The sequence below is a fragment of the Peromyscus eremicus genome, chromosome 20 (genome assembly GCF_949786415.1).
Source record: "Peromyscus eremicus chromosome 20, PerEre_H2_v1, whole genome shotgun sequence".
NCBI lineage: Eukaryota > Metazoa > Chordata > Mammalia > Rodentia > Cricetidae > Peromyscus > Peromyscus eremicus.
The window spans coordinates 58,077,834-58,149,922 of NC_081436.1; positions in this window are offsets into that span (position 1 = coordinate 58,077,834).

Below are 72,089 nucleotides of genomic sequence, written 5' to 3' on the forward strand. Positions count from 1 at the left end.
GTTATGTGTGTGTGTGTGTGTGTGTTTGTATGTATTTTATGTATTTGTGTGCAAGCACACATATTTCTGATTTCTGAAGTTGTAATCTGCTATACCAAAGTTCCTCTAGAGAGTGGGAGTATTTTATTTAATGTTTCCCCCTACACTCTAACATGTTTAATTGTATGTTAATTTTACTTGTTAATAGGTATGAGACTATTGAAACTAAGAAGCTTTTGTAGGGCAAAGGACATGGACAATAAGACAAAACGACAGCCTACAAAATGGGAAAAGATCTTCACCAACCCCACATCTGACAGAGGGCTGATCTCCAAATATATAAAGAACTCAAGAAATTAGACATCAAAATACCCAACAGTCCAATTAAAAAATGGGCTATAGAGCTAAACAGAGAATTCTCAACAAAAGAAGCTCAAATGGTTGAAAGACATTTAAGGAGTTGTTCAACATCCTTAATCATCAGGGAAATGCAAATCAAAATGACTCTGAGATACCATCTTACACATGTCAGAATGGCTAAGATCAAAAACACTGAAGACAGCTTATGTTAGAGAGGCTGTGGAGCAAGGGGAACTCTCCTCCAATGTTGGTGGGAATGCAAACTTGTACAGCCACTTTGGAAATCAATTTGAGGCTTTCTTGGAAAATTGGGAATCAGTTTCCCTCAAAACCCAGCTATACCATTCTTGGGCATACACCCAAGAAATGCTCAATCATACCACAAGGACACATGTTCAGCTATGTTCATAGCAGCATTATTTGTAATAGCCAGAATGTGGAAACAACCTAGATGCCCTTCAACTGAAGAATGGATAAATGAAATGTGGTACATATACACAATGGAGTACTACTCAGAAGAGAAAAACAATGACATCATGAGACTTGCAGGCAAATGGATGGAACTAGAAAACATCATCCTGAGTGAGGTAACCCAGACTCAGAAAGACAAACCTGGTATGTACTCATAAGTGGATACTAGATTTAAAGCAAAGGATAACCAGACTGTAACTGACAACTCCAGGGAGGCTACCTAGTAAAGAAGACCCTAAAAAAGACACAGGGATCACCCAGCGACAGAGAAATTGATGAGATCTACATGAGCAAACTGGGGGTGAGGGAGTGTAATGGAGGGCAAGGATCAGGGGAAAGAGAGCATAGGGAAGTGGGAGATCCCAGCTGGATCAGGAACAGAGAGGGAGAATAAGGAAAGCGATATCATGATAAATGAAGACTCCGCAGGAATAGGAAGAAGCAGAGAACTACAGAGGTCCCCAGAAATCCACAAAGATGACTCCGTTATAGACTACTGGCAATGGTCGAGAGAGTGCCTGAGCTGACCTGCTCTGGTGATCAGATGGCCGAACACCCTGGCTGTCATGATAGAACTCTCATCCAGTTCCTGATGGAAGCAGATGCAGAGATCCATGGCCAAGCCCCAGGTGGAGCTCCGGAAGTCCAATCAACGTGAGAGAGGAGGGATTATATGAGCAAAAGATATCAAGACCTTGATTGGCAAAAGCATAGGGACAAATAACCAAACTGGTAGAAACACATGAACTGTGAACCAATAGCTGAGGAGCCCCCATGGAACTGGACCAGGCCCTCTGTATAAGTGAGACAGTTAATTAGCTTCAAATGTTTAGGAGGCCCCCAGGCAGTGGGACCGGGACTTGTCCTTGGTGCATGAGCCGGCTTTTTGGAACCTAGTGCCTATGATGAGACACTTTGTTCAGCCTTGGTGTAGGGAGGAGGGAATTGGACCTGCCTCAACTGAATGTACCAGGCTGGGCTGACTCCCCAGGGGAGACCTTGCCTTGGAGGAGATGGGAATGGGGGGGATTGGGGGGAAAGGTGGGGGGATGGGAGGAGGGAGGACAGGAGAATCCGTGGCTGATATATAAAACGACTAGAAAATCTCTTATATAAAATAAAAATAAATAAAAAGTTTTTAAAAGGACAGAGCTATTTTATGTATCACATTTAAGATTCCTATTAAATCCATTTGAATAAAATTACATTAAAAATAGGTATGAGACGAGGTAGACTGTCTAATAAATGAAGAAACTTCTATATTATTTTTTATAAAGAAACATTATTTTAAATATCTTCTTTTATTCCTTAATTTCATTCAATACTCCTTAACCTAAATTTATATCATATATCTGTTTAATATGTTCTTTATGACATACTAGAATATTTATATGTTATATAGTGGTCTTACTCTGAAGATGTAAATTAATTAATGGTGGTAATTGTAAAAGAAATTATATACAGAAGCAGCATAGAAAAACATTGCCATACACCCCCTTTGAAATGTAATAGATAAAAGATAAGGGTTAATAATAGCCATTTTCTATTCTCTTGAGTTAGAAAAGATGTCAAAGTCTGGGTTTGCTCAATATTTCCACTGTTTCTATTTGCTGATCTGTGCACTAAGAAGGATGCAAGTTTGTCTAATGTGGCTTTGGGATTTGCAAGATCTGCCGACAAGGCTTTGCAAATATCTACAAATGTCAAATAATACAGAAGGCTCAAGAGAAGAAGTTTGAGATGCTAACACTGTGGTAGGCAGAATAAATTCAAGTCATGCTTTTCTAGGATTCCTGGTGCTTTTACATTCATTCTTTTATTCAACACATGTTCAAAGGACAGGAAGAGTTCTATGTGCCAGAGTCATAGTAGAGGAAAGGAAAACAGTGCTCACTGCATGATTTAGGACTTATTAAAGAAAAAAAGACACAAAATATTAAAGGAACATATTAAATCAATATAATAAATGTTGTGAATAAATAAGTCACAGAGACTAGAGGTGTTTAGATTATGATTTCCTAGATGAACAGAGGGGGCCTAGCTCAAAGGAGGTGAGACTTAGGGAAAAAATTCAAAGGGGAACAACTTAAAATCTCTCTAAGCATGTATAAGCATGTATAAACATCGAAAAATTGAAATGTATCAAAAATAAAGGTAGGACGTCTGGTATCTCAGGTAACAGTTTTGAAGCCCATCATTATTCACACGCCCATCATTATTCACACCTGTGCTGTCTCAAAGAGGCTGGCATAGAGATAATTTAAGTGTCTCCCAGTGAGTCCCTTGGGAGGTTACTGTTAAGATCTCATTGAATCTGACACTTTTTCTTGTCTGTTATTGACAGCTGCTCCAATCACAGGCTGTGGGTTGACAGCTGCTCCAATCACAGCCTATCTCCTGACTGCTGTGGGATGTTCTGTATGGCAAATGTGTTGCTCTGATTGGTTAGTAAATAAAACACTGATTGGCCAGTAGTCAGGCAGGAGGAAGTACAGGCGGGACAAGGAGGAGAATTCTGGGAAGTGGAAGGCTGAGTCAGAGACATTGCCAGCCACCGCCAAGACAAACAGCATGTGAAGATGCCAGTAAGCCACGAGCCACGTGGCAAGGTATAGATTTATAGAAATGGATTAATTTAAGATATAAGAACAGTTAGCAAAAAGCCTGCCACGGCCATACAGTTTGTAAGCAATATAAGTCTCTGTGTTTACTTGGTCGGGTCTGAGTGGCTGTGGGACTGGCAGGTGAGAGAGATTTGTCCTGACTGTGGGTCAGGCAGGAAAACTCTAGCTACACCTGACAGCTACTCCAATCACAGCCTATCTGCAGACAGTTGCTCCAATCACAGCCTATCTGCAGACAGTTGCTCCAATCACAGCCTATCTGCAGACAGTTGCTCCAATCACAGCCTATCTGCAGACGGCTGCTCCAATCACAGGCTGTGGGTTGACAGCTGCTCCAATCACAGCCTATCTGCAGACAGTTGCTCCAATCACAGCCTATCTGCGGACAGCTGCTCCAATCACAGGCTGTGGGTTGATAGCTGCTCCAATCACAGCCTATCTCCTGACGGCTGCTCCAATCACAGCCTACCTCCTGACGGCTGCTCCAATCATAGCCTATCTGCAGATGGCTGCTCCAATCACAGGCTGTCGGGTGACAGCTGTTAATCACCTCAGCAGGAACATCAGGGCCATAGTGAAAGAGTTTAAAGGAAACTAGTTCTTTGAAAAGGTTTGAATATATGATGCATCTAAGTCTTCCCTACAGAAGAGCTTTTGACTATAGGCTTGTAAAATATTTTTATCTTAGAAAACTGTGTTTTGTAAACTTGATATTGAGAAAAGAAATGTCTAAGTGCAAAGGATATTGCTTACATATTAGATAATAAAAACTAGTATTTATTGGACTTTTTTTTTATTTATATTTTTCTATAATGACTTCATATTTATACACCACAATGTCGGAAGTGCTCACCATATTTCCGATTCAGTTGTTAGTACTTTATTTCATCTAATCCTTCAGACTAAGTTCTGTCTCAGTTTCATCAACTCAACAGTGGAGAAGAGAGTAGCACACTCCCTTGGAGTTTTACTAATAAATGTGATACTAAATGCCGAGCTCATGGAGATTTCAGAAAGAAGGCAGAATAATGCATAGATATTTTGGCACTAGCACTGAAATGGTGTTGGTGGGTTCTATTCACAGCTGTGAGGGCAGCAGGGCAGGGCAAATAAGTTTTTCTAAACAGCTGTGCAAAGTCATTGTCCAGAATGCTTTTGTGTTTATGTTTCACCTGTATTTCATCAATGTATCGATGCTCACATGTGAATGCATCAATGAGGTAATGATCACCAAGGTGCATATTCAAACCAGTTTCTCACTGAAGAAACAGAACAGAATTTCATGTGAGAAGAAAAGATGAAACCCAAACTACCAATCTCCCTTAAGAACCAGAGAAGTAACAGTACATGGAAGGAGATACCAAAATAAAAATCATTTTGATCCCTTTGTCTCACATGCTAACACCACAGGCAGTCTGCTGCTAAAAACTAGCTGGTGAGACAGCCAGGGAACCAGAGAGGCATTTTTTAACTGTCCTTCCTGCCTTCCAAGTCCAGTTCCCAGTCTTATCTGATCCTCACCCCCCATGGAGCAGACCACCTGCTGTGGCCACTCCTTTCTCTCCGCCCCCATTCCAAAGGGCCAAACAAATCTCTCCAACAGTCCTTCCTCACCTTATCATTTGTCACGCCCCCACTGCCAGAGACAGTCTCTCCCTGGGTCATGGCTGCCAAGGAATCAGGTCGGATCCTCATGGCAGACCAAGTTTTCCTTCCTCCTGTGGACCCTTCCTCCCCCTTCCCTTCTAGCCAAAACCCCATCACTGCCTGTCAGCTCCCATTACCTAGAAACCAGTTCTACTTAGAGGATCCTTGATAGTCACACCTAGCAGAGGCTCAGGGGACTCCTTACTGGCAACGCACAGGCATTACCCATCCCTAGGATCCAGAGAGGGCAACAGAAACTAAGGAAAACATAACTTATCCAACAAAGACAAGACCAGGTATTAACTCCTAGATTTACAATCATCTGAAACCCAGATGCCTAGACAGCAGAATAAAAACACAAGCAATAACAGGCATTCTAGTATCTAATAAAATAGACTTCAATCCAAAATTAATCCAAAGAGACAGGGAAGAACACTTCATACTCAAAGGAAAAATCCACCTAGGTGATGTTTCAGTTCTTAACATCTATGCCCCAAATGCAAGGGCATCCACGTTTATAAAAGAAACATTACTAAAATTTAAATCACACCTTGACCCTCACACATTGATAATGAGAGACTTCAAGACCCCAATCTTGCCAATAGACAGGTCATCCAGAAAAAACTAAACAGAAATGCTGGAGCTAACTGATGTCATAAACCAAATGGACTTAACAGATATTTACAGAACATTTCACCCAAACACAAAAGACTATATCACCTTATCAGGAGCTCAAGGAACTTTCTCGAAAATTGACCATGGACTTGTACAGAAGTCAAATCTCAACAGATACAAGAAAATTGAAATAACACCCCACATCCTATCCAACTGTGCAGTTTATGTCAACTGGATAGAGGCTAGAGTCATCCAATAGGAGGGAGGCTCATTTGAGAAAATGCCTCTATGAGATCAGGCTGTTGCTGGGGCATGTCTTTCTGTACACTGTGAATATATCTTGTTCCCACTGGTTAATAAAGAAGCTGCTTTGGCCTATGGCAAGGCAGCTTAGAGGTAAGCAGGAAATCCAAGGAGAGAGACAGGAAAGAGAAAGGTGGAATCTAGAAAGACACCAGACTGCTGTCCAAGAAGCAACATGCTAGTCGACCGGAAAAGCCACATGGCAAAACATAGATTACTAGAAATGGGTTAATTTAAGATATAAGAGCTAGCTAGCAAGAGCCTGCCATAGGCCATACTGTTGTTAATTAATATTAAGCCTCTGAATGATTATTTTATAAGAGGCAGGACCTAATATAAAACAGCAGGACTGGGCAGGACCAGATAAAACTTCCAGCTACAGGCTGTAGGCAAACCAGTAGGGCATTTTTTAAGTTAATGATCAATGAGGAGGGTACAGTATATTGTGGGAGGTGCCATCACTGGTCTAGTGGTCCTGGGTTCCATAAGAAAACAGGCTGAATGAACCATGAGGAGCAAGCCAGTAAGCAGCATTTCTCCATGGCCTCTGCATCAGCTCCTACCTCCAAGTTTCTGCCCGGTTGGAGTTGCTGTCCCCACTTCCTCTAATGATGAACAGTAATATGGAAATAAGTACCTTCCTCTCCAAGTTGTATGGTCATGGTGTTTCATCATAGTAATAGTAACCCTAACTAATAGTGACCACCACTGATTAAAGCTAAATATCAACAACATAAAGCTCACAAACTCATGGAAACTTAACAACTCACTACTAAATGAAAAATGAGTCAAGGAAGAAATTAAAAACTTTTTAGAACTGAATGAAAATGAAAACAAAATATACCCGAACTTACAGGACACAATGAAGGTAGTTCTAAGAAGCAAGTTTACAGAACCAAATGCCTACATTTAAAAAAAAAATGGAGAGATCGCATATTAGTCACATAACAGCAACCTAAAAGATCTAGAACAAAAAAAAAAGATACAATGCCTGAAAGGGGTAGACATCAAGAAATATCCAAACTGAGGGCTGAAATCAATAAACAGATTGAAAGACAAAAACTATATGATTATCTCATTAGATACACACAAGGCTTTTTAACACAATCTAACACTTGTTCATGATAAAAGTCCTGGAAAGAATAGGCATGCAAGGGACATATGTCAACATAATAAAGGTAATTTGCAGCAATCACTCAGCTAATATCAACCTAAGTGGAGAGAAATTCAAAGGATTTCCACTAAAATTGCAAACAGGCCAAGGTCGTTCACTCTTTCCACACCTAATCAATATAGTACCTGAAGTCTTAGCTAGATCAACAAGGCAACTGAAGGAGAGATCAAGGGGATACAAGTAATAAGAAAGAAGCTCCCTAAATTATACGCATATATAAAGGTGATCTAAATGGAACTGCCAAATAACAGAGGAGCCTAAGCCCCAGCTGGACAATCCTCTTGGCCAAATGAAGCCTCCAAATTCAGGAATGGGTTACATCTAATCAAGTGATTGGCCAAAGGGGACCCATGGGAACTAGAAACTAACCCAGGCTATTTCCAAGGCTGTCGGCTGCTCTCCACAATCTGAACGTAAGGCCCTCTGGTTGAAATCAATGCCTACACAACTCACTGAACATGAAGTAGAGCTTGTGCCTACCTAGAAACTTCACCCCTAATTACTAGTATTCGGGGTACTGGAAGGTACTCTGGCTGCTACCAAAGGAGAAAGGTAAACAGCAACCCAGCTACAAACCACCCTATTGACAATGGTGACCTACATGCATTCGCACTAGTGTGATGGTGGCACCAATCTTGTGGGAGTAACCAAGTAATATCTGATTGAATTAAAGGGTCACTGCACAAGATGGAGCCCATCCCTGACAGTGTTCATGTGGCCAAAATCCTGAGACTAGATACACAGGGACCTAGGGGGATAATAAAGACTAATGTTCTGCTAAAGGAACAATGCAACAAAATATCTCCCAACAACACTCTGCTATCCTCATACATAGATCAGTGTCTTGCTCAGCCATCATCAGAGAAGCTTCCGCCTACAGTAGATGAGAATGCAGAGAGCCACAGCCAGACAACGAACAGAGAGTGAGAGACTTTGGAACACTCAGTGATAAATAGAATGTCTTCATTAATTCCCTCCCCTCATGCTTCAGGGAACCCTGTAGAAGAGGAAATGGAAAGATTGTAAGAGCCAGAGGGCATGGAGGACACCAAGGAAACAAGGCCCTCTAAACACAGCAGGACCAACGCACACATGAACTCACAGAAACCGTGGCAGCATGCCCAGGGCCTGCAGAGGTCTAAGCCAGATGGGGCCTCAGTCCTGACAGTGCAAGTGGACACAAGACTACACCCCCAACCCACAAACTATCTATCTCCAACTGATAACCACTCACAAATGAAAAAGTGATCTTCTCCAAAGTTGTTTCTTGACATACAAACCTATACAAACCATTCTTAAGGCCAGACCCCTGCCCAACAGTAGAGGGCTAACACAAAAGAAATTCAGTGGTGTTTTAGGAGGGTTTTATGTCTCATAATGCTTTGCCTGGGTATTTCTTTTCTTTTTTTCTTACCCTACAGGCCTTTTGCTTAGTTACTACAGTTTCTGATTTTGTGTTTTTATGAGATTTCTGTGTTTGCCAATGTTTGTGTCTCTGCATCTATATGTACTTCTTGTGCTTTTTCTTTCCCTCTGTTTTTTTTCTGTTTGTTTCTTTTGTCCTATTATGGTTCATTTGTTTTTATTTTATATTATTTTATTATTCTTTTCCTTTTCTTCTTTAGATGCCTATTTTCTAATGAGAAAGAGCAAGAAAAGATTTGAATTTGGAGAAGTGGGGAGGATCTGGGACAAGTTAGGGGAGGCAAAACCATAATCAGAATACATTGTATGAAAATCTATTTTTTTCTTTTTTTTTTCTTTTTTTTTTTAATTTTTATTTTTCAATACAATTCAGTTCTACATATCAGCCACGGATTCCCTTGTTCTCCCCCCTCCCGCCCCCCTCACCTTCCCCCCAGCCCGCCCCCCATCCCCATCTTCTCCAGGGCAAAGCCTTCCCCACAGACTGAGATCAACCTGGTAGACTCAGTCCAGGTAGGTCCAGTCCCCTCCTCCCAGGCCGAGCCAAGGGACCCTGCATAGGCCCCAGGTTTCAAACAACCGACTCATGCAATGAGCACAGGACCCAGTCCCACTGCCTGGATGCCTCCCAAACAGATCAGGCCAATCAACTGTCTCACCCACTCAGAGAAAATCTATTTTTTATAAAGAGTAAAAAAATAAGAATAATTTTGTTCACATAGATAATATGCGTAGATTCCCTCTTTTGATAGGAGCAACTTAAAGAGAAAGACGGTGGTCACAAATTTACTTGTTAACTAATTAGACAGTTGAGAGAAAAGAGAAATGGACAGAGATAAGAAAGGAAGAAAACAGGAAAGAAAGAAACAAAAAAAAATGTGGCAACATAAATTCATATTTCCCTTTAAAGCAGTAAACTTTATATAGATATCAATGATTTAAAACATATTTCAGAGAATAAAAGTCATAAAGCACAAATAATTTATGAGATAATGGCAGTCTAAGATTTATATGAACTGGGTAGACAGATCAGTCAGCAAAGCACTTGCTCCAGAAGCATGAGTACCTGGATTCCATCCCTGAAAGCTATGTTAAAAAGCTAGTCTTTATTTTTTTTTTTATTTTATTTATTTATATTTTATGTATGAGCGTTCTGCATGTATACCTGCACACCAGAAGAGGGCATGAGATCTTATTATAGATGGTCATAAGCCACCATGTGGGTGCTGGGAATTGAACTCAGGACCTCTGGAAGAGCAGCCAGTATTTTTATCCCCGGAGCCATCTCTCCAGCCCAAAAGCTAGTCTTTATAACACAACTTATAATACCGTGCTAAGGAGGTGAAGTCAGGAGGATACGTGGGACTCACTGGCCAGACAGCCATAAGAAATCCTACTTCAGGATGGAAAGCTGCTCACTGGTGAAAAGCACTGGCTGCTCTCGAAGAGGACTGTGTTCAGCTCCCAGCACCCACATCAGGTGGCCCCTAACTGTCTGTTTCAGAGGACTGTGTTCAGCTCCCAGCACCCACATCAAGTGGCCCCTAACTGTCTTTTTCAGAGGACTGTGTTCAGCTCCCAGCACCACATCAGGTGGCTCCTAACTGTGTGTAACTCCAGTTCCAGGGGCTAATACTGCCTTTTGGCCTCAGCAGGCATGTGAATGCATGGGGTGCATATACAGACCATCAGGTGCATGGGTGTAACACACACATACACACACACACACACACACACACACACACACACACAGAAATTAATTACACTTGTGCATTACTTTAAGCAGAACCAAACTTACAATGATTTGAGATTTTTCCACTATATTTAAGTATTTGCTTTCTTCAACCTATGAAAATGGCATATTACTTTAGATTTTCAGATAGCTTTATGTTTTTCTTATGCAGAATTTTAAATAATGAAGTAAAAGTCTTTTAAAAATGCTACAACTCAGACAGGATATGGAAGTCTGTGTATATTTCCATGTAACTAAAGGTGACTCTCTAAACTCCCAATGGAAACTTGGCTTCTGCTTCCTCACTAGGGAGACTATTTCACTGTGTTTTTTCTTCAAACCTCTAGTGTTTGGAACTCCAATATATTTAAGAATTTAAACAACAAATCTGACAGTGTTTAGAACTCTCTGGACTAGATCCCCGGGCCGTGATGGGGCTGTTCTGTAGTGAGCAGAACAATACTACAAAGCTAAGGGCAGTGGAAGCTGGACTCTATCCCAGGACCCTGCTTACCACGTGGAAGCTCCTGGGCTATATACCTAGTAATGCCAGACTTGTTCTCTGTGGAACATGGAAGCCGAACTAGGTCGCCCGGTATGGGGCACAGCAAACAAAGTCCGTTATAGTATCCCAAGGATGCTCCGACTTCCCTTCCTCTATGAAGCAATTTGTTCTAGCTTCACGCGCTTTGCCAACTCCACTTTCAGATTCGTTGTATTAGTCATAAACCCAGGAGTGCAGAATATATTTAGGCTATAATATTCTACATAATATTCCATCCTTTTAAATTAATTCAATGTACCATATATTAGAGATATTTGACTTTTAAAAACTGCAATTAAAATCCCATCTGGAAAAAAAGCATATTCGTTAAACATATTTGTACTGTCATGTTAATTACAAATCTAAATATTTTCATTCATGCTTTATAATTAACAGATTATTTCCCAATTAGGAAACTGAGAAAGCATAACTGCTTATATTTACACCCACAAAACATAAATAAGTTGGATTTACTGAAGGCATATTATACCCTACCATCATGATATAGACATTTGCCCAACAAAATATGAATTAGCTTCAGTGACTATTAGTAATGGCATTGGTTTATGTAAACATTCCCAAGCCATTAAGAAGTTGTTATGACCCAGTCATGATAAGAAATACTGAAAAGTTTTTCAGTCTGTCACAGTACCAAAATTTTTGCTATGTGGTATTTATCTCCTGAGAAAGGCACAGCAGTTCCCCCCAAAGTACAGAAATTCAGCAGAGAAAGTTGAAGGCAATGTCTTGAAGCTTGCCATTAACCCCTTCCTCACAGGAATGAAATGTGGGAGGTAAAGGGAGACCACAAACTATACCCAAGATTAAAATCCAGTGTTAGATTTAGATTGTAATGCATCAGTCTGAGTTCATGCATCAACCTACATTGAAAAGTGAACATGGGGCAGTAATACACTACTAAGGAATTGGTCATTTAGGTCTCTGCAAGCCAATTTGTGAATGACCACATTCTAACTCACAGCCTCCACAGGAAATGACTCACATGAACAGCACCCAGAGCACCCTGATGAAAGACACCCAGTTTCTGAACTGTTATTGGGATTGCTGAATCCCTACCAGAAAACTGCTGCTCTTCCCTACACTGCCCACTAGAAGAATCCCTGGAGAGCCCTGTGGTACCCTCCTCTGCTCCTACTCTACCTTATCATTATGCACCTTACGGGGCTTGGAGGAACTCATCCTAGCATCCCCTTTGTCCCTGAACCTTCTGCTTTATTGCCAAAGGGTCTAAAAAGAGCAATACAGTCACAGAAGTCATCCTTTCTACTTTTACCTTTATTGTCTAGAGAGCCAGGTAAAAAAATTCATGTAGAGGCCAAATGTAGTTCTTAATGGGAAGAATTACCACTTAATATAGGAATCAAATAATCTAGAAATCACTTAGATGAGTGTGCCCTCTGGTTTAATCCCATGAAACAGATATTGCAATGACTGTGTCACACACAGACAACGGACAAAGGCACAACAGAAGTGGAGCTACAGAGAGTCATGGCCTCCCATAAAGAACAGTATGAGTAAGGCTTAGCCTTCGGTTCTAGACTACCAGGAAGGCAGTATGAACATGAGTGCTATAGGATGCATTCATTCAAATTTTTTCAGCATTTACTACATACCAATGTTCATCTTGGAATATTCAAAGTCTAAACACAGAGTTATATCACAGATGAAACTTGAAAACATGATGAACAAAGGAACAGACACAAAAACCACATACTGTAGAATCTCATTTATATCTAATGTCCAGAATACAGACATCCATACAAAGAGAAAATAGACCATGATCACTAAGGGCCGAGGGAAGAAGTATAATGTGACTGCCAATGGCAAGGGGTTTATATAGGCGGTACTAGAGTGTTTTGAAACTAGATGGTGGTAATGATTTTTAAAATTGTGGAATATACAAAAAAGGGTTCACTAAGTTATATACAGGAAAAGGGTGAATTTCATTGTATATTTTAAATCGTAGCATGCTACCCAAAGAAGATTGAGTATGGACACACATGGCAGGCCAGGTATCAGTTATAAGGTGCACATCTCCAAACCCAATTTTCCCTCTCTTAGCTTTCCCTACAGTTATCTAGTTTTTGCCTAAGCACCTGCAGCATCCTGACAACATATTACTTGGGCATTGCCAAAACTCAGATTCATAAGCGGAAAGCAGGATCAGTCATCAGCAACTTCTAGTGAGCGTTGCAAATGTCTTAACTACCTACACTTATCCAATCAAGCATGTCAGGTATCTAAAAAAGTGGAGAGAGACTGGAGAAGGTCCATTGCAAAGACAAAAGGTAGCAAATAGTAATTCTTAAGACACAGAATGCCTGGCTCCAATCTCTAAGCTGCTAATTTATTATTCTATTAAGTTCCCCTTGACCAGTTCTCATACTTGCTTCCCAGTCCTTAACACAAGACTCAATTATAAATTCTAAATCCCCTCAAGTGACCACTTATCTTATGGGGAAAAAAACTAGTGCTCATGGGTAAGAAAGAAGCTAAACGATGCTCTAAGAAATGCATTACAAGGAATGCCCAAAACACCCTCTTAAAGATACTCCACTCAGTATTCTCCTTTGTAAAGTAAAAATTACATGATGGAGGTATTATATTTGTATTATTAAACTAATATGGAATTCATTAAAAATAATTGTATAACTTATTTTACAGGTACATCTGAAGCATTATGGTTGCAACAAGTTTGTAAATAAACTAAATGTAGCCATACAACTATTTCAGTGACAAATTAATCAGTGGTAACAGTAACTTCAATTAACATTTGAAACAGTTTTTCAAACATTTCATTTTAACTAACTAATACAAAATATCCAATATCACTTCCATAATTTAATTTTGTTGATATTACACAATCAGAATTCATTAGAAGGGTCTTTTTTGTCACTGGATGAAATGTTGCCTTATTGGGGGCAGGAGATAAAGGGAACCTAATTATTTATATAATGGGTAAAATAATATTGGAGGCATAGTCAATACACATACAAGAACCAAGTGAGTCTTGAGCATGACTTGCTCACTGTAGTGCAGTGAATTACGGGCAGTGTGCCACACCTAGTCACTGCAATACGCTCAGAGTAACTCTGTTATCTCAGCTCTATACTGTGAGCTACAATTCCCTACAGCATTTCATCTTTCAACTGATATTTCTAAGAATCCACTTGATCTGTATTAAAAAACCTGCCTTGTGAAGGTTACAAAATGTTTACTATTTCTGAGTTCTTAGAAGTTTCCCAGAAGCAACCACACATTTCTTTGTAGAAGAATTCCTGATGGTTTTATCAGGCCCAGATCACTGACTAAACTTTCTATTACTGATTAAGAGAGCATCAGATATTCACCCAGGGTTGTTACAGCTGATCACCTCAGCAACAGAGAACTACAATTAATATGGTTCTTTCCAGTGTAAAGTGGGGTCTTTTGAAGACAATCCACAATCTATGAGTTCTTAATACCCACTAGCCATAAACCTTTAAGCACAAAACAGCATGCCAAGGTCATCCCTGGAGAAATTGCTGCCGAAATAATGTTTTAGTCCCATAAAAATATTTTAAAGCATTTAGTTTGAAGTGTTAGATAAAATTGTGTAGTTAGAGAATAGTATTGAGTATCTCAAGAAGCTACCAGACTCAGCCCAAATAACAGCTTCAGCAGCCCACTATTGCCTGTGCCCCTATGGTCACATGGCTTGCCTGTGCCCCAAAGTGAGACATTCTATGCTACACAGCCTCTGCACCGCTCCACTAACAGACTGAACTGAAGCAAGTACATGAAGCCAATTCTACTTTGAAGCATGAACACTTGTCTGAATTAAACGAGTCCTCCACTGGCATCAGAGTAAATACTTTAAACTCAAGAAAATATAACCACGAATTTTCAACTCTTTAGTATAGTGGGAGAAAGAGCTGAATGTGTACAGGCTGTTCAGAAACTAAGACATTTTCTAAAACATGGCTAGATCTCAGGGATGTCTAGGAGATTGGCCATGGGATGGAACATGCAAGCATTAGGCCTAATACTATGATGAGTAACACATGACTATTTTTCTTCATGGACTCCTCATGAGACAAGTCTATAATGGTGATATTATTTCAATTTCTCCATTACTGATGAAGAAACTAAGATATAGGAAGCACACTTCTATGACTGCACTCAGGGAGAAGAGTGTCGTTCTATAGTCAAGGTCCAATGCAAAACCCCAGGGAAGGTCTACATTCTTCCCAATAGCTGAGGACGTCACTGATGAGTACCACATGGAGAAGTAGCAAGTAGAGCTTTACCTTTCAGAATGGTTCACCTGAATACAGTGTGGGTTGGAGAGGACACACCTCGGGTCAAGCAAGGTGACTGAAGGGCCAAATGGCAATCAAGGCTGGAGGGGAGGAGCCATGACCTCCAGCATCAGCAATGGACAACCCAGTTGATTCAAGTGAAGATGTTCAGATTTCTAAATAATGACTAAAAGATGAGAAATATGTTCTTGATATCCTCCAAGCCACATCAGACTATCAAAAATGATAGCAGTTGTTGAGGAATCCTGTTGTATTATTCGTGCCCATGGGAATCTTCTTCATTACATTTTCTTGTTCCTTTTTATCATTTTATTCTTGATTCTATGTAAAACTGTCATCTACATAATACATAAATGCATAATTGACATTGCTGTTAATGTGGTCCAGCTTATCAAGATTCAAGCAGAGCTGTGCTATGTGTTTCACAGCAGATTACAGAGATGCCCAAGAGCACAGCTGCATATCCTTTGCTTAGCAATTATTGTCTTGTCTTTCACAGTAGACTATTTTATTTGAAAGGAGACTTTATGTAAAAAGCAAGAAAGGATGAAACAGCTTAATGTTCACTTTTATTATGGAACAAATGTAACTAAACTACTTTTAGTGTATCACACATCTTCAAAGGGTTAAAAAAGTCTCACAATACTAACAAGGGAGACTAATGGTTTATGAAACAGCTAAAATTCACTATCTTAGATCCCAATAGGTTCCTGATTCTTCTATTTTAACACTTCAAAGAATGCAGCTTGACTTGCAAAAATGTACTTTACTCCACTTCCTCCATTATACATCCCTAGGAGTTAGGAGTAGGCTGAATGATCAGCAGAGGAGATTGCCCTTTGAGAAGTTCTGCTTCACAGCTGTGGGTGCCGCTGAGCTGTCCATGGTTCTAGGCAGCTTTAGCACACCGCCTTCAAAGAAGTTCTGTTGATAAAATGCAGCCATCAACTGGCATCAGAAAGGGCTGACTTTTGGGCTGCTGCTCTTGCCTCTCAGATGGATGCCACCTCACGTCCATGATTCACACCATCTCACTTCGCCTGCCTCTGCTGGGCACGCCATCAGTGTTCCTTTCTCACTTCTCTACATGAAGATTATCCAAGTAGATATCATAACTAAGAATGACCCAGGGTAGGAAACTGTGAACACTACGGGGAAAAGAATCACAGCCTCCTCTCCAAGATTCTTAACTATAAGCCATGTTCTCTGGGGTTGATGGTTGGCCAATTTGCTGATATTTGTTGCCAAAAATATGATGCTGAAATAAAAAGTTATTTATGTGAGAGAGACATTTGGACATCTAAAATCCAAGTTGTATTGTTTCAACCCCCAGATTGTCTGGATTTGAATTAACCTCACTCCTTTTCCATTCCTTTTTCAACAAGGTGATTTGAACTGGGTTTCTGCCACACCCTCTGGAAGAATCTTGTGGATCAATTCAAAGACAGCAAAATTTTCATTCATTTGAAACCCAAAATAATGCAACACTGGCTTTTATAAGGTCCATTATGAAGTAAAGCAAATTTCTATTTTTCTAGTCAATCGATTAACTTCAATTATAATTGCTACTCATAATTCCTTTGGCATAGTGCAAGCAACAATTAGAGAACCTGGAGATATAAAATCAAATTGGTATGTTGAAGAAGAAATATTTACAAAGGAAGCAAATCACAAAACAAACTACACTATTTTGTCTAATATATAAGAGCACTAGGAAGCTGAACATTTCACCATGTCTGACAAAGCAGAGCACATTCAGCAAGGCACATCTCAATTAGGGCTGATGGAACACAAGAGCAAACACATTCCATGAATTATACATTGTATCAGAATCTCATCTAATAAGCGTTCTGACCTCTGCTATTTCTGTGCCCGTGCCTGCTACCCTTGCAATTAATCAGACAAGAAATTAGCCTGGTAGATAAGAGATAACCCTGGATTTAAAGTTGAAAACTCTTATAATAATTTAACATTTAAAAGCATGAAATTAGTTTTGAAATTAAAATGAAATCAAAGAGCAAGAAGTAACCTCTTCCAGGCTCAAACTGCAGTTTTGGGGAGGACATGCATGACATTGCTCACTACATTTAGATTTTTCCACACTATCTCGTGGAGAATAATGACAAAGAGCAAAAAGCTGACCAATGCAGACTCCTCTTCAAATTTGAATGTAGCACAATAAAAAGGAATCCGGGGGTCAGAGAAAAATTTTTAATGTAATATTTTATTATTGACACTATAAGCAGAAAATTCATCATAGATGAAAATTAATTATATAAGTGGGTATGTGGGACTTTTCTTAAAATTTAAAGTAATCAGATTACTTTTCTCATAAAGTATTAATATGTATTGATCACACTTTTATTTTTATAGTGTGTGTTATTTTTAACAGAGAATGTTCCTATCATAAAAGTTAATACAAGATGCAGCTCCACCCCTGCACAGGTCTCATGGTGCTTCCCTGCACCTCCCTACTTCTACGTTGTCTTTATTTCAAGCTTACTTCCTTCGTTCACTCTGCTCCGGCCACACCATCCTCCTTATACTCCTCCATGTTCCCAGGATGCACTCCAACCTCATGGTCTTTGCACAGACTGTCCTCTCTGCCGGAAATGTTCCTTCCACCGCCATATGACTCATTCCCTCGTCCCCTCCAGGTTCTATTCAAATGCCATTTTCTCAAGAATCCACACTATCACTACCATAGTTAAAGTTGCTCCTCATTGCTTCTCAGTTCTTATCAGCGAATGCCACTTACTTTCAGCACTTGGTAACAAAGTACGTATTTTAACTTTATAATGTTGCTATAAAATTTCTCCATGTGCCACTCATTAATATTTTATTTTTATTTATACCTGTTTTTATTTTATTCATTCCTGTTTTACCAAAGTGAGTAGGAATTCCTCTCTTGGGTGTTCACGGATCTATTCCAGGCACTTAGAGCGGTCAGTGTCAAGGCCTCCAGTAACATTTGTCAGATGAGTAATGGAAGAATGAGCGTGACCGTGTTGGGTGAGAGCAAATGTTACACTGATCCCCCTAGTTTACAACTCCATCTGCAATCATAAACAGCTGTCTCCATGGCAAAACTTCCTCACTGTATGAGAGCACACTTTTACAAGTACTGTAGTTTGGGCCCAGATGATGACTCTCTGTCAAAAGGTAACAGGCATACACAGTAGTGTTTCATAGCTTGAAGTAATCAGAAGGATAAAGGGGAAGAGACATATGTAGAAGAGAAAGGGGAGGAAGCAGAAGAGTAGGAGGAGGAGGAAGAAGGAGAGGAGGAGGAGGAAGAGGGAGAGCTGAAGCAGTGGAGAAGAGAGGAAGAGACGCCCCAACGTACTAAGTAGTCAAGACTCTAAAGTCCTTTCCTATGGCACAATGACCTAAGACTGGCCTATAATTTGCTAATTTAAAAAAAGAAATAAAAATTAAACTTGATATAACTAATGAAGAATTTATACAGATAGAAGTGTTAGCTCACAAAGAGTTCACAAGGACAGCAACACAGCAGTACAAATGCTGTAACAGGATGCCAGAAGTCACGGCTCTTCCGAAAAAGATTAAAGTGAGTAACCAGAGGGAAGGTGAATGTCTCTGGCGTAGATCAACATATGCCCACTAACGACAGGCATGAATCAGCAGTTACTCTTTCTCTATCTTGTACCGTCAGAGAAATTGCCAATGTGACTTGTCCAGGGTAGAACATACATTCGAAAATGAAACTAGTTTGTTTAGCATGTGCTTCCGACCTTCTCTTCTCGTCTTATTGAAGTGATAAGTCAAGTGAGGAAAGATTTCCTAACCAGCACTCCCAGCACCTGTCAGAGTTGTTGTCTTCCACTGAAACATGACAAGGATCACTCTTCCATCGGTACAGCTGATGCCCCTTGGGAGTGCTCTTTTGATAAGTGAAAGATTAAGGGATATGTATAAAGAAAACGAACTTTGACATATTGTCAGAGGCAAGACTATATTCAAGTATTCAATACTGTATTCAAATATATCAAACATTATACTGCCAGCCGTCAGTCAAAAATACTCATTCAAACTTATAATTATGAATACGTCAATCCAAGCTCCTTTCACACATTCACTAGTCCAGAGTCTGAAGAACAAATGATTAAGGTTGATGCCTGTAAGTACACCTGTTATCTACTATTGTAAGTTATAAAAAAAAAAAATTTTTTTTTTTTTTTGGTTTTTCGAGACAGGGTTTCTCAGTGTAGTTTTGGCGCCTTTCCTGGATCTCGCTATATAGGCCAGGCTGGCCTTGAACTCACAGAGATCCGCCTGGCTCTGCCTCCCGAGTGCTGGGATTAAAGGTGTGTGCCATCACGACACGGCCAGAGGCTTATTCTTAATTATGAATGCCTGGATTTATCTTGGCTTGTTTCCTGCTAGCTTTACTTAACTTTAAATTATCCCATCTACCTTTTGCCTCTGGGCTTTTCCCGTTCTCTTACTTCTGTAAATCGTACTTTTACTCCATGGCTTGATGTGTAGCTGGGTGGCTGGCCCCTGGAGTCCTCCTCCTTCTCTGGCTGCTCCTCTTTTCTTCTCCTCTCACTTTTTTCCTTCTCTATGTTCTCTCTGCCTGCCAGCCCCGGCTATCCTTTCTCCTGCTTTGCCATTGGTTTTTATTAGACCATCAGGTGTTTTAGACAGGCACAGTAACACAGCTTCAGAGTTAAACAAATGCAACATAAACAAAAGTAACACAGCTTAAAATAATATTCTGTAACAAGCTGGAATTATGGGTGGTTGTGAGCTATGCAATGTGGGTGATGGGAACCCAACTTGGGTCCTCTACAAAAGTGTTCAGTCATGTCTAAAACCCAAAAGGCCATGTTTCTTTATAATATTGGCAGAACATAGTACTTGACAATACACTGAGAGCTAAGTGAATGGAGCTGGAGATGTATGTGGCTCAGTGGTAAGCTGTTTGCCTGGCACAAATAAGGCCTAAGGACCTGTGTTCTGTCTTCAGTACTAAAAATTCCCATCATGCTTTTCCTCCTTTGTCTTTATTATACTTGAGTAGGTGGCACATGGTGAGTCCTCAACAGATGTGTGACTGATGTTTACAGAGGGCACTTACCAAGGCAGGGTGAGCTAAGGGCAGGTTCTACCACTACCTGAACATAGTGACAAGGATATCTAAAGACCCCCTATTGTATACAACCTTCCTATCTAATAAAAAAAATACATTGAAATGCAAGTGTCAAGCAAATAAAGCAAGGCTTTTTTTTGCCATATAGATATTAAGACATTCTGGTCTTGTGTCATTCCGTATTATTTCCATAAAATGTGTTGTTATTGCTCAGTACATATGTAACTGAGTTAGTATATAACTGAGTTAATAAACACATACAAAGAGGTATGTAAAAAGGCATTACCACATTATCTGCCTTCAAAGTAAAAAGCGACACCCTCTGCTCAATGTCAAGACTTTTCACCATCAAACAACAAATGTTTACTAGTTTCCAGTTGAAGAGGTCATTGGTTCACAGCACTTGCATAGAACACCATTCCAGAAAATAAAGTCTTATGAACAGAAGTAAAAAGTGTTTCTACAAGGAATTAAGATACAGTCTGGGAGAGAATCTGGGGCGCACGTCTGTAGTTGGCAGGCAGTCTAGTTTTCTCCTCTTTCTCCTCACTCTTACCTCTCTCACTGTTCATCCAGTAGCTTCTCAAAAGAGTCTAACATCTTAAGAATGAGTGAGAAGTTTATTCTCTGTACTGAGTCCAATCTAGGGTTGTTTAGACATGTTGTGCCTCCCATCACCACCATCGTCAACCAGTGCGTCCACCTCAAACTCGTCCTGCTCCTCTGCTTCCGCTGCACCTCAGGGCACTTGCTGCTGTCAGGCTCTGGCCCATTGTCAACAGACTCACCTCACTCAAGAGTCTGCTTTGGAAACTGGAGAAGAAAAACAAATGTGTACCCCAAATCCAACTGTGAGCACATTTTTTCCCCTTTGAAATATGACTTGTGAACTGAAAACACTACAAAGGAAATTTATTTATTGTCATTTGTCATATCAGCAGATAAAATGTTCATGAATCTCCTTTTTTAAAATTGTGATTTCAAACGCATTTTATATAAAAATCAATCGCTTTCAACATAGGATTTACAGAGTTAAAATGGATCCTAGATTTGAAAAAAAAAAATGTTGCTGCAACATGAATTTCTCTAGGCTTGTATTATTACATCTTTTGCATGTTAATCAATATTTTCAGCTGTCAAATGCTGAACGCAACCAATAATGCAATAACTCATTAAGAATTAAAGGAAAAGGCATGATAAAAGAAAGATAAGCAGAAGGGAGAATGAGAATTACAAAGACAGTGATTTCATACTTATTAAGAAATTAGAGGCTCCCTCAGAGACTGCAACTGCTCCTTGAGACAGAGCCTGCCAACGTTGACTGGACCAAGAGGTGAGTCTTTGTCCTCATAGCTGAACACCCCAGCCTCCAGGCTTTGGGCCCAGGGGCACAACCCTGTGCCCCCATACCACCACCATTGCAGTCCCAGTTTCAGGCCAAGGCAGGTTTCCTGTAGACAGGTCAGACTACCACCATCCCCCACCAGACCCTGTAATCCTCAATCCCCACCTCCCCCAAACTCCACCCTTCCTCAGAGACTGCAGCTGGTCCCTGAGACAGAGCCCGCCAGCACCAATTGGACTGAGAGCTGCTCACTAAGACACAGAGTCCATCAGCACCAGTTGGACCAAGAGCCCTGATTAGACTAAGAACTCCCACTAGACCAAGAGTATCAATCAGAACAAGACAGGCTCCCTCAGACACAGACACCGCTTGCACCAAGTAGAGAAAAAGATGGGTAGACTCCAGCAGAAAAATACAGTCAACAACATAAAGACAAATATGGCTCCATCAGAACCTAGTGGTTCTACATCAGCAAGACCTGAACATCCCAACACAGAAGAAACAGAAGAAATCGACCTTAAAAATGACTTTAAGGAGATGATAGAGGCCTTTAAAGAAGAAATGAAAAGTTCCCTTAAAGAAATAGAGGTAAAGACAAAAAAATGGAAGAAATCAATAAATCCCTTAAAGAAAGCCAAGAAAACCATAAAAAAGCAATTAAACAGGTGAAGGAAACAGTTCAAGATTTGAAAACTGAAACTGAGACAATAAAGAAGACACAAATTGAGGGAATGCTGGAAATGGATAATCTGAGTAAACAAACAGGAATTATAGATGCAAGCAAACATAGACAATAGAATGCGAGAGATGGAAGACAGAATCTCTGGAATTGAAGATACGATAGAGGAAATAGATTTGTCAGTCAAAGAAAACACTAAAGCCTACAAAGCATCCAGGAAATTTGGGACACCATGAAAAGATCAAATCTATGAATAATAGGGATAGAAGAAGGAGAAAAATACCAACTCAAAGGCACAGAAAATATATTCAACAAAATCATAGAAGAAAACTTTCCCAACCTAAAGAAGGAAATGCCTATAAAGATACAAGAAGCTTACAGAACACCAAATAGACTGTATCCAAAAAAAAAGTCCCCTCACCACATAATAATCAAACCACTAAACATACAGAATAAAGAAAAAATATTAAGAGCTACAAAGAAAAAAGGCCAAGTAACATATAAAGGCAGACCCATAAGAATAATACCCGACTTTTCAATGTGGACTCTAAAAGCCAGAAGGTCCTAGACAGATGTTATGCAGACACTAAGAGACCATGGATGCCAACACAGACTGTTATACACGGAAAAACTCTCAATCACTATAGACAGAGTAAACAAAATATTCCATGACAAAATCAGATTTAAACGATATCTATCCACAAATCCAGCCCTACAGAAAGCACTAGAAGGAAAAATTCAACCTAAGGAAGTTAGATACACCCATGAAAACACAGGCAATAGATAATCCCACATCAACAAATACCAAAGAAGGGAAACACACAACACTACCACCAAAAAATAACAGGAATCAACAATCACTGGTCATTAATATCCATTAATATCAATAGTCTCAATTTGCCTATAAAAAGACACAGGCTAACAGAATGAATATGAAAACAAGATCTATCCATTTGTCGCATACAAGAAACACACCTCAACTTCAAAGACAGACATTACCTCAGAATAAAGGCTGGGAAAAGATTTTCCAATCAAATGGACTTAAGAAGCAAGCTGGTGTAGCTATCCTAATATCTAATAAAATGGACTTCAAACTAAAATCAATCAAAAGATATCAGGAAGGATATTACATATTTATCACAGGGAAAATCCCACAAGATGAAGTCTCAATTCTGAACATTTATGCCCCAAATACCAGGGCACCCACATCTGTAAAAGAAACATTACTAAAGCTTAAATCACACATCAAACCCTACACATAGTAGTGGGAGAGTTCAATACCCCACTCTCACCAATGGACAGGTCTGCCAGACAGAAACTTAATGGAGAATTAAGGGAACTAACATATATTAGGATTCAAATGGACTTAATAGATATCTACAGAATATTCCACCTTAACACAAAAGAATTTACCTTCTTCCCAGCACCTCATGGAACCTTCTCTAAAATCAACCACATGCTTGGTCACAAAGCAAATCTCAACAGATACAAAAAAAATTGGAATAACCCCCTGTATCTTATTGTCTGATAAGTCTTAAAGTTAGATTTCAACAACAACAAAAATTATAGAAAGCCTACAATCTCATGAAAACTGAATAATGCTCAACTGAATCGCCAATGGGTCAAGGAAGAAATAAAGAAAGAAATTAAAAATTTCCTAGAATTCAATAAAAATGAATGTACAACATACCCAAATTTAAGGGACACTATGAAAATAATGCTAAGAGGAAAATTCACAGCACTAAATGTCCACATAAAGAAGATACAGAAATTTCACACTAGTGACTTAACAGCACACCTGAAAGCTCTAGAACAAAAAAGAAGCAAACTCACCCAGGAGGAACAGACACCAGGAAATAATCACATTGAGGGCTGAAATCAATAAAATAGAAACAAAGAGAACAATACAAAGAATCAATGAAACAAAGAGCTGGTTCTTTGAGAAAATCAAAAAGACAGACAAGCCCTTATCCAAATTAACCAAAAGGCAGAGAGAGAGCATCCAAATTAACAAATTCAGAAATGAAAAGGGAGACATAACAGCAGACAACGAGGAAGTCCAGAGAATCATGAGGTCATACTTCAAAAACCTGTACTCCACAAAACTGGAAAATCTGAAAGAAACGGACAATTTTCTGGATAGGTACCACATACCAAAGTTAAATCAAGACCAGATAAACTATTTAAATAGACCAATAACCCCTAAGGAAACAGAAACATTCATTAAAAGTTTCCCAACCAAAAGAATCCCAAGACCAGATGGTTTCAGTGCAGAATTCTACCAGATTTTCAAAGAAGAGCTAATACCAATACTCTTCAAATTTTTCCACACAATAGAAACAGAAGCAACATTACCAACCTTTTTATGAGGCTACAGTTACCCTGATACCCAAATCACACGAAGATGCAACGAAGAATTACAGACCAATTTCCCTCATGAAAACTGATGCAAAAATATTCAATAAAATATTGGCAAATAGAATAAATAAAAAAAAATTATCCACCATGACAAGTAGGCTTCATCTCAGGGATGCAAGGATGGTTCAACATATGAAAATCTGTCAATGTAATACATCATATAAACAAACTGAAAGAAAAAAACCACATGATCATCTCATTGGATGCTGGAAAAGCCTTTGACAAAATCCAACACCCCTTCATGATAAAGGTTCTAGTGAGATCAGGAATACAAAGAACATACCTAAACATAATTAAGGCAATTTACAGCAAGCCAACAGCCAACATCAAATTAAATGGAGAGAAACTCAAAGCAATTCCACTAAAATCAGGAACAAGACAAGGCTGTCCACTCTCCCCAAATTTATTCAATATAGTACTTGAAGTTCTAGCTAGAGCAATAAGACAACAAAAGGAGATCAAAGGGATACAAATTGGAGAGGAAGAAGTAAACTTTCACTATTTGAAGACTTGTATGATAGTATAGATAAATGACCCCAAAAATTCTACCAGGGAACTCCTACAGCTGATAAACTCCTTCAGTAAGGTGGCAGGATACCAAGATTAACTCAAAAAAAATCAGTAGCCCTCCTATATATAAATGATAAATGGGTTGAGAAAGAAATCAGAATAATATCACCCTTTACAATAGCCACAAATAATATAAAATACCTTGGGGTAACTCTAAGCAAGTGAAAGACCTGTATGATAAGAACTTTAAGTCTCTGAAGAAAGAAATTGAAGAAGGTATCAGAAAATGGAAAGATCTCCCATGCTCATGGATAGGTAGGATTAACACAGTAAAAATGGCAATCTTGCCAAAAGCAATCTACAGATTCAATGCAATCCCCATCAAAATCCCAACACAATTCTTCACAGACTTGAAAGAAGAATACTTAATTTCATAAGGAAAAACAAAAAATCCAGGATAGCTAAAAGAATCCTGTATAATAAAGCAACCTCTGGAGAGGCATCCCAATCCCTGACTTCAAGCTCTACTATAGAGCTATAGTAATAAAAACAGCTTGGTAATGGCATTAAAACCGACATGTGGACCAATGGAATCAAACTGAAGACCCTGACATTAATCTGCACACCTATGAACACCTGATTTTTTACAAAGAAGCCAAAACTGTACCATGGAGAAAAGAAAGCATCTTCAACAAATGGTGCTGGCATAAATGAATGTCAACATGTAGAAGATTGCAAATAGATCCATATCTGTGGCCATACACAAAACTCTAATCCAAGTAGATCAAAGACCTCAACATAAATCCAGTTAAACTGATAGAATAGAAAGTAGGAAGTAGTCTGGAATGCATTGGCACAGGAGACCACTTCCTAAATATAACACCAGTAGCACAGACACTGAGAGCAACAATTAATAAATTGGACCTCCTCAAACTGAAAAGCTTCTGTAAGGGAAAGGACACAGTCAATAAGACAAACAACAGCCTACAGAATGGGAAAAGATCACCAACCCCACATCTAACAGAGGGCTGATCTCCAAAATATATAAAGAATTCAGAAAACTAGACGTCAAAATACCGAACAATCCAATTAAAAAATGGGCTATAGAGCTAAACAGAGAATTCTCAACAAAAGAATCTCAAATGGCTGAAAGACATTTAAGGAATTGCTCAACATCCTTAGTCATCAGGGAAGTGCAAATCAAAACAACTGAGATACCATCTTACACCTGTCAGAATGGCTAAGATCAAAAGCACTGCAAACAGCTTATGTTGGATAGGATGTGGAACAAGGGGAACACTCCTCCACTGTTGGTGGGAATGCAAACTTGTACAGCCACTTAGGAAATCAGTATGGCAGTTTCTCAGAAAACTGAGAATTAATCTACTTTGAGACCCAGCTATACCACTCTTGGGCATATACCCAAAGGAATGCTCAATCATACCAAAAGGACACTTGCTCAACTATGTTCATAGCAGCATTATTTGTAATAGCTAGAACCTGGAAACAACCTAGATGCCCCTCAACCAAAGAATGAATAAAGAAAATGTGGCACATATACACAATGGAGTACTACTCAGCAGTAAAAAACAATTATATCATGAAATTTGCAGGCAAATGGATAGAACTAGAAAATATCATCCTGAGTGAGGTAACCCAGACTCAGAAAGACAAACATGGTATGTACTCACTCATAAGTGGATACTAGACGCAAAGCAAAGGATAACCAGACTACAACCCACAGCTCCAGAGAAACTAGTTAACAAGGAGGACCCTAAGAGGGACACAGATAGCCCAGCAAAGGAGAAATAGATGAGATCTACATGAGCAAACTGGGGGTAAGCTGGGGGGGGGGGGGTAATGGACGGCAAGGAATAGGGGATGAGAACATAAGGAAATAGGAGGTTTGTTCGAGCTGGAACAGGAACAGAGTGGGAGAGCAAAGAGAAAGATACCATGATAAATGAAGACATCATGGGAATAGGGAGAAACAGGGTGCTAGGGAAGTTCCCAGGAATCCACAAGGATGGCCCCACCTTAGACTACTAGCAATAGTCGAGAGGGTGCCTGAACTGGTCTACTCTGGTAACCAGATTAGTGAATACCCTAACTGTCATCATAGAGCCTTCATCCAGTTACTGATGGAAGCAGATGCAGAGATTCACGGCTGGGCGCCAGGCGGAGCTCCAAAAATCCAACTGATGAGAGAGAGGAGGGATTCTATAAGCAAGGGACATTGGGATCATGATGTAAAAATGTACAGAGACAGGCTAACTAGTGGAAACCCATGAACTGTGAACCAATAGCTGTGGAGTCCCCATGGGACTGGACTAGACTCCCTGGATACACAAGGAAGCTGTTTAGCTTGAACTCTTTGGTGGTTGGGGGGGGGGGGGGCAGGTAGGGGATCAGGATCCATCCCTGACGCATGAGTGGGCATTTTGGAGCCCAGAGCCTATGGTGGGACACTTTGTGCAGCCTTGGTGCAGGGAGGAGGGGCTTGGACCTGCCTCAACTGAATGTGCCAGGCTTTGCTGACTCCCCATGGGAGACCTTGACTTGGAGGAGGTAGGGTTGGGGGGAAAGCTGGGGGAGGGAAGGAGGAGGGGGGAATGTGTGGTTCATATATAAAATGAATAGAAAATTTCTTAATAAAAAAATAAAGTAAAAAAAAAAAAAGAAATTACTGGTAGAAAGGAATTATACTCAGGAAAGTCTTAGTTTATAAAGTACAATGTACTTGTCCTCTCAATTCTAAGTGAGAGGTAACATGCAATAAGCACTGTTCCAGGCAGAGTAAAAGGATATGGGCTCCTGGGTCAGCTGCTAAAACGGAAAAATGTAAATGTAAGTGTTCCTAATCTCCCATCACCCCCTATAAGATTGTCCCCACCATGTCTTGGATATATCCAGAATACAAGGGTAAAAACAAGTACTTAGGGAAATATAAAATCATATTGAGGAGATGCCAAGGCAGGATTAGGCAGTGATGGAGAAGAAAATATCTGTGGAGACAGTGAGAGAAAGAAAGGGAGGTCCACTGAGGACAGTCCAGAGCACCCATCCAGGGACATCTCCAGAGGGCATCCAGGGGGTCTTACTAGGTGACGTGTGATGTGACTGCCATCCCTGAATGCCTACACTACTACTTCTGCTCCAACACACATGGGTACCTGTGTCCACATGAAGAGGCTCACTCCAGAATATCAACTAACTCAGTTGCTCAGATTCCCACCAGACCACAAAACTATAACCACTTACTCGTGATCCCATTGCTAACTTAAACTGAGGACAAAAAAAAAGGGGGGGATTGCTGCTTATCTGAAGGTCTTTGTCATCACTCACTGAATAGTTCTGCTGAGTTTTCACTTGGGCTAACTGGCCAATTCACAGAAATGTCTACAGTCTGACACATTAAGGAGCGTCTTTCTTCCTCCTGCAGGCGGCTTCCAAGGAAAACATTTCTCTTCAGGGAGTCATCCTCTCAGATCGTCCCCTACAAACCTGGCCAGAGTGGAAATGGCTACAGCTGCTGCTAATACAATCTTTGTCAGGAAGATAAGTTTCCTCACTGAAAGGGTAAATGGAAGCAGAAAAAAGTCTTCTGCAGACTGTCATAGTTCACCAGGAAAAGGCCTTTTAAAATTCCCTTGGAGTTTGATTTTCCTCTTTTAGACAGAAGGAACTTTAATTGCTCTCCTTGGGGTGGACAAGATGTGCTTTGAGCCTTCGATCCCAACCAAGACAAGAAGTTTAATTCTCTGGAAGCCCTCTCCTTTTCCATGAAATTGCTTCCCTCTGAATACAAAATAGGCTAGTCACCATCCTGAGCATGAGCTGATTCGGTGGGATGTGATTCTCTGTAGTCAAAGCAAGACTCTTCACAACCTGCCCTTCTTGCCCCTGAGGAGGGAGGTCAATGTTTTGCCATCTTTTTCTCTGGGCACAGCTCCATTTCAACATCACTGGCTTCATTTCAACATCACTGGCTTCATTTCAACACCATCCGCTCCACAGAAGGCTTCTGGACAGACACCAACCCTAAATTACTTCTGCTGGAAGATCTCAAGGCAAGAAAAGCCTGCAAAGCAATTGGTTTCAAGAAAATGGTATGATACAGCTAAGCTCATTTAATTAATTGTATAAAGAATCATTACGAAGCCCCCAGGATGTGATAAAGACGATCAGTAGCATACAGGAGCAATGTAAATGACCTTGGGAATATAGAAGCTACTAGAAGTATGAACTGTCCAAATAACTCACCTACTTGAGCAATAAGATTAATATACTGATTCCAAAGGAAGAGCATTTTTGAAACTTTCTCCTTCATTTTTAAAATAAGGGCGACTTCCTGAATTGTTAAATGACAGCTACAAATAGATTTGCCACTTGATTTATTTGTTTCTCTCTTTACCATCCAAGGCTCTAGTGATGGAATATTTGTTTAAAGTTGTACTTGCTCTCCAACCACTTAGAAACAGGAGAAAATACACATGCAAACTTTTTATATGGATAAAGGTGTGAGGTAAGAAAGAGGAGAAGGGAAGTAAATAGGCTTGGATTCAGAAAAAGGAAGATGCCAGAAGCCTTCTCCAGAGAGGAAACTCAAGCTCTCTGTTGAGAAGGAATGGGAACCTTTCAGGCAGGGATATGGCCACAATTTCAAGAGCACTGAGCAGGAACAGAGAGTCAGAGAGCCTGGCCAGTACAGGAACCAGGGCCCAGGCTGGGAGGTATCACATCATCAAACTCAAAACTTTCTCTGAGGCCCTAAGATATCTGTTAAAGATATCTAAGCAAAGAAGAAACTTCAAATAAAGCTGCCACTCACCACTCAGAGGGATGGCATGACTCTGCCAACAGGTTAAAGTTGAAGAAAATGATAGAATAAATAACCACAAAACACAATTTTGAAGGGTTAGCAATATAACTCAGTGGTAGGACACTTGCTTAGCACCACCAAGACCCTGCTTCTAGAATTTTATGTGTATGCTTATAAGGCCATAGTACTTTTTAATTAGCAGGGTTGGCTCCATTAAATTTAAGGCAGAACTCTTGGTAGGTATACAAGCAGTATATATACTCAGGATGCATAAACTTTATGCAAGAGGGACTACTGTGAAGTAATGAAGCCATGGTTATCTGCTGTGGCCTTTTGGCATACATTCACCCATTGTTCCCCACTTAATGTTATGACCTAGATAACCAGTTTGTTCTCTTTGTGTCCTCTCTCACAAGGGAAAGACTAGAATTTTGATATACTTTGTTGTGGCTGAATGAAAAAAATATTCTCCAAGTTTTAACATTTAAGTAAACAACAGAAACTTTTGAGCTTTTAGAAGTTTTTGCTAGAATAGATGGAAAGAATGTGCAAGGAGAGGGTGTGACGGGAGTGGTCTCTTGGGGAAGGACATGCTGAGGCATCCTGCTACAGCAGCTAAACTCCACAGCTGCTCGAACTAGGAACTATCAGGAAGCGCTGGGATGTGTACTGGAGGATCCCTTTCTTCCCCTGCCCACCCCCGCCACTCCTGGCCCTGCCCCTGTCTGTTTGCTCTGATGGTGTCCTAGCCGGAAAGTCATCTAAGGCATGAATCAATGGGAGACACACACTAAGCTTGTTTGTACTTTATGCAAAATTTATTAATACAACTGATCAATATTTAAAAATTAGATCTTAAACTCAGAATGTCCATTTGCACCAAAATGAAGTATTTAGTTTGTATTCTTGATCATGTTTGGATTAGCTTTCATTAAAGAAAAAAAAAAAACTGTCCACAGTAATGTTTAAAATTGAAGTTACCCATTTTACTGTCTTTCGAAGGAGAAAACAAATACACTAAGCTACTCACTTAACTAGGCTCACCGTTTCTTAAGCTTTTACTGGGGAAGCTTAACATCAAATCTTTACAGGGATCCAAACGAAACAAAGAAATAGGAATATGATTTAATACTATGAGTTTAGTTATCTTCCTTCACTTAAAAAGTCAATGTAAGTAAATGGTTATTGTCTCCAGCAACCAAGAGAGGAAAGATGGCAGATAAATGTGAAACATAATGAGGCAGGATTGGGCAAACAGCCTTGCATGTCTTCAGTGCATATTCTTTTCAATGAAGATTGATTGCAGCCTTCAAAGTATGATGCATGCCATTATTTTGCAGATATTTCATCCTGGAAAACGGAGCTCTCTGGATATTTTTATTAGTCTGGGTTTGACTATAGCTAACAGAGAAAGCAAAAATGCTTTGGGGTTTTGTCTGTTGGTTTGTCAGAGTTCCATGTAAACCAGAATGGTTTCTGTCTCCTGCAGTCAACGATTGCCTCGAACACCTGATGTTCCTACCTGTCTCCCAACTACCTTAATTACAGGTATATACAACCATGTTTCATTTGTGAGGGTTGGGAATTGAACCCAGGGTGTCTTGGTTACTTTTCTATTATGTGATAAAACACCATGACCATGGCAACTTGGAAAGTGTCTAATTTGGGGCTCACAGCTCCATCCAATCAAATGTTTGTATTTCTCTAGTGGCCAGGGGTTTCTTTACACATTATGTCACCAATGTTGAGCCACTGAGTGAAATATATAGTTTTGTTTTATTTTAGCATACCTAGAGTCTCTGCCGTATTATGCAAGCACTCTGCCAACAAGCTACATCCCAAACCTTTGTCTTTGTTTTTATTTTGAGACAGGGTCTCAGTAAAGTGCTCTGATGGCTGGGCTCACTCTGTAGCCTAGGCAGGCCTTGAATTTTTTATTCTACTGTTTTAATTTTCAGAGTAACTGGGATGACCAATCCGTGCCAGCAGGCACAGCATAATTCTTTTAAAATTCATGTCAAAGTTGTAAAGTAGTTGCACACATCACAATCTTTTAACATCTACTTGTGGAATTAGAGCTGACACTCATGTTAGGTGAAGATGATGTTCTCTGATACATATTTTATATACTGCCACACAAGACCTGGGGTTAGAAGCCAGGGTCTCTCACACACAATTCGAGGACTCTGTCACTGAATTACAACTTCAGGCCCAACTCCATTATTCTGTGATTCCACTACATCTCTTTGATTCTAGGGGAACTACTTATTATGTCTCAGTTGTGAAGTAATGATAGTGTTTATGAATATTTATGAACTATTAGTTGGGTAGGAATTCAAATCTGATATTAAAAAATAATCTGATGCAAAATGTTAACCAAGGCTTCAGATCTTCAATGAGCCTAGGAGAACATTGTGCAATGGAAGAAATCCTCAGACATTTTATCTTGGTGTTGAAAATATGCTACATCAATTTAAATTTAGTAACAGATAGAAATTTCACATAGTACTAAAATTGCAAAAGAGGGGAGATAAAATTGAAAATATTTGTCCCAGAATATGTGCTTTCCATCAGCCCTTCCCACTGAAATGCCTCTCTATTAATGCCAACTGGAGAATTTGCAAAGTGAAGCAAACACAAAAAGAACCCATGACTCTGATAAAATACATTTTATGTACTTTAAAAGCCTGCTTGTGGGCTAGAGAAAAGGCTCAGTGGTTAAGAGCGCTGGCCTCTTTTGCAGAAAACCTGGATTTGGTTCCCAGCACCCACGTGGTGGTTCCCAATCATCTGTAACTCTAGTTCCAGTGAGCTTTTCTGACCTCTGTGGTCACCAGTCACTCATGTGGTGCATAAACACACATTCGAGCAAACCACCCATCACATAAAATAACTTTTAACTGCTCAGCTGTGAAACTTCTGTTGTTCAAGGCAATCCAATCCTTCAAGTGAACAAGACCCTGAGCACTAAGACCAAAGCTAAAGCCTTCACAGAGATAACTATAAGCTTCTACATGTTGTTATATCCTGACTAACATCATTATCTTTTAAAAATCCAGGCAAGGTCTCAGTATTTTCATCTAAATCACCCTGTTCTTTCTCTGACGAGTGCAAGACCTACAACAGGTTGTGAGCATTCTATTTTTGTAATCGTCAGGAGTGAGTGCTTAAGTGACATAAAAACTGGGCAGGCTCTGAGCTCCTGCTTCAGTGTACCACTGGCTCTGGAACCTGAGATCACTTACCTGAGTCTCTGTATGCCCCCACTCTTAGCTTTTGTAGGTTCAGACTACAAAACTTTTAGCCTACTGCCCAACAGAGAGGAAACTCAAATGATGCACTCTACACATGTTATGAACATCACTGAAGTTCATGCCATAGAAAAGCCATAGAAGTCAAACTCTATGCATTTAAATTCAGGCACTGAGCAAACTGTGCTCAGTCTCCTGTATATAGCAGTAGTCAAATCTAACTTTAGACTGGAGTATATTCTTTTCAGTTCCATCACTAATTAACATATCAAATATTATCTTCTCTTTAGAATTAACTAAGTACTGGTGAGATTGCCTGTGGTCTACAATATTTACTTGAGAGGTCATTCTTTATCAAGAATATCAACCAGAAAGGTGCATTTCACAGACAATGGTCTCACAACCTCTACCGAAATAAACAAAAATGGCTCTCTGAAATACTGGAGTTTCATAATATAATCCACTCTGTGACACATGATGTTCACATGCTCTGTGATGGTCTAAGGATTTCAGTTTGTTTACGTATTCAATGTTTCCCCAAAGTTGATGATGGTAGAGTTCTTTAATCTGCATAAGACCTATTAAAACTGGTTGTAAGGACACTGTTGGAGTTAACAGTTCTCTTGGGAGTCTCTACTGGAAGGATGACATCCACAAAATAATAACAAAACTCCAAACACTCTATTTTTAATCTCTAGTAAAAAAAATGTTATTACTGATTTCTTCACTGTTCAGAAAAATCCTATTATAGGGGAATGAAGGTATATGCTGCAATTTCAACTACTGCACTGTTAAGGGCTGCTAGAGGAGAACAGCATATGGCAGGGAGTCTTACACTTCCTACCTACATCCACTATTTTAGTTCCAGAAAAATATTCATAACATTTTTTTGGCCATGGATTCCTGCCATAGAAATAATATAGTTCCGTGCTATGATATAGTTGGAAGAACTCAATTTGTTTTAACAGTGGGTTTAAAAAGTCTATATTGGATTAGGGTGGCTCCTTCTCATTACAGAGTAGCATTATGTACCCCACAATTGATAACTGGGATTGTTATCAACCCTTCCACAGTAAAATGCAGCGTCAACCCCTGGACACCAAATTAGGAAAATCTCATTAAATTCAAAGCAACCAAATGAAAACCAAATGACCATGAAAAATAGTGTGCCTCATTTACATGCTTCTAAAATTTACTGCAAGACAGAATATGCTGTACCCTAATTATATTGGTTTCTAGTGGACTTAAAATTGAAATGACAAGTTTCTCAAAAAAGAAAAATATATACACTTAGAAGATTTAAGAAGCTACAAGTTAGATTCTTGACTCTACAACATGAAGGCAGGCAACTATTCTCAAAAAGAGGTAGCCAATATTCTACCATCATGAAATAATCTCATTTGTACTGTGACTACTTCAATACCGAATAAAAATGTAGAAATACACACTGAAATTAAAAGACTCAAAACCCCTCCCACCTTCCCTAAATTTTACATTGCTAAGAGATCTTTGATGATCTTTTGCCCTTCGGGCCAATTTTCCAGTGATCAATTTTCTTAATAAGAAAATTCCTCCAAAATATTTTCTGTATAGGTCAGACAGTTGGTCCTTCAGATAAAAAGCCCTGTCTGTCACCCATTGAAAAGAACAGCACATGTACAATGTGAGAATCTGTTATTAACTGAAAAAGTAGTTTTAAATTGGGCCCATATAAGATGCCTGAGTCAGCTAATGAGTGACCTCCTAATATATCATGAAACATATATGTTAATTGGTTGATTTAATTTATATGACTTTCAAAACTAGTATTTTGATTTTGATTTTTCCTTTTCATAACCCTACAACACTGAATTCATCTGAAAATGCAAATACCAGTCAGTCAAGCTGGTAAAGAGTGTGGTAGTTTAAATGTAATTGGCCCCTAATCTCATAGGGAGTGGCATTATTAGGAGGTGTGGCTTTGCTGGAGTGGGTGTGGCCTTGTTGAGGAAGTGTGTCACTGTGTGGGCGGGCTTTGAGGTTTCCTATGCTCAGGATACTGCCCAGTGTCTCAGTCCACTTCCTGTTGCCTGCAAGATGTAGGACTCTCAGCTACCACTCCAGTACCACATCTGCCTGTACACTGACATCACTGCCATGCTGATAATGAACTAAGCCTCTGAAACTGTAAGCATCCACCCCAATGAAATGTTTTCCTTCATAAGAGTTGCCATGGTCATGGTGTTTCTTCACAGCAATAGAAACCCTAACTAAGAGAGCAACCTAATGAGTGAGTGAGCCAGGACAAATAGCAGTGTGGCAGGAATTTACAGCATGACCTGAGGTGATTTATGTCCTCGATGTTCATATTACTATGCTTCCTCTCCTACAATGAATAGAGGTAACTATTCTCTAAGGAAACAAAGAGTGTGGAAACATAAGCCGGGTTATAGATGACATTCAGCTCTCTCCTCTTTTATGGGATTGATCACACTTGTGAGAGCCAAGCTGAAACACGGAGTGCTCCAGATGGGAAAGAACTAGAGCCTTTGGCCAACCACCAGCACCATGCAAATAAAGCATTCTAGAAGACATCCCTCCACCAGTCTCAGTACAACTGCAGTCCTGACTGGCAAATGAACTCCATTCTTGTGAGGAATTTTGAGTTAAAAGCATCTAAACCAAGCTACTTCTAGTACTGTGATCTACAGAAACCACGTGAGATGTCATCTTCATTTATTTGGACTCCTCCTCCAACACAACACCATAAACAAACCCAGTAGTTTATAAAACAGAAATTTCTTTCTCCCAGCCTTGAGACTACAAAAGTCCAAGATTAAGGCACTAGCAGATCTGATGTCTGATGAAGGTCCACTTGCTGGTTCATAGAAAGGCACTTTCCTATGTCTTCACATGTGAAAAGGACAAGTCTCCCTCCGATTTCTTTCATAAGGGTATTAATCTCAACCAGTAAAGCACAGTCCTTGTGACTTAATAACTTTAAAAAGTCCCACCAACTAAAATGTTTAAAAAAAGAGTTCACTGTACAATGTTAAAAGTAATTCACAAATATAAGTCTCACAAGGGCAGGGATATTTGTGAGGGTTTTTTTTCCCCTATGTTGGGATAATAAGGTGCTTAAAATAACTAGATAAATGAATATGTACATAGTTGGGAGGGAATTTCCACGTGACATTCATTGCACACAAATACACTTTCCTCTGGAATAACGTGCTATCAGAAGCAATCTTGGATAGGAAAAGGAATACTTGCTCGGCTGGGTCTGCCTGGAAGATATCCCTAGCACTACACCTATGCTCACTCCTATTTCCTCCTACAAGTAATCCTCTACTGAAAGAGAAGCCTGTTCCACACTGAGCTCGGACTGAGTTCAGCTGTTTATCTTGATTTAGCTGCGGTGGTGTTTCATAATACTATCATTATGAATTACTGCACAGGAAGTAAGAAAACTATATCAAAAAACTGGTTGTCAAGCTGGGTTTCGTTGACAAATATGCTGAAGTTACATGAAATCCACTCTTTAAAACATCAGTAAGTCCAGGACTCCCATGCAAAGCGAGCCAGCCTCTCTTCCCTCTTGTAAGTGCACACCAGTGATCTTTAAACAAGTGGGTCTTGACTTTCTGCTGGAGGTACTGGGAATGAGTCACTGTTGATTGCTCTCCCATAAACAAGACCCTCGTACCATTCATTCTAAGGCTCAGGAAACAACAGTAAAGAGGATGCAGGAAGGATGTAGGATCCAGAAGACAGGGAGAGAGGCTGTAAGATGCTGCCTTCTGGGAATAATACAGTCTTTGCAACCCTGAATCACAGAGGCTGCAGTTGCCTGTCCTGGGTCTACACAAGACTCCATCTGTCCACAGTCAGCCAGGGATGGTGCAAGGACTCACAGGACCCTCTCTCACCCTGCTGAATTTGTGACTACATATATACTGTTGGAGATGGGGAGTCATTGTGTACCTACTGATAAGCCCAACAAGTTCCAATGGATAGTTTCAAATCTACAGTCACATAGACACTCCTGTAGTTAAACACATGGGACCACAAAACAAAAGGACATGACTGTGGGAAAGGGACTTGTAAGAAGGAGGATTGGTAGTATTGGGAAGGAGGGTAGCAGGGTGGGTACTGAATGTCATTAGGATACATGAAAAACACGATTGATTTGTCAGAGGACAAACTGGATTAGCGTTTTAAATGGACTGTTGAAAAAAGACACAAACTCTGAGCAATAACAGTCCCAAGAAGACAGACGATGGCAGAGGGCAGAAGCTGGGTGGTAGAGGCAGGCTGGGAAGAACAATGAAGGACAACTGATTTGGCCGAACTGCTGAACAGTATATGGCATCAAGGGCCAGGGAGGAACAATACTCAGTTCACTTGACAATCACAGAAAGCTAGGGCTGGGGCAGACATCCATGAAGGCCATGGACTGGCTGGGGCTAGGGCTGCTAGCTGATCACATAAGAAGCACAGAGGCCTTAGATCCAATCCCATACAGATCTAAGGAGCCCAGGAAAAATGGCAGATTTGTCTCACAAAAAGTTAAACTCAAGTATGAGGCCCCCAAAACAGGTATAAATCAGGTTTCATAAATACAACAGAAAATAATTAAATACCGTAGAATCTTATATTTAGAGAATGATCACCTTGGTGCCCACCCATGCCTATTGTCCCGCCTTCTTGATTCTAAGAACACAATCAGCCTAGTGGGAACGAGTTCAGAATATCCTTTCCTGAAAAACTTGAGAAGCACAGGACAAAATTCCAACAGTTGCTCACATATTTATTCACTGAATAAATCAAATAAAGGGAATAAATAAAATGAACATATAATAAAGCATACTTCTCAGCTAGATGACCATGGATGGAAGGCATTGTTACAGTTTGAGAACAGACTGTAGAATGTATTCTGCTACTTTATATTGTCTATGTAAATATAGTGTATGTGATATATACAAATATGTGTGTATTAGACATGTGTGTATACATATACCATATGCATATGTATATATGAACATGCACATGCCTGACACATGCACACACATATAATTTCAGGTTTGTAGGCTCATGATTGGTGATATTCTATGGTTGTTGCAGATTTGATTGTATTTTTCTGCAAATGTTCTGCTCAATATAAAAATTTAAATTTCACTCATAGATATGAGGAGTAGAAAGTTCATTTTTGTAAATACTATTCTGAATGAGGTCCATAGTTGAATGTTTTCATTAAATACATACTTCTTGAACATACTTACTCTAAGTTTTAAAAATTTAATTCCAGAGATTACTCATCTCTTATTTTTCCATTAAGTAGATTGAATTTCTTGATGACAGAGACGGTGGGTATCAAGAAGGAATCTATTACAGAGTATCTTTGGATTGCATGACTGCACTTACATGAATCTAATGAGCAAAATGAATTTATTTACAAAAACAGATTTTTATGGGAAATACAAATTACATCTGTTAATACGTGATTTGAATAATTCTTTCTTAAGAGACCATGTCAATATATATCATTCACTTCCTACAATCAACTTAGCTCAATGTAAGTCATATTTCATATCAAACTAAGAAGTATTTGTATTTTAATGCCAACAATTTAAAAATAATCAGAGAAAAGTAATTAAATATTGGGTACTTATTTTTCTTATCTCAGGTACCCATTTAAGTGACCTTCAATTTTCTTTTATAGATCTTTAGTACTGAGCAGTTTTTACAAGAAAGTGATAAGTGAATTATAGCTTTAAAATAAAAAATAAGCTTGAGGCATTTATCAATAGAGAAACATGTGAAAGCTTTCTGGTAAATAGATACTCATGTACGATTTCCTTCTTAGAGTTTTCATCTAAACAGAAAGCAGTCAACAAGGAGGGATCTGCCAAAACACAAAAAGGGGAGAGATTCATAGCCCTTTTATTTCTTATGTTTGCCAAGCTAGAATGTGATTATTAGTGGAAGATGGGGTCATGGTTATTGTATGTGCCAGAGTAGCTGATTTAGAGACACCAGGATGGTTAAAGACCCTGGATTTAGTGGACATATAAGAGTGCTTCTGGAGATAATTAGAAAGTGAGTTTATGGTCTGGATACAGAAGTCTCAGCTCATCATTTGAAAGTCTAGATAGAACAACAACAACAAAACCAAACAAACAAAAACAGGAATAGTGAATTTGCTCTCTCAACTGTGATGGCCATCTTCTCAGATCCTCAGACATCATCAACATTTTTAGTTCTTGGGCCTCTGGACTCAGAGTAAGACCCATAGCATAACCCCCTGTGCCCATAGGAACTTCTGACCTTGGCCTCTGGTCCTCATCTTGCAGATAACACCAAGAGGAATTTCTCTGCCTTCATAATTATGTGAGCCCCCCTTAAAATGAATCTTTTTCTATATATGTGTATGAACTCTATTGGTTCTATTTCTGTGGAAAACCATAACACCAGCTATCATTCATTTTCAGAAAGTGGCTGTGTTAGCTTTTGCCTTTATTCTCACACATATCATCCTGAGAATTTGTATCCATGATTGGAATCATTAGAACTGTGCACTTATACACAGAAGGATATGTGTAAGTCAACAGTTAGGTCATTTGTGAAACTCATGACACTACTTTCAAAATTCAAACCATTCATTAAATATATTCCTGGAAATCACCTATAACCTCAGGCTACTCTGCTACCCAATAAAGCTGTAACCTATAAGCTTGCATGCATGTGTGTGTGCCCTTGCATTCTATGGGAAGACACATATAGGTTAAAACAGAGAATTAAAATGTGACCAAAATGTCATGGATCAATGAAATATAAGACCAGAGAAGTTGAATGTGGACTATCTGAAGCTTAAGCAACAGCACATGTGAACGAGCTCAGAGTGAAGCAGGAGGATACGTTCTGTAACCAGATGCTGATGGTGGCTGTAGTGGAGAAGAAGAGAGCTGACAAAGGATGAGTTAGAGCGCTAAAAGACAGTGGTGTTGTTGTTTTTACTCTATTTTGTTCTATTGTGTGTGTTTTATTATGTTATCAGAAAAGTTATGAGAAATTTTTTAATTATTTTAATCAAACTCTTATGTGTCCCTAACAGAATACTCATCAGTGGACAAGCTCTCCAGAAAAATCAATGATTGAGCAAGTTCATGGCTTGCTGCAAACAACTTTCCTTGTTTCTTATGGTATATCATAGATGGTTCCCAAATCTGAAAAATATGCTGAGATTTTAAGGAACACTGAAAGTTATAGAGAGAGCAAGTAAGAGAAAGAAATGAAAGACATAAAAACAAGAATGGAGAAAGCTAAATGATCCCAGTTTGTAGATAATATAACTGACAGAAAAAAACTAAAAATTTAATTAGAAGATTATTAAAGTTAATAAGAATTAGTAACATACAGGTTACAAAATCAGTATAGAAAATTAATAGCATTTCCATACATGAATAATGAGATTACACATAAAAAACTTATGGCAGGTCATATTCACAATTATTATACAATTATTAAAGAATAAATTTAACCACAGAAGTGAGACTTTTACAAATTACTTGTACAAAAATTACAAATCTTTGATGAAAACACTGAAGACACATAAGCTGAAAATCAGCCCAATATTTATAGATTGCAAGCATTGATGTACATATTACTCAAAGCTATTTATAGATTCAATACAACACCAACCAAAATACCAATGACATTCCAAAGAGCACCAGGAGTCCTGAAGAAAGGGAACAAAACCAAAAGCATAACAATGCCCAATTCTCATATATTTTACAGAGCTACAGGAACCAAACCTCATGCATGCTGTCTAAGCAGACATGTGACCCAACTACCAGAGAATGCAGAAACACATCTATAGCCGGTTGCTTCTTGACAGTAACACCACAAATACATGTTAACGAAAGGGCAGCCTCTTTAAAAATGATGCCATGAAAGCTGAATATTCATCTACAATACTGAAACTTGACCCCTACCACTCACCTTGTACAAAAATATATCAATTCAAATCAATCAAATACATAAAGATCTGAAACGCTGCTTATAAAAGAAAAGATAAAGAAACACTTCAAAAGACTCTGATATAGGGACAAGAATTAAAGGCAAAAGTAGACAACGAGATGATACAGAACTAAAAGGCTTTACAGTTAAGAAATCATTAAACAGAATGAAGAGATAGCCTTTTGGAATAGGAGAAAATACTTTCCAAATATCCTTCTGAAAAACAAAAGTATTCATAGTCTTAAAAAAAATTCAGAAATTAACAAAAAGTAATCTAATCTTTTTTTCAGATTTATTTATTGTATTTTAAGTGTGTAGGTTACTTTGTCTACTTGTATGTATGAGCACAAAATGCATACAACGCCCACAGACATTAGAGGAGGGTGTAGCATTCCCTGGAACTGGAGTTGTGGATGGTTGTGAATCACCATGTGGGTGCTAGGAACCAGACTTGGGTCCTCTGCATGAACCAAAACTGTTCTTGACCACTAAGCAATCTTTCTAGCCACAAGCCAAAAAAATTAATCTTAAAAGAAGAAATGCAAATAGCCAACAACATGAAAAATCTCAACATCATTATCCATCATAAAAAATAAAACCAAAACTGCCATGAGGTATCAACTAAATACAGTTTTAACAACTAGTACCAAAACACTCCAGACAGATAATAAATAATGGCTCATGTTTCCAGGATGTAGAGGAAAAGGAGCTCTTATGCACCCTTAGTGAGAATATACATTAATACAAGCATTATGAGGAACAGTGTGAGCATTCCTCCACCAACTCTTGCTCAATCAAAGGACTGATCCACATATCTTCCTTTGTATTTATATCCAAAATAAAATGAAACAAGCATACAAAAATGATACCTGAATTTCCATGTCTATGTGACAGCATTCAAAATAGTGGAAATACGGAATCAACCAGGCCAACTGACAAACGGGCAAAGGAAATGTAGCGTATATAATAATACTCAGTCATGCATTATTTATCCAAGTACCATGAAAAATTGTTATTGACAGTAAGATGGATGGAACTAGAGGATGCTATGTGAAATAAGGCAGGCAGATAAATGCATGCTGTACTGCAAACATGCAAGATAAAATGTAAACAAAACTCAGCTAGAAGAACACAGTGATCCTGAGAGACTTAAATGGGGTGGTTGGAGGATAAATAATGGGAGGCTAGATTTGATCTGCACACGAGATGAATATAGTGTAATTTTTTACTGAAAACCTTTGGTATGGATAATTAATGCATGTTAACCAAAGATAAAAAGATTAAATGCAGATTTATCAGGGAAGCATCACTGCTTCCTATTCCCAGCTTTGCTGATGGCAAAGTGTGGGTATCCCTTTGCTCTTCTGTATAAGATGAAGCTACAGAATGCTTCAACTTCTTCCCTCTTTGCACTGTTTTTACCTCCCCCTTTGGCCTACTGATGTTGTCCTTTGTTATGGCAATCTTGAACTTATCCATATTCTATTTTATGCTGAAAATATATATAAAATGAATATTAACATCTACATTGCATTCTGAAGATACATAGAACAAAATGAAGATACAAAGTGAAAAACTGGATTATGATTACTTAATTATAAACTCATAACCAACACTTATACTAAGGAACAGACCATGTCTCTTGTTCCACGAAGTTCCCCCACTTCCCTTGTAATAAATTTCTAAGCCCCATACATAACCCCTATTCTTATTTCTATCATCTATATTAGATCTAGTCCAGAAATTCTTAAAACAGAATTATGCAATATATTGCTCATTTACCCAGAATAAAGACATAAATACCCATGTTTGGTATCAATACATTATTTTCTACATATTATGTATGTCCTATTGCATTGTTATAAAAACTAAATTATCTATTCTTGTTGGCAAATACTTTCTTAGTTTACACTTAATATAAATAATAACTATTCTCACTATGCATCTGGCTGAATATGATCAATTCAGTTTATTGAGCCCTAGTTAGTTTCTCTACTTAAAATGAAATTTTAATGTTTTTTTAAATCCTAAGTTAATTTCTTGCCCTAACATTTGTACCGTGGAAATCCACACACAGGTGCTGTATAAGTAAAGCTTTCAGTGTGCTCGAATAAATACACTAATTTATCATAGGTCCCTAAATGCCTAATGCAACCAAGTTATAATATATTCCTTCAGCCTTAAAATGTCTTTTATTATGAATAAAAACAGAATGGAATTATTAGTTTTAAGAATTTATATATCAGTACTTTGTGAATCTAAAAATCATTGCATAGTTCTTTCACTATAATAAAAAAAATCACATTTGATATGTTTTACACTTACTTGAGAAACATTAGATTAAAATATTATTTAATTCTTTGTTTAGCTGTGGAAGGTTGCTAATTCTCTTCGTGTTTTTTTTTTTTTAACCCTCAGGCATTCCCCAAACTTGCCGGCATCATTGTCTCCAATTATTCTTTCCTATGGGTACTAAATCTACCTCTTACATTCTAGACTAGATCTAATATAGATGATAGAAATAAGAATAGGGGTTATGTATGGGGCTTAGAAATTTATTACAAGGGAAGTGGGGGAACTTCGTGGAACAAGAGACATGGTCTGTTCCTTAGTATAAGTGTTGGTTATGCAATTTAGGAGCCATATTCCTAAAGAAGCAATATTCCTTTAATATTCTGAAAAGCAAGCCTTACAGGTGATCGAAAGTTTCAAGCATTAATCTGTATAATGGTGCCGAAGAATGCAATTCGTGCGTTGTAGTAAAAATGTCTGAGGAGAGGGAACATTCTCGATGAAGGTGACATCAGAACAGGGAAACCCACAACGCTTTCCCAAAACCTAAGCCAAATGGACACTCTCCTGTCCTCTCCTGAGGTGTGGAGGGAAGAAGAACTAATATATTCCTTAGTCTTCATACTTGAGTATCAGTTGTGGCTTGGGGCTAGAATCAGCAAATGAAATCCTCTCTGTGCCAGATGCAACTTATGAACCATAATAAAGAGTCCCTTGATGGTGACTTACAAATTGTGATGAAGTAAAAATACAGAACACAAACTGAATCTTTGACAGACACTGTTCACAGAAGATACTCGGTCCTAGAGACATCAACCGCTGTAATGGAAAATTAAAAACAACCAAGCAAGAAGAAAAGCATACGAATGAATAAGGCAGGTGTGTCTGGGGAATGCCTGAAGGTTAAAAAAAAAAATGAACATGGGGAATTATCATCTTTCCACAGCTAAACAAAGCATTAAATAATGTTTTAATATAATGTATCTCAAGTTAGTGTAAAATATATCAAATGTGATTTCCATTATAGTGAAAGAACTGAGCAAGGTCTCAGAATAATTCCTAAATCTACCCCTAGGCTAGTTTAGATTCATTTAATTAGAAGGTTTGACTCTTCCCGAGCCATTAACATATAAAAGTATTTTACTAAATCTTCCTCACCAAAGTAAAGCTCCAAAATGTGTTGGGACGGTGGAGCTGGCTCAATGGGTAAAGAGCTTGCTGTATACACAAGAGGCCCAGTGTTTGGATCCTACTCAGCCATATGAAAATCCAATCACCACAGCTGTGTTCGCAGCACCAGGGAAGCAGAACCAGGAGGACCCAGGGAGGTTGCTGCCCAGCCAGTGCAGTCAATCAGTGAGCTGCGGACTCAGTGAACGACCCTGTCTCAACACACAAGGTAGAGAGGATGTCCACCTCCTCCGCATCAACACACGCACTCCCATACCCACTTGTGCACACACATACATGAACCGCATACCCATGTTGTCCTTTTATTTCATTGCTGCTGCCTTATAAGACACAGCTGTCCTAATCAGCAACTGCAACTTCGCCACTATCACCAGCGGTTAGGACACAAGGGCCGTAGCCGGAGGGAAGTCTGTTCCCTCAGGAACAGACTCTTTCAAAGCTATGAAGGGAACTGAACTAAATCTCTGTTCCTCTAAAGAACTCAAGATTCAAGGGTTAAGGTGGAATTCTGCTCTTTGGAGAAGCTGAATAGCAAGTAATTCACCTCCTCTCCTTGCTTGCATCCTCCAAAAAGCCCTCCTGCTTCTCCTTGCCCTGCCTTGAAAACCCTTCTCCACCTGGCTCCTCCCTACCACTTCCTGTCAGTTAGTTGCTGACTCAGCCTCCTGAGTCAAGTGAATTTGTTTAATCAAACACATCTTTGCATCACTAAACAAATATTCCAGAACATAAACAAAAGTAACACACCCTAAAATAATAGTCTACAATATACCAATACAAACACACACACACACACACACACACACACACAAAATGTGATATCCACCCATGCTATATTTTAAGCTATAAACACATAATTTTAGGGATATTAGGAGAAAGTATTGAGATAGCATAGATTTTGCAAATAAAAGAAGTTAATAAATCTTGGGCCTAAGTTATTAAAGTATAATTAATTAATGGAGGCAGCAACTTGAAAAAGAAAGTACCACAACATATTCAACATCATTGAATATAACTTTTTTATGTAATAATTTTAGCTATGCCTAACTAGTAATTTCTGCTCAGTTGGAAGACAAAAGGCATGAAACAGCTGAGTCTAGCTTTCACTGTTTTCTTTTTAAAACATTATACTGCTTAAAATGGAAGGTAACAGATGAAAGGTAATTCTTGGTATAGATTATTATATTCTATCACAAAATAAAGGATATGAACTGAACACGGGGCTTTTCTCTGTATATTGATTGACGTATGAGACACAGTCAGCCATATTATGATGAATTCCAACCACTGACTCCAAAACATAGTGGAAGTTCTCTCTGAACAAAGGTAGACCCTGCAATGGCGGTTCCCCTAAATAACTATTATTTAGAACTTGGAGGCCAATATCACAGCCAATAGCCAGAGGTGCCTTTTGAACACTTGAAAAAGGGCAGCACAATGGAGGAGCTGGATTTTTAAACTTAACTAAGATGGGCTATAAGTGTAATGTATGTATTCAATTTCAAAGATCATACAAAAGTGATAAATACTACAGTAATGCTTTTCAACATTGCTTACAAATTGAAATGATATTTATTATATTGGGCTAAAAAGGGTATTATTAAAAATAACTTTGCCCACCAGCTTTTTTTTTTTTTTTTTTTGGTGTTGCTAGCAGAGAATTTTTATTTTCTATTTTTTTATATTACTTTCATTCATGTCCAGGGAGAGGTGGCTTATGGGCCACAGCATGCTTGTGGAGCTGAGAGGACAACTTATAAATACGGGAATCAGTTCTCCCCTTTTACCATGTGATTTCTAGGAACAGAAGCCAAGTCATCCAGCACGGTGGTGAGTGTCTTTACTCTTGGAGCCATCATTTTGCTGGTCCTAACTCCGTGAAAGTTTTACACAACACATGTGGCTCACACCATATTTCTATCATAATATATTTCATATTTATATAGCCTTGGATTCAGACACTTTAAAGCAAAACAGGGAATCTTGTCTAATAGATTTTTTTTAAGCTATGTACTACTGACTTTAAAATAAATTGTATGATTATGCTCAACATTTTGTTATTACGTTTTTATTTGTGAGATTATAATATCATCACATTTCCCCCCTTCTCTTTCCTCCGTCCAAACCCTCCCCAACACCTGTCCTGCTCTCTTTCAAATTCATGGCCTCTTTTTCATTAACTGCTGTTTTTTAAAAATAATTAGTCCTGAGATTTTGCTTATTTGGAATAATTCCTGGCTTAGAATTTAGACAGAAAAAAGGACAAAATTCAAAACAATTATCCAAGAAAAAGCACAAGATAAAGAATGTGACCTTGGCTAATGGTAGTTGATTATATTTTACTTCTTAAATTAAATGTCATTATTATTAATTTTTGTTTGTTGCGGGGGTGGGGGGGTATTGGTAAACATTGAAATAAGAGCCTCATGCATGCTGGGAAATGCTGTATCACTGAGTTGCATCTTCAGCCAGGTTGCCTTTTAAAGTGACTCCAGGAAATATCTAGCAACATGGGTAACAAAGTCAAGGTTACTGTTCAGCACAGAAGGCTGGGTACTATTTAGAGACTAAACACAGATTAAATCTTGATAAAGTAATGTACTAAATTAGAGAGGATTTAATTTAAAACTGTCCAAATTTAATCAGGATTCCAGACTGTAGTCAGAAAGACTTGATTGAATGGATTTCCCTGCAAAAGTATCTAAAAGAAATAGGTATACAACAAAAAATTATTTTAATGAAATATGAAAGACTGTTTAAATTAGTGATTTTACTATACACCCAATAATGTTTAAATAATTTACACAGTTTAAGAATGGGGTGTTATTTTATTGTAGTTTTTTCCTCAAACCAAATATAACTAAATACAAACTCACTAAACCACTAGGATGCATTTCACTGTTAGAAAACAAATTACACATTCAATTATACTCACCTGAAGAACACTGGAAAGAAAGCTACATTAATTTTAAATATTCATTTAAAGTTTTCATTAAAAACAAGTTTATAACCAGGCCTGGTAGCACACACCTTTAGTCCCAGAACTTGGGAGGCAGAGGCAGGTAGATCTCTGTGAGTTTGGGGCCAGTTTGGTGTACAGGACAGCCAGGCTATGTAGAGAATAACCTGTCTAAAATAAAGAAGTTTATATATTGGAATATATTTTCTTCCAAATTATACAAACTGCTTCATGAAGTAGAAAGCTGTGTTTCTCATCACTCTAAAGCATCAATGTTCTACCAACAGGGACTTGGAATCCTGGCTTTTCATATAACGGGTTTGCTTGAATGAATAAATGAAGGCAGGTACAAAAATTTCCAAGTTCCTGGAAGAGTAAATCCCCAGGGTTGATTACTTCTCTGTAAGTGTAAAATATGTAGATTTTAAAATCTGTGGAAAAGGCATCCATATTCATGTGAAAATTAAAATATTAGGCAGATTTATTCAAGGCATCCCTTTTCATATTTGTGATTCAGAGAAGACAGAGAGGCTTTACCCTTTCCCTTTGTTTCCCTTAAATACTCACTTTATAGCTTTTTTCCTACCTTACTATACTTCATAACCATACTGAGGTCACAGTTTCTAAATGATTCTCAAAATTCTTTTTTTTTTTTTTTTTTTTTTTTTTTTTTTTTTTTTTTTGGTTTTTCGAGACAGGGTTTCTCTGTGTAGCTTTGCGCCTTTCCTGGAACTCACTTGGTAGCCCAGGCTGGCCTCGAACTCACAGAGATCCGCCTGGCTCTGCCTCCCGAGTGCTGGGATTAAAGGCGTGCGCCACCACCGCCCGGCGATTCTCAAAATTCTAATATTTAATATCTTAAGATTCATCCTAGACTGTGAAATTTACCTAACCAAAAGTTATGGTAAAACAATCTTCTAAACCCAAATAAGTAGGAAGTTCTTTCAATGGAGGAATGACTCCAGAACTTCACTCAGAGAGAGAGATACGATATGGCCATGAACTCTCACAGAGCCAAGATGCCAGCATCCCCAGGAAAAAAAGACCAGGTAGGTCATTATACAAAATTGATTTTAGTTTTTATCGCTTCTGCTTTTGAAGACTTTGGTTTTCATTCAGAAAGAATGGCGAAGACTGTTGCAGGACATTTAACTGTGTAAGGGTGTGTTACATTTGTTTACGTTTAACGATGTAAGGACTGCGTTTAACTATGTAAAGATGTGCTGCATTTGTTTCACCTTGCCTGCTTACAGCACCTGATTGGTCTAGTAAAAAGCTGAACAGCCAATAGCTAGGCAGGAGAGGGATAGGCAAGGCTGGCAGGCACAGAGAACATGTAGGAGGAGAAACCTAGGCTCGAAAAAGAAGAATGAGGAAGAAGAAGAAGAGAGGAGAGAAATAGAGGGACACACACACCCAGGACAAGAAGCCAGGCAGATGCCAGCCAGGCACGAGAAGCAGTAAAAGTAAGATATACGGAAGGAAAGAAAAGTAAAAAAGCCCCGAGGCAAGAGTTGGTAAAAGAGAAACAGGTTAACTTAAGTTAAAGTTAAAAGAGCTAGCCAGAAGCAAACCTAAGCTAGGCTGAGCATTCATAACTAATAACAAGTCTCCGTGACACGATTTGGGAGCTGGTTGGTGTCCCAAAAGAAAAAGCCTGGTACGGTACCCAAGACTGCATTTTTATTTCTGATTCCTGAAAATAAGTACATTTATATGAATTATAAACAAGCTATCTGAAAAAAAAAAACCAAAGCAAGCTCATATGTTTAAAAATAAGACTCAACATTTCTCCATGGTCTGCCATATAGCTCTCAGAATATCCCTATAAATCTTTGAAACTTTCCAAGGAAGTCATTATCACTTATTTACCTTTTAAATCAATAAGGAAATTGAGGCTCAAGGAGGTTACTACCCAAACCAAACAGGTACTATATATTTCTTAGTGTCTACTTTTTTATTTTGTGAGGACTCTCCACACTGATGTCCATACAAGCTGAACCAGTATCAGGATTCTTTTCTGCCCCACACCATCAGGTTGATACGCCACTCTGTTTTCTTGATGATAACTGACTGAGCGGAGGTGAGACTGAATCTCAGCACACCTCTGAATTGCATTTCCTTTAGGACCAAGGATGTTGAGAAATTTTTTTCACCTACTTATTGACCTTTTGTGCTTTTTTGGAGACCTCTTGTTCAATTCATTTGTAAACGTATTGGTTGGATTGTTTATTATTCTTGTGTCTAGTTCTTTGTGTTCTTTATGTACCCTGAATATTAATTGCCAATGACTAGCTGGAAAGTATTTCTCTCATTTTGTAGTCGGTTCCTACATTATGCTAATCACTTCTTCTACAGGGAGGAAGCTTATTAAATTGATCCAATCCAATTTCTCAATTCTTGTTATTATGTCCTGAGCTACTGGAGCTGGTCAGGAAGTAGCTGCTGATATTTATGTTAGGAAGGGCTGCCCCAAGTTTGCTTCAAGTGGACTCCAAGTCCCAGGTCTCTAGTGGATCTTGAGATGGTTTTTGCAGAGGGTGAGAAGGCTTTTGTTTCATGTTTCTATGTTATTATGCATCTTTCTCAGCATCACTGGCAGCAAAGGAAGGTTGAGCTGGCCAGTCTGTACACAACAGCAGACTGTCAGAATACCACAGGATGCCTTTTGATGGGTTTAGTTTTTGTTGCTATTGTGGTTTTCCTCAGAAACTCTTCCTTTCAGTTAAAGAAAATAAATTGTATTTGTTACTCCAGATCAAAACACCCATGTGCATATTCCATCTCTGAATAATTTTGGCTCTGTGTTCACCTTTGCGTCACTTTAGTTCCACTCCACTTAATTTTTAAAACAGAGAGAGAGCAGAAAACATAGGTAGTGTAGAGACAGAAGCTGTATTGATCATGATGGATTCCTTTTTTAAGGACTTATATCCCCAATCCCTATTTGAAATGCATAGATAAACAACAGCAAATCTGATAAAGGCAGATAAACAAATCCTATTTGTTATAGGAAAATATTCCATTGCTTACCAACAAATAAATAGCAAAATCTGTTTGCAAGGTCTATATGTGGTCCATTTCTGGATCATTGCCTTTTACAATGATAGATTTTTCTGTATTTGCCAAGGCAATAGTTTGTTAAATTCATCTCCATGCTAAACCTTTGTATTCATTAGATGCCCTTATAAGTTATTTTTATTTCCTTAATCTTATAGACTTCTTCACATTCTCTTCCCAAAGCATTTTAGGCAAATAATTGTGCATCTGTGAAAAAGGATCCTAAACCCTGTTTACAGTGAATCATATGATTGGCAAAAATACGAATCTACATGACGTAGCTAGTAGCAGATATTTAATAAGTATTGATGCCCTTCCATTAAGAAAATTATCTAACCTAAAATACAGCATATCTATATTTTATATTCTATCAAAGAAAGTATAAAATTAAAACCTCAAAGTCCATTTATCTCACGTTTTCCCATCAAGAGGCTTAATTTACATTATATTGATAGTGAAGATATCAATTTCAAAGATTAGTCTATACCGAGTTGTTGCATGGGTAATAATAGTAGGATCTACCTCATTAGGTCTTTAGAAGGAACAAATGAAATACTGCAGAAAAAAGCATGTGGCAGCTTCAGGCATTAGCGCTTCTGAATCCTAGGGAAGGAACCGACCAGAGTCATCGCTTACCTTCCTTTCATAGGAAGTGAATATTTTTTCCAAGAAAAACCAATGTCCACACAGCACCTGTTAGAACCGAGGTCCAGACGAGTACATAGAAAGTAAGCTGCCACTTAAGAACAGTTGTACCAGAATGGGTGAGAAGTTACACTCACTTGAACTTGAATTCCTCCTGTCTCAGGGTTGTCTGCCCCTCTTTCAACTTGCCTCAGCCTTTAACCTTCAACCCAATGCAACAAAACAAGTATCCACCGCTAGCCCAAGAACAGGCTACTCTGCAGAGAGTGTTTTCGGTCTGAAATAGGAACGGTGGTTTCCAGTCATCTGGGCAACCCAAGACATCAATAGTGTTTGGTCCATCACAGGATGCTAAATGGAGAAGCACCGTTCCATTTGGAGTTGGTTTTATAGTTGTCCTCTATTAGAAGGTAGAAACTGAAAATGTGAAAAGATAAGATTCCTTTCTTGGCTTACTCATCTACAAAATGGACTAATAATGACATCCTCTTTCTGTAGTCGACAGAAGAAAACCACATAAGGTCACCTCATTTTAGTCATCAATCAATATTAGTGATAACATCCATACTGTCATCCCCATTATCAACCTCATTGATATCTGGAGAAGCTTGGAGGAAATCATTGAGTCCTTGTTATTTCTGCTTTTAGGACGAGCAACAGGATAGATATCTTCAAGGAACGCATCTCAGTTAGGTGAAACTTAGCAGAGGCATTGGTCACTTCAAGGCAAAAAGAAAAAGAGAAAAGAAACTGAAAGTGGGGTTGGCTGGGAGAACAAGGCCAGTTGGGTATACTCTCAGAGACTGTATGAGATGCCGCCTGGAATAACAACCTGCTGGAGACTGCGGTGGCAGCTGACTCTGAATCTGCCACTGTTGGGAACCTTCCCTGCTGGCTGGTATACCTCTGAGAGCAACAACCAAGGGGTCTGATGAGAACACACCTCTGGGGACTGTCACTAGAAACAGCAGCCATGACATGGTTAGGTGAGAGGACCGTTAGGCTGTGAGGTCTCCAGCTAGGCGCGATCACCCACTCCTCAGAGAAGAGCGTCTGGTTTGCATTCTCCTCTAACCTGTGGAAATACGTGCAACACAAGATTGGCAATATTTCCCTCCACTCTTCCCTAAGGGCAAGACCAATGTTTCACCCATCACTCTGTTTCTCTACAGGTATCTCAGGTTATGGCACCAGTGCTTTTGATGTTACAGATGCTGTGGTAGTTTGGATGAACATGGCCCCCATAAGCTAATAGGGAGTGGTGATATTAGGAGGCGTGGCCTTGTCGCAGTAAGAGTGTCATTAGGGATAACAGGCTTTGACGCTTCAAATGCTCAAGCTAGGCCCAGTGTGGCTCTCTTTCTGCTACCTGTCAATTTAAATGTGGAACTCTCAGCTCCTCTCCAGCACCTTGTCTGCCTGGGGGCCACCATGCTTTTCACCATGATGACAATGGACTAAACCTCTGAACTGTAAGCCAGTCCCAATTAAATGTTTTTATAGGAGTTGCTGTGGTCATGGTATCTCTTCACAGCAATAGAAACCCTAAGACAGATGCTCAGCATCTTGCAGGGGGGTGGGGAACCTACAAACAAAAACACACAAACAAAAACAAACCCTTAGGGACACTTTAAGTGCTCTGACTCAGCAAGAAACCTAGAATCACCAGAAGATAAGTGGTCAGCTAGTAAAACATAATCAACTCCTCAGATTTCAAGGATCCTTGCCAAATACCACATGTAAATTCCAGATGATGCTAAACAAGCAAGAAGAAGAAATTACTAGATCTATCTTAAATCATATGAAAACATTGTTCTATAGTGAGTTAGGCAGGCCTTACATATTGTATATAAATCCACGTCCCATATTACTGAAATGTCATTCAGCTGCTCTCATTTAATACACATAGCTGAGAAACACTGTCATGATTATTTAAAAATTAAAAAGGACCAGGCTGCTATAAGATAGTGATATATATATATATATATATATATATATATATATATATCAGATGCTGCACCTGTTAAATCCCAACAATGTGGTTGCCTAAATAAGACCTGAACAATGACAATACCATTTGATATGGCTACATGAATGGGGGAATTTCACAAGACCCCACCCCTAGATGAATAGCTACAGGCAATTAAAGAATGCAGAGAGAGGCAGAACAAGTCTTTCCTGGGGTGAGCTTCCTAACTGGTTATCCAATACCAAGTGGTCAGTCCTAAAAACATACATAAGAGCAACAATAAATATATTTACATATTTATTCACCTATATATGATAAAGAAACTGAATTTGAGAAGTAGTGGATGGGGTCACAGGAGAAGGTAGAGTATGGTATAAATACAGGAAAAATATAAATCCTATAGACCATACACTTTAAGAAAACAAATATTAAAAAGTATATACATCTGAAGCTGCAACTGCCATCATTTACTTGAATTTCAGTCAGCTTCATACCGTCTTGGCTTTGGTTGTGAGTTACTCCAGACTTGAATACTATCACACCAGTCATCTACTATGAAACACTCATGGCCCAGGAACCCCATCTGTTAGTATGGCTTGCCCTCAAAGGTTCCATCCAGCTGCATAGGCATTGTGCATGTCCATGAAAATGACAATAAGGCATTGCAACTTGCTTGTTGGGAGAAGAACTTAGAGAAGAGACAGGTCTAAATGTACAAGGTACTCCCTTGTACATTAAGCAGAGCTTCCAGCCACTTCCCATGTGATACTAGGAAGCACTCCATCTGGCTGGAGCAGCCTTAGGGGGCTATGTTCTTTCTGTGAGCTACACAGACTTAAGATAGCAACTGATAACAAACAACCCAAATACTAGAAACATCCACCCAAGCTTAAATATGAATGTTGGTTTTGTTCATTCAACACTCTCCTAAGAGCACAAGGCCAGCCTGCTTTGCTGGCTGGCTTCCTTCTTTTCTTATGCCCTTGCTTCACTAAATGCAAGGGAATACCATGCTATTCATGTAGTATCACTCATTATGCTCTTCATGGGCACCGTTCTTCTTTAGAAATGGAACAGTTTTCCCAGTAAATTATCTGAGAAAGAGAGACCAGTTCTTCCTTTTATGATGGTGTTTTGGGACCCTCTGGAAAATGGGGGTTAAGGTCATTTTTCTCTCTATGCTTGGAGACTATGACACATCTTGAAAGACTGTTAAATGGACACTGGAAGACAACTGCAGCTAACTTCTTATTACAGCTTAGTAAGCAGAGTCTATTTTTAGGTAAGTGATTATCTTATAACGCTTCTTAGCAGAAATTATCCATACGAACAAGCATTAGTCTAAGATAAAATGACTCTTAATAATAGCCTACATACCCCAGACTCCTTTTAGCCACAAACAGTCCTAATTTAGACACGTTTCATGTCTCTCTTCCAGAAGAAGTGGTTAAAAGCAAGCCACTAGTATAAATCTGTGAAATGTCTTCACAGCACACACTTATATTCACAATCTCCTTTCTGAGCTTTCAGAAAGTAGACTATAGAAAATTTCTTTACTTCAAAATTCACTACAATATACTGCCATAATTGGTATATTTTACCGCTTCTATTGTCAGTCTTGCACTGTGTCCATTTACAAAGTAAGCTCTTTCATACAGGTACACACATATTAAAGTGCCGGGCCATGTGTGATAGAGTGTGCCTGTGACCTCAGCACTAGGAGCTTGAGGCAAGAGGATCATGAGGTGGAAGAAGGCCTAGGCAGAATAACTCAACACTATTTTAGGAGAGAGTGGGGGGCGGGTTAGGGGAAGGAGGAGGAGGAGGAGGAGGAGGAGGAGAAGGAGGAGAAGGGATGGAGGGGGAGGGGCACTGAGGAGAAGAAACAAAAAATCAAGTCTGTATAATGCTCCAGACTCTGTAGGTTAGGGAGTCTGCACTTTCTAGCACACACTGGGGTCTTAGAACATTTCACAGGCAGATGGGGGAGAGAGCACTGTATAATCACTCCACTTTCCATTCTCTCCTGCAGGACACTTGAAACACTAATTTCCATGATGGTACTGTGTATCTTTCCTTCCCCTCCTCAAAGGAAGTGCCTGGAAGAAGCTGATACCCAGGATACCAAACGGAATGAAGCCATGGCAGAATTTTGCATTCAAAATGACTGACTCATGTTTTCTCTCTATGTGGTGTCCGAATGAGAGCATAAATGGCTTTTTATTGCTGAGTAACTAGAAATATAGGGTCGACAAAATAATTTGCCTTTTATTATTTTACTGCTATCCCTCTAATCCTTTTATTCAAGTCAGAAGCCATTACCAGAGTTATAATATCTTATTGTTGAACAAAAGACCTAGCATGCCTCATGCTAAAAGCAAATACATGACAAAGGAGTTAAGTGTATCCATGGATTTCAAACAGCAAGGCTGTAACTAGGATGCAGCCAGTGCTCACTTTGGTTTGTTTCTGCAATGCATGGCAACAGTGTCTCCCTTCTGTATCTTAGGCAATCTAGGATGGAGTACCTCAGAGGGTAGACGGCTTTTGTGAAAGCATTCTCTGCTACTTAAAAGAAACTGCAACAGAACACCTGCCCTTACCCTTTGATCCCTCTTTAAAAACTCTAACTCATTGCAAAAGAAATTCCCCACCTTCCACAGCTAGGCCCGATGACCTCTGCAAACCTTTCTCCTCCCGGCTGCCACCTCAGCAGAGGACAGTTTGTTTAGGGACAGCAGCCACGGTTTCTTTCAGTGACACAAACAAAACCCAACTCAAATTAGCTTAAACAGAAATGGGGGGAAAATGTGTCGATGAAGCCACAACAGACAAGGTGGCCATGGAGGGAATGTGTGCTTTTGCCTGCTCTGGTTATCCCTGATCGGCTTCAGTTTCATTGAGCTTCCTCCATTTCGTAACAAAGATGACCAAGGCCTCTGGAAAGAATCCTGACCACGTTGAAAATCCCGTGATAAACAGAGCATCCTTTAGTGCCCAACCACTCTCCCAGAGAGTTGTTCTCTCATCATTTTTCCAATTAGGTCAATAGGCACCTTTGAACCAGTCACATACAGCAAGAGGTTGGTTAGATAACATGTGCAGCCCTCGGTAAGAGGAGACAAGGGTTCAAGTCACCTCACATCAACCAGAGGACTGAAAAGGTTGATATAGACCAAATCTATCCACAAAAGAAGGTTGCATAGATTAAAGACATAGCGGTGCATTATCAAAAAAAGACCCTCTGGAGAACAAAACTTTGATACTACTGCAGGATCTTGTTGGCATTTTGTTAGTAAAGATGCCAAGCATATACACAAATATCTCTCTATGAATGCTTCAGTCAGCCCTGAACATCTTTATCTGGAGTACCTTTCAAAGCACCTCACTGTGCAAGATCAATAGTGTAGTGTGGGTAGCTGTTCTAGATCTGACCCGAAGTACCGCCCCAGTGAAGCAGGCTGTAACTGCCAAGCCTACCTAGGACCTGCCCCTGGGGTGTGGCCGGGACAGGAGCCCTTAAGACTGGAGATCCAGACCTGCAGGAGCTCTTGGTTCCTCATGATCCTGGATGCTGGATGGCAGACCGAGTCAGAGTTCTCCAGAGAACCCCGCTGGACTGCACCTCACCTCTCCCGGCTCCTGTAACCAACCCCTTTACTGGCTGTAAGTTACCCCCAAATAAACCTCCTTTTAACTACGTGGAGTTGCCTTGTTAAATCCCCACATTACAATAGCATCTTTGTATGTCTGCTATTTGTTAGGTAATAAGTACCTGAGTAAGAAAAAGACTACAAGCTGTGTTAACTTCATGAACTTCAGAAACTGTCTACATGGGAACTCACAGGCTCATGGTTGGCGACATTAAAGAGAAGGACACTCCATAATGTTCAATGCCTCAGAACACCTAGAAATATAAATTGACTTCCTGTGAAAATAACGTAACAAGATGAGTTATTACTACATATTGGTATTTAATACTACAAATGAAGCAGAGATGGCATTACTTTGGAGAGAATATTTTGTCTTTCTCTCCCACACACCCACACACATTAAATACAGACCTCATCTTACATTCTTACTTAAATTATTTAAAAGTTTCAAAGACTTTCATTTTCATTCAAAATACGGACTGAGAATGCCCTGATACAAACCAATGTTCGACCAGACCTTGGCCAAATGTTTAGATACACAAAGGGGATATCCAAATTTTTATCAATTCAGATATGCGTGATATTAGCAACCCTAATAAAGGCTTTGTGTGCAAGTCATTTTATTCTATTCCAATAGTCTGACCAGCCTTTTATAATAAAATCCTAAGTATATAAACTATAGCAACTAAAATTAGCAAGCAAATACATAATAACTTTAGCAGCCCTTTTTTAAAAAAAAATATGAATTAAATGTCAGTAGTTTTTTATAATTGAAACTTCTCAAAGACAAATGACAAAGGCAAATAGTTAGAATTCTCTCAGATCAGAACCTCAAAACAAATAAAAATAAATAACGTGATGCCAGCATTGAGGCCAGTGCGTCATCAATGCATACCTCTAATAATGCACAAGTATTGTGAGTTGTGTATCATGTCTGCAATGTTTAAAGGTAATACCTTTGTCTTCAAACACTTATTAGACCTCCTGCCTTTTATAATGCTAGCCATTCTCCTGGAAAATAAATATAATGACTTGTGTGCCAATAAAGAGAGTTAATCAGGCTACTCTCTATTTTAAAGACCAAAATCCTCTGCCTTGCCTAGAAAATTCTACACTATCCTTCACTGGTTTACTCCACTTCCATTTGGTCTAAATCTCATGTTCACTCAGACCATCTTTCATTTTCTTGATATACCATGCCGTTTCCTCTGCCAGGAACATCCTTCTCCTCCTTCTCTCAACCCCAAGCAGCCTTGGACCTACAGAGGCCCTCCTTTCTGCAGCACGATTCTCAGCCCCACATACGTGAACCTTACAACATCAGTCAAGAAGTTCAACTAATGCCTCCCCCACATACCACCTACACAAGGTTAGGAGTCATGAGCTTCGCCTTTTGATATCTCAAAAGCACCTGCTGGATGCCTAGTACATACCTGAATCCTAGGTAATTGTTAGGAAGATGCTATGTGCATTTGGGGATGCTGGATAAAGGTCTAGAACAATGTTCCATGAAGTACAAGACTTCTCTCTCCCAGTAAATATATCTCTGCCAAAATGTATTTTGATTTGGCAGATTTCATTATGACCTGCATTTCTGGAACACAACAAAATGGCCACAATCAGAGCATATTTCAGCACTTCAGGAAATTCCTAGATAATTCTGAGGTTTAAAGGCCAGACCACATCAATAACAAAAGTTAAAGCAAAGCACATTTTGTTCCAAAAGAGGCAAACCTTCTTAAAAAGGCTCCAAAAATAAAAAGAGCTATCTAGTGATGCTTAGAAACTCTATCGTTAGAGTAGACAAGGATTTGATTGTGGATTTCAAGCCATAGGAGAAGGATTCCTCCCATCGCTCAAGGATGTGATTGTGGATTTCAAGCCATAGGAGAAGCATTCCTCCCATCGCTCAAGGATGTGATTGTGGATTTCAAGCCATAGGAGAAGCATTCCTCCCATCGCTCAAGGATGTGATTGTGGATTTCAAGCCATAGGAGAAGCATTCCTCCCATCGCTCAAGGATGTGATTGTGGATTTCAAGCCATAGGAGAAGCATTCCTCCCATCGCTCAAGGGCCTAGCATGGTCCCCTGGAGGCCACTATCCCCGCTGACATTAAAGTCAGCCGGGTGATTCTTTCAGACATGACAGCCCTTAGAATCACTAAGTTTGAAAGTGAACACAAGTAGGATAATGGAGATTGTGGCATGGGGATATGTGTTCACTAAGATCAAACCCAGCTTTTCAGATGTTTAAAGAAATAGTAATTTTATCCAAAACTGGGAGAAAAATATCCCTGATCTATGAGAACCAACATCCACATCAGTCATATAGAGAGTCCCAGACACCCAAGACCGAACCTACTAGTAACTTTGTTTCTGCCGTCTTTCTCTGCACCATGGATTCCAGAATCTAAAGCCATCAATGTGGATGGCAGGAAATCCTCACCCCAGATAGAGAAGACAGTGAGCAGCTCCTATACCTGAGTCCTATCCTTAGCCATGTTGATTCCACTGTAGGACAATGTCTAGAGAATCCACATATAATCTGTGATTGCCCAGAACATGACCACTCTGCTAGAAAGTGTTGTGTGCCTTCTAGGAGCACTGTTTTCTACAAAATGTCATAGGGGACCAGGGATCATGCACATGTGTGACTGGTTAAAACACTCAATAGGTCTGGTTTTCTGCCCCCAAGCCACTTATACCAAATAGAACTCACCGGGAGAAGAAAGAGCTGAGATTCTGTATCTTTTATTTTTTGAGATTATAATATAATAACATATTTCCCCTTCTCTTTCCTCTTTCCAAACCTTCCTATATACTCCTCCTAGATTTCCTTCAAATACATGACCTCCTTTTTCATCAACTGTTTTTATACACATATATGTATATGTTCCTAAATATAACCTGCTCAGTCTGTATAATGTTACCTGTATGCATGGTCTCAGGTGACCATTTGTAATTGAATAATAAACTGTGTGCTTTTCCCTGAGGAAGATAATCCCCCCCACTCTTAGCATTCCTTAGTTCCCCATAGTTCTTTGAGTAGGGTTAAGGCCATATGGTCTTTCCTCCACCCACTATGGCATGTCTCTAGGAATGTATTAGAGCCTATAGTTTCTACTCAGAATGATGTATACAGAACTTCAACAGAAATTAAGCACCCAAATTTAAAAGGACAAATTTGTGGCATGGTATAGGTATCTCTCTGATACCTAAAAGAAAAAGGTTTTGAGAGCAGTGTGGCATGGGCAATAATTTCAACACTGTGATAAGCATAAATGATTGTTGAGAATATCTGCAGACTACTGTATATAACATTCATTGGTAAGAAAGTCATACGTATGCTTATACTGGTGTCTTTCATAAGCCAGGCTCAAAATAATGAAATGCTAAATTCTCCAAAGAGCTTTGTAAACAGGGAGAGAAACAGCCTGTTCTCTACATGTTCATTTACTAACTGAATTCTGCTTGTGCCCGACAATTGCAATTCAAAAGCTTCTGTTGGAGAGGGATGTTTGCTTTTTCCTACAGACCCTTTACCTTTAAATGATGTCTAACACATTGTATGTAAATTCAGGGTAGGTTAAAAAGTTGCACACGTGTTTACAGAAGCATTCAACTTCTAGAACAGGAATTGCTTACTTACAAGTATGTAGTATTTGACATATAAATCAGACAGTATCCAGATATTTCCTTAGAACTGTGGCTTCTCAGAGCTGGCTTTGTATCCTGCCCTGATAATCCACCCTAAACCAGCCCAGCTTTCCCATAACTATCTGGATCTACTTCCGAGTCTTTCTATTTTCTGAAAGTGCCATATCTTCATGAAATGTCATGTCTCTGGCCCCAGTGGTTCTACTCAGTGGCCACTGGCGCAGAGATAAGCTCAGAAATATTCCCTACATTCCTTGCCATTCCCAACTAACATTCTAGCCTACAGAACACCACTATGACATGCTTATTTGCTGCTGAAACTATAGGTATCTGGGTTCCTTCTAGCTTAGGGCAGCAATGAACACAGCTGCTATAGACACAGGACGGCGGGGAGGGGGAGTATCTCTGGATCCAGCCTCAGTTTGAGACCCGATGGTCCTAAATCCTTCATTAACTTTTGCTCAATTTTCTACACCTTCTCCCTCAAGTGGCACAAAAAATAAATACTAAATTTGATCCATACCTCCACTCTGCACAGTCCAATAACCCCAAACTTAATCTTAGATTCCTCTCCCCAGGAATACATTGTATTGACAGTCGAGAGAAAATATAGGGATGTATCTGGAATTAATGAATATTCTTTGGTAAGAAGCTCACTAGGAATAGACTGTGGGATCCAGAAGAGGGCATGGGGAACCCATATGGTTGATGCCCTTGTCTTCCAGACATCTAGTCAGATAACACACTCAAGGTTTGTTCGGAAGGTTTTATTTGGTAGTGGTTCATGTCTTTGTTTTTCCCTTCATGTGAATTTATCACTGAAGCAAGGCTCTGCATCCTGAATCTCCTTACCCTCCCCCTTCTCTTTGGATTCTGTCTTGTGGGTAGAGACTCAATGATGGTAAACAGCTAGAAATCATCCATCCCTGCCCTGGGTCCTACCCTTGCCAAGTTTCTTTATCTTTTCCTTAATTCCATGAACTCCACCATAAGGATCTTATGAGTGCTTTTCTGTTTAAGCTAACCATAACCTGTTCCCTATTAGGTTCACTAAAGTAATTTAAGATTATAACATCTCCTTTCTTTCCTCTCCCAAATACATAAATGACTGCCTCAGAACTTGTCCATGTAGAGACTCTATGATTTATCCATTGTCATCTTAGCAAATCTATGTGTTTCAATCCAAGAAGTGGATGGGAAACCCAAAGGAAATTAATGCATAATTTTCCACTGAACTTGTCAAACTCTTTTAGTTCTCTCCTCCATTAAAGTTAGCAAAAATAATTTATGAACTCTATTAACAAAAAAAAAAGTTCTCACAATATTCAATGACAAGCATGATGTGTACCTAGTACTAGAATGTAAGACTCAGTATATAACATAATGAACAATGCCGTCCGAGTGGTTTTTTTGTTTGCTTTTTCTAGAAGTCAATGACTGTCACTATCCAACTTTTAAGTTTTCCATTGGCGTCTTCTTGACTGAAATACTAGATTTTCAAAAATAACAATAGGATGCATTATAGATAGCTGAGCATAGATAAGCTTTGAGATAATCATCCAGTGAAACAGGTTCTTTCTCTGTTAGAAAGTAATTTCTCTTTTCAGGTAACTAAAAACAAGATCCTAATCATTCAGATGGCCTCCTGCTCTCTCTGCCATACAGTCTCCAATAGGATTTCTAATCTAAAAAATATCAAAGAATATGCTGGAAAGAGCATCACATTAAAATCTCACTTTAATGATCCATTAGTTATATAAAAAAGCTTGCCAGGTGCTGGTAGTGCACACTTTTAATCCCAGAATTCAGGAAGCAGAGGCAGGTGGATCTCTGTGAGTTCAATGCCAGTCTGGTCTACAGAGAGTTCCAGGACAGCCTGGGCAACACAAACCCTGCCAATAAATAAATAAATAAATAAATAAATAAATAAATAAATAAATAAATACACTTCCTTGAGCTTCTTAAGAATTTAAGATCCCCAAATAAATAAATAAATAAGTAAATAAATAAATAAATACACTTCCTTGGGCTTCTTAAGAATTTAAGATCCCCAAACGATTCAGCGGATAATAAATGCGTTATTGATTTCTGTAGTTTTCCAATTAAGAACTATGTATTTGTTTATGTACTTTTGCAGTGCTGGAGAGTGGACATGGGGCCTTATATGGGTGAGAGACACAGACACTAACACTCAGCTACATGCCTAGCCTAAGTTGCCCCTCATTGTTGGAAACTCTGCTGGAAAAATCCAACTGATACAGCGACATACCACAAGTAGACCACATTTATAGTGGCCTCAATGCTAACTTTAAAAATGCAAAGAAATGTGAATTTACATTTGGAAACACTTCAAAATAAGGCAACTACATTTGTTTATATGACTAAATCCTTTGGACAAAAGACAACATGTTTTTACTTCAAGCCACTTAGCATGGTTAACATTCTTCTGCTGAACGTGTGATGCGTACTTGTGACATCCTGTCAATGTGATCCATGCAAAGAGTTAAAAATAGATGAAAGGAAAACACTTTAGTCCATTAATGTATTAATTCAAAATGTTAGACCACGTTTTATCTTGGAAAACAGCTGCAACTGACAAGCTTTTTCTCTTTTTTGCATAACAGCCCCACTGGGAAGTGAATTTTCTTTTAAATGGATGAAGATCTAACCAATTAACTTTAGAGGAACATTAGTTAGCTGCCCATGCTTGTGCACACTCAGAAGTATTTAGTGCATACATCGTGGGAACCTTGTGGCTACTGCCATTTGGTACACAGTAGCAGCGCTGAAGGCCAGGGTGGCCCAGGATCAAGAGATAAATTATTGTGTTAGCTCACAGCTTACATAATGACTTCATCCCCTGACTCCTGTCAGGAAATAGTGAAGTGATGCTCTCAAGTATCTCATGAAAGAAAGGTATTAGCCTATTTGATGAACACATCTGTATTTAGTGCTGTGCCTGCCCACACAGTCTGGTGCTGTCTCCTGAAGGAAGAGAACTGAGGAGCACTGGCTCCATTTATGTCGAAACTCCAGAACAATCACTAGAAATACACCATCATTCATGATGCAGGACTTGCTGTATTTTAACATAGTTAAGTCCCCTAAACTCTAGTAGAGCTTGCTATATTTTAATCATGCCCCAGGAAGTGCCTGCCCAATGCCAACAGGACAATTCTTTTTTTTTTTTTTTTTTTTTTTTTGGTTTTTCGAGACAGGGTTTCTCTGTGTAGCTTTGCACCTTTCCTGGAACTCACTTGGTAGCCCAGGCTGGCCTCGAACTCACAGAGATCCGCCTGGCTCTGCCTCCCAAGTGCTGGGATTAAAGGCGTGCGCCACCACCGCCCGGCCAACAGGACAATTCTAACGAATACATCTGCATCTTTAAAACCTGAAACTCTTCAAGAATGCACAATGCAATGACATTGAATCAGTTTTGTTTTGTTTTGTTTTATTTTCCAACAGGGTTTCTCTGTGCAGCCCTGGCTGTCCTGGAACTAGCTCTGTAGACTAGCTGGCCTCGAACTCACAGAGATCTACCTCCTGCCTCTGCTTCCCACATGCTGGGATTAAAGGCACACAACACCACCATCCAGGGCCACTGACCTAATTCTTAAAGCACTATAATCACGATACTAGAACTATCAACTAGAATCAATCTTTAATTTTCAAATAAAAATATCCTAATTAAATATTATCCAAAGTTGCACATTAGTTTTGAGATATCGTTACCTAAAGCACTATAGTCATCACAAATAAGAGAAAACAAAAAGGCTCTTGATCATTTTGAGCATCATCACTAACACTATAACCAACTCCACAGAATGAACAATATAACTATTTCTCACTTAAAGATGAGGCGGTTGAAGATCCATGAAAAGTAAAACTTACCCGAAGTCATAAACTGGTAAGGACTTCTAGGTTCAATTTGCAAGGCTTTTGACCAACCTCAGCCCTGGGCCTCTTTCCTTGGACCTGAGTAGGTAATATTCTGGCTCATCTATTACTCTGGTCACAACACAGTTGTTCAAATCAAAAGTGCTGAAATCAGGCTTCCCAGTCCAGGAGGCTGAGTTCTGGGTTTATATAGCCAGTGATGGTGCAGACAAATGTCAAGGGCATACATGTCCTTGCATAAAACAGGCTGCTGTCAACAACAGCCACTGTGCTCTCGGTGATAAATAGGACAGGCCTTTTACCTCTTTGGCCAGAGGAACTCTAAATCACAAACTCAGAAGGCAGTCTGGGAGCAACAACATCACACACTGAATATTCTGAAGACAGTAAAGACACATCATGATGAAGGGTTGAAAGCCTTGGGAGGTGTGTCAGCCTCCCGGCTCCTTGTAATGAATAAGCATTTACAGAGGCAAAAATCTTCCACGAGTAAAGCTTTGTTTTCCATAAGTTGCTACCCATCAGTCTTAGGAAAGATACACTCAAGTGAAATTTAAAACAGAAACTCTCTTTCCCTTTGCTGCAGCATTAATTTCAAAATCTGGTTATTGACGTTCTTGAATTGACCAAGGGCAACACACACTGCTTGAAAACATCTCCACCTTTCATGATACCCTCTTCCAGCTGGGACAATGACGGAGCTGCCAGCATATCTGCTTCCACAGGCAAACGGGTTGCCACCCTATCTCACTGTCTCTTGAAAACTACACTCCAATATATTGTGTATTATTTTAAATGTTGGTATTGTCTACAGTTTAGTCACAAAATAGAAGAAAAAAGTTCTCAGTTTTCAGTCATTTTGGTCATCCCAAAAAGTACAGCAGAATACTGTCTGCTTGAAAAGGTCTGCTTCAAAACTTCTCCTGCAAGCATCACAGGACAGAACTGACTTGAAACTCTGCTTCGTTCGAACAAACGCTCCCTGCTATGCTGTGGTTGTAAGAACTCTAAACAGACGGCATGGCCTATTCAACAAGTATGTGCACGAGAAAACCCTCTCTCCTCACTCAGGTGTCCAACAAAATCAATAACCATTTCCCACAGAAAGGAAGAGCAGGCGAGGACTGACCCCTCTCACCTCAAATCTCACTCTCTTCTACTGTCTCTTCAACACACAAAAATCGATGGTTCTCCTAACAGTTTCATTAGCTTCCTACATCTCACAGACTCTTCTGAGGTCTCTTTTAAAAAATCATTATATATCTTTACAACCGATCCAAATCTAAAAATGAATATTCATGTTGTTTTTTCTTTTTTGTGACATGCATAAAAAAACTATTATCCTAAACAGACTTTGTTTTATACACTGGAAACAGTGCACAAGGCAGAGGCTGTTACAAATCCAAAGACCTCAAATCATAGACAAAGTCTATTGTTGTCGACTCTCCAATGCTTTGAGTTACATCAATACCTCTGATTCTCATTGGTTCATATCATAGGCTCCTCCGTGAGCCTGGTGTTGCTCTCACTGTTTTGTTTTCTCGGCCATTTCTCTTGGGAAAGAACTAACCTTTGTAACATCAAGATCACGCAACTCATCAGATTAAACCAGCAGCAACACCAGCATGGAAATCCAGGTTGGCTTTGTGGGAAACCAGGGCTTTCCCACAACCATTTTCCAAGAGACAAACCTGTGTTCCACAAGAAGAGAGGTGAGAGCTTTCTGTTTGTACACACAGGAGAGAGGGAGGGGCTACCGAGGACTCCAGGGGCCTGGTAGGTATGTGAGATCTCTGCTCTGCAGGAATCCCTCGGGGATATTAAGGGCTCCAAGTGTAGGGCACAGCTATTAGAATGAGAGAGGAAGGAAGCAGCTCTAATGATGATTCCCTTGGAAGGAATCTGAAAAGAACCAACAGATGATAAACAGAGGGGCGAGAGGTCAAGAAAGCAACAGACACCTGGAGCAAGCCTGGACTTTTCCAAGGCCTCGGTATGATAGTGGCAAAGCTCTTACCTAGTAAATGTTCTCAGGTCCTGCATGCAGGCTATGCCGGAACAGCATCAGATCTCATTCCACTAATGAGTACAAACTATTGTTCCTCTTTTCCAGGCAGCGCATTGTGCTGGGAACTAGAAAAGCTTGTTGTCCCTTCATACACACCCTTCTGTTGATTTGATATGGAAACTAAATACAGAAAAAGTATCTGGATCCCCTGCCTTTCTCTGTAGATGACTGAACACCAAGGTTTCTCCTTGGAATAGTTCATAAGGCTTCCGCTAACATTTAGTCCTCTGATTCTGCTCACTCACTGACTAAAGAAAAAAAAAGTACTGATTGTTAATTTCAAATTACAAATTAACATTTTCTTTTTTAAAAAGCAACATAGTGAACACAGAGAACCTAGTGAATAAGCATAAGCAGCATAGTGAATCATACTGCGGGAGAAGAGTTCTGTTGTCGTAACAATCGTTTGCTCAGTTCACATCACAAATGCATAGAACCAGCCTTTGAGGAATTCCTAGTTTAAGTTTTTATTATTATTTTTTTTAAGATTCATTTCTTTTCATTTTCTGTGTTTGCGTGTTTTGCCTGCATGTATGTGCACCATGTGTATGCTTGGTGCCCGTGCTGACCACAAGAGGGCAGCAGATCCTTGGGAACAGGAGTTCGAGGTGGCTGTGAAGCCCCATGTGAGTGCAGAGAATCAATCTCATCTCCTTCGTAAGAGTGGCGGGGTGCTCTTAACCTCTGAGCCATCTCTTCAACCCTATAAGACTTTCCCTAAAAGCTGAGATGAACTTCTGATAATAAGTAGGTTTCATTTCTTTCAAACAAATATTTGGGAACATGGGACCACTTTGTAATGAAATCTCTGAAAGTTAATGTTTGTTATTGAGCTGTACTTCTGGTCTCAGTACCTAAATCCACTTTCTTATCTATTTGTGCATGCACGAGCATGCTGTGCAGCAGTCTGAGGTCATTTTTAAAGATACCGTTCACAATCCTAGGAATGCCCTAGCTGTTTCTAAGCTGTACTGACATCCAGGACCATACGACTGTGGGGACTGTCCAGTTCATCACCAAATGTTAGTAGCAATTCCTGCTGCAACCCGTGAAATGCCCATAACACCCTTTCCCAAAGTTGATAAAAGCCAAAAGTGTCTCCCCACATTGCTAGGCTGCCTCGGGGGAAGGCCCTCCGCTGGGGAACACTGACTGCTCTAAGCCTGTCGATCATATCCATTCTTGGAGTGAGACAAAGTGATTTTGACTCACCTGCTTTGACTGATATTTCTTTTATTCTCAGGGAGACATTGTACCATTTTTTTTTAATGCCTTTACCTTAGGGCAGCAGACCTCACTGTTTGCTGAAGCTTAGCTAGGCTTAGGGATGGATCCTCCAGGAGAATTGTCAAGTTTGACTTCAGGATTGTAGAAGTGCGGGAGCAGCCAGAGGGCACACACAATCCTTTGTATTTAAAAGGCAAGATGTGGGGAGGAAGGATCTTCTCATTTCACACTAAATTTAGCATTAAATAAATAAAGCCTTCACGTCCCTTCACCTTCACACTCAAGAGATCTTGGGACTCCTTCCTGTCTCGGTCTCGGTCCCTGCTGAACCCTCCCTCCCTCCTTGAAACCCTCCCCCCACCAAATCAACTCAGGCAAACATACAGTTATGTTTTATTAGAACTGTATTCTGAAGAAAAAAAAAAGAAGCAAGCTACAAAAGACTCGCTTATTGTACTTTCACATGGTCTGTCCAATCAACTGGGAAAACCCACACCAATAGAAGCCAATGATGGCAAAGAAAAAAAAAAAAAAAAACCTTTTTATTCAAATGCCCCACCTTCCAGATCTCTAGAAAAAAAAAAAAACAAAAACAGACATATTTTCAAACAGTGACCCCAAATCTGGGCCAGCCAGTGAAGTGAAACGGCACACCCTGGCTGCTAGAAGGGCCCTGTCTTCTTGGCTGTGCCGCTCCACAGGTCAGGCAAGGCTGTGCAAACAACTGACAAAACCAAACCCAACCTAAACCCATGCCATTTCTCAACGCTCCCAGTTCTCCCTTCTCTTCGTCTGAACACCCCCCACCAGATGTGCTAAACATATGGGTCATGACACATAATCTCAGAGACCCAGCCTGGGAAGCAGCAGCCTGAGACCGCAACTCGAGCTCCCTCCTCTTCCCCCTCCCCCTCCCCCTCCCCCCAGATGGTCCAGGTTTCCAGCATCATCTTCAACTTCACTTCCTACTCCAGCACTGCAGCTTAAAAAACGTGCCCACCGACAAGACACGGCCAGCTGGACAGCGCTTGAGAAGGCATGGCCGTGGTGACACGCCATCTCTTCACTCCCATTTCTGGCCCTGGAACCTGCAGATCCTTCTTGGTTCATCTAGCTGCTGGGTAAAAATCTTTGCTGGTCAAATGGGCATTTTCGCAACAGGATTTTGGACTGTTTTATTGAACTAACCTAGTCTTCTCCTCCTTAAGTCATTTATTTACATGCCTGGAACTGAGAGGAGGTTCCCCCTTCAGAAATAGGTAAGCAATGCTCACTGTTCCCACCCCCCTCACTGCCCCCTCCCAGTCCATAGGAAGCTACCTCCTTACTGTGTCCACAGATGTCATCATCATACTGTCACCTGCAAGGGATGCAGGAGAACCAGGGACCCCCAGAGGACCACATCCTCTAAGAAGGCCCCATGGTTCCAGAGCCCCTAGGATATCAGAGAATGCCAGGATCCCTTCCCTGAGTAGGTGATGGGAACAGCCCTGCCTGAGATGCGTCCCTCCAAGCACAGAAATCAGGGCACATGAGCAGCATCGGGTTTCGAATAAAAGGTGACCAGGAAGAGGCTCTGGAAGCACATCACTGAGCCAGGAAAGAATGTAACCCGCAAAAGGAGGCAGAAGAGACAGAGACGCTGGGAAGCATGTCCTGGGCCACCTCCGGGGTCCTGGATCTCCCAGTCGGGGAGACAGACTGCAGCAACACAGACGACCCCCGGCCGGCAACATGCACCAGCAAACGCATGCATGTATACTCCCTGCCGCGTGTTGCATGCTGCAGACTTCTGCCTGACTTCCCAACCCAAAACACACATCCCCCCAACCCATATGAGACTAGGGATTCCCGTGGCCTAGAACACACACCACTCCCCCTGTTTGTAATGCACAAATCCAAACCCACATTGCTTAAAAGGAACCCGGATTTCACATAAGGGAAGCACTGGTGGCTCCCCTTAAGAGACTACCTTCCCTACTGCTTCATCTCTGTCCACGCATACCAAGGAGCTGAGACGCCTCCAAACCAAGTAGGAGATGGAGGAGAAAACTCGGACTGCCAAGGAACCTATGGGAACCGCTTCTAAACACTGTCAAGGGGACTTGACTCATGGGTAACCTCCAACCCTTTCCCCAGGTTTGCACATCCATCAGCAGCCCCCTTCCTCGGCATAATCCCTGCCTCACTCCGTCCTCACCCCACCCCAAATCCTTCATCACCTTTCCAGCCCCCTCCCCCTTCCAGGCCACTTTCTGCACCCGCCAGCTCTCAACATGTTGCCTCACACACTCCCTTGGGAGGCTTGACTCAAACCTGCCTCTCTCCATCATATCAATCTAAGCTTGCTCTGACTCCCCAAATAAACCAAGTCCACCCTCCCATCAAGCGCCCACTAACCCTTCCACCGGTGTCCTTTGCTCTCGTACAAATCCGCTTTTCACACGTCCCACTTTCTATCTATCTTCCCTTCTGGCATCCTAGTTCGGGACACACTGGCCTTCTACTCTGCTCTCTGACCCTCTCTCCATCCCGGGGACACCCACTTTTCCTTTTTGGCTGTTCCCAGGCAGGTTCCTGTGCCCCAAACCTTCCCTTTCCCATCCGGCACTGGTCGACTCCTGGCCTGCGGGTCCGCTCCCTCACCTGCAGTCCTTCCTTCTTCCCGAGTGCCCCCCACCTGACCCCTGAGCCACTCTGCCCTCCGGGTCTGCTCATCACCAAATCGCCTGTGCTGGAGCATCCATGTAACCAGGCGCTCTCAACCTGCCCAGCGGCTGGGAGAAGCGCCGGGCACCGGAGGCAGAAGGCTGCCCGCTCGGGCTCTCCGGGTGTCCAGGCTCTCCTCCGGCTCGCCAGCCCGGGCTCCCCCCGGCGCCCAGCCCTCACCCCGGCGCCCCAGCAGCCGCACAAACTTACTTGCGGGTCGGCGGGAGGGGGCTGCGGCGAGCGGTGCGAGCCCCGCAGCGGCGAGTGCGCCCCTCTCGGCAGGGCCGGGCGGCGCTGGCACTGCGCTCCCGCGGCCGCGCGCCGCCGACTGCGCTCAGCCTGACGCAGCCGGGCTCGGCCCCCGCCACCGCCGCCGGGGCCGCCGAGCGCTTGCAGACATGCTCAGTTTCCGGACCTGCCCCGCGTGGAAGCTACCAAGAGCCGGCCGCGGCGGGGGAGGCGGCGCGCGCCGAGCTGCAGAGCGGCGGCCGCGAGCTGGAGGCGACCACGCCGGCGGCCCCGGGAAACGGGGGGGCGATGCGCTGCTAAAAATAGCTCCTGCGGAAGGAAGCCACCCGCTGCCAGCGCACCCCCTCGCCGCGCGTCCCCGCCGCCGCCGCCGCCGCCGCGGGCTCTCGGGCTTCGGGACCTGGCATCCTACTGTGCCCGGAGAACAGACACCTGCCGGGTGTAGCCAGAGCCCAGTCCCAGCCCGGAGCGGCCGGCTATGATGGCACCCCCACCCCGGAGCTGCCCAGCAGCCAGAGACACTGAGGAAAACTGGTCTAAAATTGTGAAAACGCTCCTCTGCTACTGACTTACCGAGAGGAGGAAAAGTTTTTAGGTTGGTTTTGTTGCAATTGGAACGAAAGATGAGGGAAGGCGGGCAAAATACAAAGACCTGGCTAAGGGTGGCATCCGGGTAGCGGGTTGAAGGGGGGCTCTGGAAAGATCTACTGAAATGCCAGAGCGCGCTCGCTTTTCCCCGACTTCTATTTCCGCAGGATTTTACATAATTGGTTGACACCCTGACCTTGGAGGCACTGTTCTGTTGCCTGAACTGTAATTTACTTTCCCCCTGTCTTCTACTTCCTTCGCTCCCACCCTTCCAACTTTGCTTAGCAGACTATGAGAAAGGGGTAGGGGTGGGTTGGGGTGGAGTGGGGGCAAAGTAAAGCTCGGAAGACTGGAATCTGTCCTTTCTATCATCTTGAAGGAAGTCTGCTCCTTTGCCAGGATGTGCCCCGTGTTTACTAAGCATCAATCCAGCAGGCAAATCAGCCCCAGGGCCCCTCAAAATCACCTGAACTGCAAGTAAGCTGTTCCCCACTATTAATCTCCGCTGTATCCCACCTCAGTTCCTGACAATTATTGTTATCTCTTCCTTCCTTTTCAAGTGAAATGTCTTATCTCTCTGTCAAACGGA